Below are 70,372 nucleotides of genomic sequence, written 5' to 3'. Positions count from 1 at the left end.
ATTAAATAAGATGACTGCATTTTACTTCATCATCAGATGAAACCAGTAGAGCTCGCAAGGCATGCACAGCTGCTGACATCACGCCTTCCACGCCGTCATCCAATGAAAAGCGCAGAAGAAAGAGCAGCCCTGCATCCAGTAAAGAAGACAAGACACTGCCCTTCAGAAAAGCTGTGTATTCACCTACGCGAGCCTGGATGGAGAACAACCCAGAACAGTCTAAAAAGTCAAATCTAAAGCAGAAACATACATTTGAGTATTTATGAGCCACATAAGATGCAGCAAAATTTCTATCCTGCCATAAACATCAATTTGGAAATAAAGTATATAACGCAGGAATAGTAGATCGTATTTCAGTCCCTCCAGAAAAACGCGATTATGCGATCACATGATTCAATGCATAATTAGCCAAAGTCCGCATATTTATGCGGAGGCCGCATTTTTTAAATACGCCGCACTTTCGCCCCATAAATTGCAGATTTCTGCTCGCAAAATATGCGGGGCTTGCATGATTTCATAATCCCCGCATTTTCCTAGCAAAAAGTCATATTTATCATAGCAGAAAGTTGAAAAATGTTGCATTTACTTCACACATGCGCAGCCATGTCCCCTGATGTTATGGGAATGTTAGGAAGTGACGTAATTACGCGACGTGAACATCAATGAAAAGCTGCAAAAACTTTTTGCGCAATTTTGGCAAGTTCACGCAATTTCATCACATAAAATTACATAAATATCCCGCATATTCCATCGCATTTTTTAAGAAAACGTAATGCAAGATCAAGGATTTTTGCCCGCAACAATCACAAAAAATTTCTGGAAGGACTGGTATTTATCTTTTTTTGCATTTGTGTGGTCAAATTTAACTGGAATGTGCAAAGCTAATCGGATTGCTACCCAATTCATAAAAACGCATTACAAGGTGCAATGTGGAACCTTTATGGTGCGTTCACACCTAACGCAAATAAAGTGTTAAGCGCAAGTGATTTACATGTTAAGTCAATGCAAAGATGCGAAAGACATCCTACGGCACGAATTCAGCATTTAAGGCCTTTGACGGAAGTAGAGTTAAAAAATGTGAACTTTGGCGGATTTATTAGCAGCACGTTAACCAATCAGGAGCTTGCTTTAATAGTGACGTGATTACAATGTAGCGAGCAGAGGCAGAAATACGAAACAGCAATAGAGGATAAAATCATTGTCGCTGTATGTGGACCCCCAGAGCTGTATGACACATCTTCATACTTTTATAGAAACAGGAAAAAAAAGGCTCTTGCTTGGAAGAAAGTGAGTGAGGAGGTCGGACAATCTGGTAAGTGGTAAAAAATGCTCTTTACTCAATTTAAGCCAAATATACATATACATATATATTATACATATTGAGACTACAAGCTAGGTAAAGCCAGCAAATTGATTGCATTTGCAACTGACTTTCATGCGCGAATGAGCTAACTCAAAATGTTCAAGCACCCAACTACACGCAATTAGGGGTGCACCGAAATTTCGGTCGCCGAAAATTTCGGCCGAAAATGGCATTATCGGTTTCGGGCCGAAATAAAAAATCCAGCCGAAAATGTAAACCGAAAATGAATGTCAACCGCGCCCCTCCCATCTGTGCGCTAGCGCTTGGGTTTCACTCACGGTGATCAGTCGTCTCCCACCCCTCCCCTTCGTGCTCAAGCAGGTTTCACTCACGGTCGAGCTGTTTGCACGCGTCTGCAAAGATTAAGCATGTCTTGATGTGTAAACTTTAGAGAGAGTCGCGCTAATGTGTCTCATACAGTAATCCATTAACATACATTTGGCGAATAAAGCAATGAAACAAAACGTAACGTTTTTATGTGGAGCGACTATTGCGCTGTTTGGGATTCACCCTCGGTCTCTGTATGTGCATGCGTTTAAGTGCCCTCGATAGTGCACATAAGAGAGAAACGCGTTTAAAAAAAAACAAGCAAACATAAAATCTCGCTGTTATTGACAGGGCACATATAAACAAAATTCTCTCCACAGTATTCTTTTTCTAATAAAAACATTTGTTTATGTCTTAAGTGTATGTATAGATTACAGTCAGATTAACCTACTTAAATCTGTGTCATTAATGTTAATCAAACAACCCATGACAAAGAGACAAATAGCTCTAAAAAATAATTATATATTTAATTGATTGTGTTATGATTCATTTAATTTGATTTCTGTACCTAATGCTAATTTCAGACCTTATTAATGTACAACTTTGTTCTCTTTTATAAATGTTTGCAATTTCTTTATTGTTTATTAGATTTTTCCCACCTGCTTTTTGCTGATCCGAAAAATAATCTGATCTGTGCCTCAAAAACTGTAATGTGATCCGAACTGTGAGTTTTTTTTATTCGTCACACACCCCTAGTAAAGTTAGTACACAGTGATGGCCATAAATGCAATTGTACTAATAATTGGCATAATAATTTATTTCGGGGTTTCGGTTTTTCGGCCTTGGCTTCCTTTTTTCGGTTTTCGGTTTCGGCCAAGAATTTTCATTTCGGTGCATCACTACACGCAATATATTCGCTTCATTCGTGTCTGGTGTGAACGCACCATTAGAAGGACCCCTTGACAGAAATGCAATATAATATACATAACAGTATTATCAGTGGTGTATAAAGACCTTACAAAATGAACTACACTAAATGGACATATTGCCCTAAAGAGCACTTCTTGTTACTATGTTATCTCAGATGATGACGTGTTTGTCCTGTGGCAGCTACTGTAGCTTGACTATGGGTTTCGAAAAGGAGGGTTGAGCTGTGGACTGAGCCATTGGTTGCAATTCACATTCTTACCACTAGATGCCATTAAAAGTCCAACATTGCACCTTTAAGTGACTAAGTATACAGGCACCTATCAGGATCCAACATTCAAAATACTCTACTAATAAAAATACAAAATTGACCAATTTCCTACAAAATATAATTAAAATGGACTTGTGTTTGCTCATTGTTTGTTTACTTTCGAAAGGATATTAGCGAGAGTGCTGACTGCCAGACTGCGTTGTTGGTTTAGCTGACTGCGAGAGAGAATGAAAAGCTCCTGCAGTGAGTAGCCAGCCAGCTGGAACAAGGAAAAAAGAAAATTATAGTTAGTATTACATATTATTAAATATGTTTTCCAATTCGTGACATCAGCTCTATTTCACTGCCAGCTTGGCGTCTAGACAAAATTCAGTAGCTGAACTCACTAACCTCTGGCTCCTCTCCATGGTGATGCAGACCCAAATGGGTGGGCAAGTCTTTATTGGGTGGGATGAGAGTACCGGCGAAGTCAAATCGTGCTTGCATAGCCTGAAAAAAAATGAAGTGTTATTCAAGCAAGCAAAACCTTATTTTACATACTATTGAATTGTGAGTATATGATTGAATGCTATAGCAAAGCAATATAAGCTTCTTAACCACAACAAAATGAGAGTGGTGCCACAGTGGTTGCAAAAGTGTGGCTATGCAGGTTTCCAGGTTTGTACCTTTTTGGTGCTCTGCTTCTTGGGAGGAGGAAGGTCTCTTGTCCATTCCAGTTTTTCTGGCTCCAACTTGTCCATGTGAAGCCAATCCTTCTGTGGTTTGATTGGAAGCTCATCCTCTGTTAAAAGCAACATTAATAAATTCAATTAAAGTATTAATAAAAATAATACAAATTAGACTCATGGGTGTCAGAACCATTATATGTGGGTGGGATAAGACCCACCCACTTTTTAAGACCAATGATATTGGACTCACTTTTTCTCTAATTTAGCGCATATATCTGTTCAATTGTCCGAGCGCCGTCAGTCAACTTTTTTCCAAAGTTTGCTCTTCTAAGCTGTATCAGAACTAGGAAAATGAAGTCTTACGTTGTCTGAACTTTGTTTGAAATGACGTTAAATCAATTTGTTCTTCTACTTGTCTGAAATAGGTTATATCGGGGCCTACTTACTGTACAGTAACACCTGGTATTTCACGTTGTCATTCATTTGCTGGCCAAAGTCAGACAAAGCCACATTAAATATAGCTTGGGTCTATTCTTCAAAGATAGTCTGTAAGATTTGTTTGTCTATTTTATTGTCTTCCAGGCAACAATCCGATGACCCACAAAACACCACATGCTGACTGCAGTGTAACTCCAAAAGCAGTGCTCTCTGAAAAGTAACCCCAAGTGTTCCCATTCGTAAATGTCAGTGAGTCCTTCTTATCTCCATTACACAAAAACGGATTGGTGCTTGCTCTAGCTAGCTCTGCGCTAATCAGACTAATTGAAATTGATGCATGTGCCTTTGCATGCTGGGCAACTCAGCTTAGCTGGACAGATCTGCCAAGTAGACAGTTCTGGATGTGTGCGGCTAGCTCCAAGTGCAGGGTGAATAAAAACTGGAAACTGTCCAGATGCACTTGAGCTGACGAGATTGTGAAGACCACATCCGATACATTAGTTTAACTTTCCAATGCTGCATGCATGCAGATCAGTCCAAAAACCCTATAAGCCTATTCATGGGGAAATGCTGCAATACAGTGATTTAAATATGTATTAAATGAAAATAAAATTATGTAAGATTTCCTCCTTAAATAGCATTGTTACAATATTTAATCCCAATACAAGACCATATGTTCGATATTAAATATGTTGGGGGTTTTTTAGTTAAAATACAATAGAGCTAAACGGTATTGAAGAAAACCCAAATAACTTGCAAAATGATGCAATATATGATGTGTGATACGGTAATGCTAAACACTGGTAAGATGATCAATCAGTTTAAATTGTAATAAAACATATTTCAAGAATTTACGTTATTTTATTTCAATCAAAAATCATTATTTTATATAAATTAATATTTATATGATGTGACATGATAGAAAATAGTCAGTAAAAATATATGCTTTCCCTGTATGTCCCCTCTGCCTGTCTGCTCATCTCAAGTTCAGCTGTGGGACAATTGAGAAATTGGCCACAGAAGGTGGGTCTTTGTAGCCTGACGTTGTCAGAATTTGAGTCTGATACCGCTCCATTGAGCTAAAATTATGAGGCGTGTCTCAACCGAAAAATGCCTCTGCACTCAATTGGATAGACATACGACCAATCAGAGCAACGGAGTGTGTGATGTTGAAATGGCGTCTTTAGCAGCCTGACCGAACTGCTAGTAATTTCGCTACAATGATACTAACATCATTGTAATTATACTAAGTCTGAGTTAGCGAAGGTACATCAACACCTACTATGTTTACAACATTTCATTTATATCACAACATTAAGTATTTACTAAGTCATACAGTAAGACTAATGTTATCTCTTACCATTTGTACGATAGGTGAACTTCATCCACGACGACAGCTACCCATTACGTTGGCTTGAAAAATATCGGAGCCTAGCATGTCCCTCCACTTATTCAGCAGTCACGATTCCAGGCTTCCGAAAAGAAGCTGGCAACGACCGCTAATTACATCCATCTCGTCGTGCACGCCGAGTTGCATCGCAATGATACCCATTTCAGTTGCTTCTTTAACTTTGTCCTCCATAGAAAGGACGGCGAAAACATAAACAAATGCCTTGATCGCGTTTCTCTGTTCCTCTTTTTAAATCAATGCTCTGTCGATATCTTTTAGAACAGACTCAATGTCAGAATCCACACATCTGAATTCACCAGCGGCAGCCATTTCATTGTAAACAGATTGAACACACGCGCTCTTTGGTGACGTGGTTGATACGTTACTGTTGATCATCTGTCCATCATCGTATAAAGCCCGCCCTCACAATTTGATTCGTCGGCCTGTTTTGGTATTCGCATAGTAGCTCCTCAACGGTGAATCCCCAGACCGATCTTCCCCGTATTTCAAATGTGGTGGGCGGGGCTAAGATCGGCTGGCACCCAGGCTAGGGTCTTTGTAGAAGTTTAGCCAATTGTTGATTCAGGAAATAAATACTTATTATGACAGAAAATTGCCAATCAGCATCCTCAAATCGAATTCAAGATGGCCAACATTTTTGTTGCCCCAAACTGCGAGAGACAGGGGCGCAATTTTTACTTTGTGACAATCGTAGTCACAGTTTTCACTTGTTCGGGCAATCTCCTTCAATGTCCGTTTGAGAAGATAACTTTGCTTATGGTTCTTTACCGTTCTTCTTTAAAAAGTGGTTGTGTCCTGAATACCAAAATTTTTTACTACGACCATGGTTTTGTTACAAATAAATCCTTAGACCTATTTTTGCTACAGAAACCATAGTTCAAACATAGTACTTGTAGTATAACTTAAAGCATTTCAGTATCAGCTGCGCTTTTTAACACACAAGATCCCCGAATTTAACAAATCAGTAATCAAAAGACGTTCTAATGTTGCATTCACACCAGACCCGAATGATGCATTAAGCACAAGTGATTTACATGCAAAGACGCAATAGGCATCCTGTGGCGCGATTTAAGCATATTTGCATCTGAATTTTACAGACAAGTGATGCAAATTTCTTGCGCGAATGAAGCAAGTTAACTCAAAAATGTTCAAGCATCCTTTGCTTCATTCGCGTCTGATGTGAACGCAGTGTCACAAACAACACTGGATCAAATTTTAAATAAATTCTTATGAAATCAGTAAAAGCACAAGGCATATGCTCTTGAGATAACTTGAATAGGAATATACAGAATACTTATTTTATTAAATATTAAATATTGCAAAAGTAGAACGACCAATTAAAAATTATATTAATATTTTATAAGAATAATATTGTTTTTGTTAAATATACCAATATCTACATGCACTTTTGGTTAAAGGAATAGTCTACCCTTTTGCCATATTAAACTATGTTATTTACCTCAACCTAGACGAATTAATACATACCTATCTTTTTTCAATGCGTGCACTGTACAGCGCATTGTGAATGTGTTAGCATTTAGCCTAGCCCCATTCATTCCTATGGTACCAAAAAAAAGTTTTATTTTGTGGCACCATACTTACTGGTATAACTCCTCATGTAACAGTCTTTAAATAGGGAAAACACGGAAGTGTTTGGTGGCTTCCCTGTTTGGTACAATAGGAGTGAATGGGTCTAGGCTTAATGCTAACACATTCACGACACTCTCTATAGTACACGCATTGAAAAAAGATAGATATGTATTAATTCGTCTAAGATGAGGTAATAACATAGTTTAATATGGCAAAAGGGTAGACTATTCCTTTAATTGTTCTGAAAGTGTATGAAATTTTGTTTACCTCTATTGAATTTTCAACAACTCCTAACATTTTTAATTAATATTCAAATCCAAAATTACTACATAATGGTGTATATATTATTTTAGACCCTGTCTGTCAAACTCAAAGCACCACCCTCAGGCTGATTTGCGTAAGGACACTAAATGTCTGGCAAAAATATGTTCAGTTATCTAACTTTAAAACGTATACTTTGTGGCACCCCCCAAAAACAATTTTGCACCTGCCGCCACTGATTTCGATATGTCTTGAAGCCCAGAATCAGGAAACCCAAAACTGTCATAGTATGCGATTTCAGATGCAAAGATTTTGTCTGGCCAGTTTTCACTATAGTATAAATGGCTCACCTATAACTGGAGGTTGAACTTCAGGCTGATTTCCATCCTCCTCCTGATCATCTTCCATGGCAACTCCTGGAAATTCCTCATCTTGTGTTGTATAATCTAAAGCGGTGCTACTAGATGAAGGTTTATTCACTGAGACCTCTAGTTGCGCAGGTCCTGATGGGGTTTTCTGTGCTTTCCGAGATCTGACAAAGTCCACTAATCTTGAGTCTGAAAATACAAACATGCCAAACCACAGTAGCAGTAAGAATATGTTAAAAGTTACATTTTGGCAAGCAACTGCTAATGTTTTGATACAAATTACAATAGTGAATTTTAAAGAGTTCATCCCAAAAAATGTTTAGCTTAGGCAGTCTGACCAACATCTCCTTTTTTTCCACAGAAGATATCAAAAAAGAAGTTGAATAGAATTTAATAAAGGTTTATAAAATTATGACAACATTTAAAAAATTTCGCATTTCAACCAGCTCACCAAGTTGGGCCAGCAGCTTCATCTGTTCCTCCAGTATCTCACTCTGGGACATGGCCTGCAGCTTTGCTTGGTTCTCCTGATGGATTTTCGTCGTCTCCATTGCACTGTTAGCAATCCCAAGTCCTTGACCTGACACTAGCAATGGGCCTCCAACAGCATCTAAAGCAGAAACAAAAATGAGATCAATTGTTTGTTTATCATAAGCTTTAGCTGATCAAAAACAAAAATGTGATGAATTTTAATAAACAAGCACTGACGTACCCATAACATCTGATGTAGATTTCTCAGTGTGCATGCTCTCTGGTGGTTGAGAGAAAACATTTGTGGCTTTGCATGACTGATCTCTAGTCTCACAACCACTTGAGCACTGTGTAACGTCCTTGTTAGTTCGCTGTGATGCAATTTGACGGGCAAAAATACTTTTTCTGCCTCTAGATTCTTGCCCCTAAGTGCACAGAGAAATGTTTAAGACTATCAGGCAAAAAAAACTATGTAACAGATTCAGATGGGAATGAGTTTGCGGTTTGTTTCATATTTTGAACGTCTTCTCACCTCACTCTTTACCACAGATCGATGTAGGACTTTAGGGAAAGCAGTGCTTGTGAAAGATGGTAGGGACACGGGTATAGCACTAGTGTCTCTCTCCTAAAGACAGACATAAGCAATACATCTTGAATCAATTTGAAGTGTGTAACATAGCCTTTAAGAAAAAAATTAAGAAGGGTACTCACAATGATTCTGGACAGGACAGCAGTGATGTGAGTATCATGCCTGTCCAGTCTCTCTTCTGGGTCCTCATCCTCAAAACGCACTCGATTTTTTTCCTGTTTAAAACGTGACTTCTTTGGAGGTGCAGGCGTCAGGGTGGGAATCTGATCAGGGAGGTCTAAGTATATGCAGATATAAAGAAAAAATACAATCGCAAATTTAGACAGAGACGCTTGCAAACGCAAGGCGCGACGCACTTCCTTTTTAAAAAAAAGAGCAGTGCGACGCGGCTTTTCATATTGCTAAGCAACCACCGAGTCAGCTGTCTTGTCAATCAAATATTGAAGCGTGAGCGCTCTTTTGCTGTTAACTGTCATATCAGCAGAAACTTTAAAAAGAGGACGCTTGCTCTGACCTTGTTTGAGGGTGAGAGGTGCACAAACACGCAGGAGAGAGTGAGCGAGTGGAGTCCGGTTCTTCAAAGCAACTGTAAACTTCCCTCGCCACAACGTAAGGCCCGCCTCTCCCCTCATTCGATTGGACAATGGAAAGACACGAATGACGTCGGGCGCTTCTCCGCTCTCAGCGCTCTTTCAAAAACGCGTCCGCGGCAGGCGGCAAAAAACCGCAAGGCGCTCGGCGCGCATAAACAGCGCGCAAACGCGCCCTGCCCATAGAATATCATTCAAAAAAGGCGCCTGCAACTGCCATAAACGCTATTGGTGTGACTGGCCCCTTACAGTGCTCTTTGGAATACTTGATTCTGATTGGTCCCATTTGGAGATCTCCAGCCACCCTTCTTTTCATAATGGGCTTCTGATCACCCTGTTGCAATAACATATCCTATAAGTGGATATATGTAAAGATCTGAAAGATCATCTCGAGTGCATATACTGTCAGTAAAGCAAAAACAGGGATATTTAGCTAAATGTTTAGACATGCCATAAAAGGTGTTTCAATAACAAAACCAGGCTAAGTCACACTACAACGACTTTATTTGTAACCCACCTTCTATAGTCACGACATCCCTCTGATTGTCCTGCTCCTCGTGTCCAACATCAGCACCGGCTGTGTCTCCTCTGCGTTTATCAGGACGCTTGACTACAGTGACAGTAGGGCGGCCGCCCGTTGCCAGAAACTCCCGCTGCTGTTGGAGCAGATCCGCCTCACTGTCCGCCGACGTGGGACGTCGCAACATCCCGGAAAAACACAGATTCCACTTATGTTTCAGATGTAACGAAAATAATAATTCAACATAAACTGTCACAGCATCTTGCACTGGGACTTGCAATCTAAAAAGTTTTCTGACAGACTTAGTAAATAACTGGACCAGCACCAATCTAACGCAAGGTCAGCAAAAACCCAGATATGAGTGAAAACGTTTATTAAACTTTACAGCTTTGTTTCTGCAGGTCTTCTGTCCCAATGTAAACCAAACACATGCCGTTTACAGACACGAGTCAACGTCCGGGTCAAGTGTAACACATTACAAAATAAAAGCCCTTTGGTTTAAATTTTAATATATATAAAAATGATTGCTAATAAAAAATACACGTTATATTTTGGCTATGTATTTTCAATTTAGCATGCATTAAAAACAAATACAAATGTTTACAAAATTATGCAAATAATTTTATTAAAATAGATTATGTTACGATGCTAAATGTTATATTATATTATATTATATTATATTATATTATATTATATTATATTATATTATATTATATTATATTATATTATATTATATTGCTTGCCCAGACTTGATCCTAATGATAATAGTGATATTGTTTGGTCAATAATCGTGGTGAAGATGAGCAGAAGTAAAAATCTTGAATTTTGGCAATAATCAGAGACATAGGTGTTTTATCAGGCAGGTAAAGGTATCTTCCAAATTCTTCCTCAGTAAAACGTCACGCTTTTAACTACCACAATAACACCTATGAATAAAGGAACGAGTAAACGAATAAATAAGTTAAATGTTCAGTTATATATGATTCTAGTTAGTTACTCAATGTAGTGCATTTTTGGAAGATGCGCACTGTTTGTGTTTAACATTCCAACATGTTCAGTTTAGTATTTTATTATTTATTTATTTATTTAATCTGCTTCCCTCTACTTTGGACAGCAGTTGTCAGGTTTTTTCTGTCCTCCGCAGTCTCCCCGCGGTCTCCGCCCCCAGTCTGCCTGAATGGGAACACCCAGAGCGGGATCCCCGGCGCTTCTGGCATTCATCCCAAACACAGCACAGCCCCTCAAAGCAACGTCCTCCAGTGATTTTTATTAGCAAAAGCGGCGTATTGCAGATAAAATATTTGAGTGCAATGTCATACCTGTCACAGGATGCTGACTCTAGATCTGGAAACTGATACGACTTCGGAGGACACAGCGCCAAGCTTCCCGGATGGTGGTGCGGAGACACCGGTCAGTCTCGATGTACTGGAAGAGGTATGAGATCAGCCTTATGAATCAGCCATAAAGAGGATTTCTTTGACCTGTTTTCCTTAGACTTACAGTACAGTGGGTTACCCTACTCCAGTTATAGTCACTGTAAAGGTATGTCTGAGATATAAAATAGTTTTCTTGTCAATTGACTTATTCAACAGAAACTATAAACAAGCAAAAGCCTCTCTGCTTGCAATTGATGCATAACCTTTATTTTGCAAAAGCTCTTAGTTATTGACAGTCACTCATAATGAAATTTGTTTAGTCATTTGCAGTAGTCAGAGATCACTGACTCCACAGTAGTAAAGCCTGTGCAATAGTTCTATCAGCAAAGTAAAATAAAGTAAAATAAATAAAACTACATAGTCCATTAAAAAAAACACCTGGTTAATTTTGTGGTGCTTTTAAAATTAACACCACTGCTTTGCATAGTGACATAATTTAAGTGCATTCTGGATTCATGTCATAAAAATGCATTTGGCAACATTTATATATTAGTATTGGGTAGTAACCTGCCTCATGTGTGTTGCTCTAAATGTATTTTCATTAATTGCAGTTGCATAGTCTTAGCTTGTGTTATGTCTATTGATCAGCATCTCTATAATAGACAGCTGTAATTATTGAACACTGTAAAAAAAAAATCCGTAGAAATTGCAGCTGGGTTGCCGGTAACTTACCATAGATTTACATTTATGTTTTTTTACTGGCAACATTTTGTTCAAAGTTAAATGAACATTAAACATTTAAAAGTCTTTATCTTTACAGAGTAAAACTAAAAAAACAGCATCAAGCAAAACATTCTGGGAAACAAAATCTGGAGCAAAAAACAGAAAAAGGTTGATGATGATTTCTGGTTCCCAGAATGCTTTGCATGAGGCTGTTATTGTTTTATTCTGTAAAGATAAAGACTTGTTAATATTTCAAATTTATTTAACTTTGAACAAACTCTTGCCAGTAAATAACATAAATTTAAATCTACGGTAAATTACCAAACCCAGCTGCAATAACATTGTAATTTCTACGGAATTTTTTTAACAGTGAACTGCCATTGAGCAGAAAATGATATACCTGTCACAGTCACAGAGATTGAGGGAGTTAAAGCCGTGCTTTTAGCAACACTTTATTATCCTATTACATTGTTTAAACATTATTGTCCCATTATTTAACTATTTGCTATGTGTGAACCTTCTGAATAGTTATTTTGTCCTGTTCCACCTGCTTTTGACTTAGTTAAGTTGTATCTAATACATTTAATACTAGAGGTCGAGCGATAGTGGATTTTACTGATACCGATAACTAAGTTGGTCCCTGCTTGCCGATTACCGAATAATCGACTGATTATTAAAATGGATAGTGAATACAAAACAAACATAACACTCAGAGTGAAACAGTGCTGAAATGTATTACAAAAGTGATAAAACAACATTATACAGAACCATGAAAATATGCTAAATTAAAAAAATGTATAAATAAAAATATATTAATTTTATTTATAAGTATTGAAGTAAATACTTCTGTAAAATGCTCCCATTGGTAAAATTCAAATGACATACATGTATATTTTATGTGTAGTCTTGTACTTTATTTGCTTCTGTTTAAACATTTAATAATTATCTAATCAAAATAACGAAAGATGTATTGCAGTGATGATAAAACAAAACTGAATTCACATTTTGATTAGTTTGATATGTTAATGTAGCCGACAGCTGCATATAGTTTGCTTTTTCTTGTTATTAACTTAAAAATTTATAAATCATGGATAAAAGTAACCAGCTGGATATAAACTAATGCAAATTGATGGTTATAATCATGACATTAAACATTTGAGTTGGATTTATCTGCGGGCATTTTTGTGTAAATTTTTGAGGTACTACTAACATTAGTGTCCTGTCAGCCTTGACGGCAAACTTAGGTTCCTGCGGTTGTTTCTCTGCTAATGCATCATCTATTAGGGAAATTAATTACTTCATAATGATATGAAGAAACGGGCGCACTCTGAAAAATTATCAGCATGGATTTTTGCCAATAGCCGATTGTTCCACCATTTAACTATCGGTGCCAATTAATCTGCAAAACTGATTAATCAGTCTTCATCTATTTAATACAACGTTGTACACTCTAAGAAAGAATGTGTTCATTTTTTACACATTGTTTTGTGTTATCCTATTTTACACAATATGTGTTACAGGATGTATACACAGAGTTAAGTATATGTTAATAATAACACAGCGATGTGTCTATTAAATGTGTTGTCCTTGACACTATATGTGTTATTTTAACACATTTGAGTGTACTTGTCACTATTTGTTTCATTAATATTCATTGTAATACAATAATAAACTTTCTAAATTACAAACAGCATAATATTTAATGTGACCTTAATATTTATTATGTCTTACCGTTTATGTACGTCCCCCAATATTTTTACAACTGTAAAGATCAAGAGTAAATGTCTTTTCTAAACCTCTTAAAAACCAAAATAAATGCTGCACTGTAAAACATTGCTGTAGTTATACAGCTGTTTGCCAGTAACTTACTGTAGTTTTAAATTAAGGTTATTTACTGGCAACAGTTTGTTTAAAGTTAAAGGTCCCGTTCTTTCTGTGTTTTTAAAGCTTTGACTGTGTTTACAGTGCGCAATATACCATTTGTTCATGTTTCACGTGTAAAAAAAACGCGGTATTTTTCACAAAATTTTCGTATCTGTATATCGCTGTTTTCACTGTCCTCAAAACAGGCTGATGTCTTCCTTGTTCTATGAAGTTTCTCCTTCAGAAACACGTATCGAGTTCTGATTGTGTAGTTTGTTTAGTGTGTTGTGATTCGATAGCAGCTTAGCTTGCTGTTAGCTTAGCTTGCTGTTAGCTTAGCTGGCAACTGATGTATTCCTGTGGGCGGAGTTTAGCCAAAAAACTGTTTTACAAACATCATTAAAGCAGGAAATAGAGGGCTGTAGTCCAAACCGGCCATTCGTTGTAGGTTTTGAAAGGCGAATTCTGTTAAAGAAAATCGCCTGGCAGTGAACTTTAAGCTTTATCATTTTACAGGTATTATTTATGCTATTATAGCAACATTACACACTAACTAGGGTTTAAAAAATGGGATCAGGAAGAATGTGACCTTTAAATAAACATTAAACGTTAACAAGTCTTTGTCTTTACAGAATAAATCTATAAAATAACAGCTTCATGCAAAGCATTCTGGGAACCAGAAATCCTCATTAACCTTTTTCATTTTTTTCCTTCAAATTTTGATTCCCAGAATGCTTTGCATGAGGCTGTTATTTTATAGTTTTATTCTGTAAAGACAAAGACTAAAGTATTTAAAGACTTGTTTCATGTTCATTTAACTTTGAACAAAGTGTTGTAAATAACATCCATTTAAATCTACAATAAGTTACTGGCAAACACCTGCCAGTAATACTGTAATTTCTACAGACATTTTTTACAGTGTATTGAAAGATGATCTCTTGTTATGTGACGGCTTATCCTATGTAATTGTTTTTGCATTCATTCATAAAATCATTATCAGGCCAGCTGTAATCTGCTTAAGCATCTTAGATCATAACCATATCATGTCAAATGTTTCATTTATCCCAGAGCAGAGAGGATAAGAGCAGTTTTTTACAGTATTCTTTTGAATTGCTGACTGTAATGCCTGTCACAGTATTCTCTTTCATGTGGGATTTCCATTATTGATGTTGCATCTCACTCCCCCCTAAAAGCCTTTTAACTCTTATAAATATCAAAAGTGCTGGTATTAGCTGTGGAAATATACAGACCTTCACTGGACAATACTGTACACTCTAATTTCAGATAAAGAGACACCATATTAGAGTACAAATGTAGTAGCTAATGATAGTATATCAAGACTAAGACTGATAATCATTGAATGATCTAGTTATCATGCTTGACATTGCATGCTTTTAAAGGCACAATATGGAAGATTTTTGCATTCAGAAATATCAAAAAATTGTCGTTTTAACCAGCGCTTCGACTCTGCTGATAGGTTTGCTTGTCAATGCCGTCATGTTTTTTGGTGTCATTGAAACCATAGATGTGTTTGACTTCATGTGGCACTGCGCAGACCGATTGGCATGTGACATCAAAATCAAGAGAGCGTTTCAAAAGCAGTACTGTTGCTTCGCTCTCATGATACTTTGATGTCATACACCATAACAGCGGCATATGCGGAAGTAGCCTACTTAAAGCGTCTAGCACACCACTATCTTGTTGCTTATATCAAACCATTTATTTTTATAATTTAACGGTTATTAAACTTTATTTCACTTCATCACATCATCCATGAACGTGATTTGTGAGTCCTGTTGGATCAATTACGACTACATGAAGACTACTTCCGTTTGAGGAACGGCCAGCATCTTCCATCGTTCCATGCCATTTCACAGCATCATCAAGCTACACCAGAAAAAGTAACATATTGTGCCTTTAAAGTGTTATACATAAAAAATAAAGTTTTTTGGTTGTTATTTCCTTGTTGCTTATTTATTATAAATCAGTGCTCAGACATTTGTTTCCAGAATTTTCAGTGGCCAGTTGCTTATCTTAACCAGTTGTAGCAAGTAACAAGTCTGAAATTGCATTTTTGTAATATCTTTAGTTGTCAACCATATAGATAGTTGTTGCACTTAAGCTAAATGAGTGCTTGTCACAGAGTTCATTAGACATTAGACGGAGACTTTGTGCCAGGATGTAAGTAATTAAACCTGAACTGAGAGACAGGATTTCTACAAATCCTCAGTCTTGTCAGGCTTCACTTTCTCACATAGATCTATTTTCATCCAGTTATGTGAAGGGTTTACTGTCAGGGCGTCATCTACACTTTATTTTAATTAGATTCAAATGGAACCATGTTCAATGTGCACTTTATTCACAAGTTATTAGGAGGTTGAAGATATAATCGACGGGACCTTTAAGCCAGGTGCATACTGTGCAATTTTAGCCCTGATTTAGCTGTCAGATACAAATTTTGAAAATACTAAAAGATTCCTGGAGCTAAATAAAAGCTAAAATCTGCAGTCTTTGCTAGTTTGACCGTTGCAATCAAATTTTCCACCAACAAAATTCTGTCATTGTCCGAATTGTCATTGTTCCTGCAGTTTAGCTTCTCCTATACTGCACAAGTCTTCCTGCATGTGTCTGTCTTTACCATTGTGCAATCTGACATTAATGACTACTGAGATGTTGACCTGAAATGTTTTAAAGGTCCAATGTGGATTTAAGCGGCATCTAACAGTGAGATTGCGAAATTGCAACCAACAGCTCAGTTAACAGCTTACCCCTCAAATTCGAAACGCATAGAGAAGCTACAGTATCCACCACAGGACAAACATGTCAATGTTTAAGACAACAAAGGGAAGAAACGTGCCCTGTAGAACAGTTTGTCCTTTTAGGGCTACTGTAGAAACATGATGGCCCACACATTGCACCTTTAATTTAATTTAATTTTCATTTATGATCATAAGTTTATGATGATATGTGCCACACAATTTGCTGATTGTTATTTCTCTATTTCTGTCTCTTTCTCATTGTTCCATATAGCAACTTCCAGTAAAGCAATCTTTGGGTGCCTCTATGTGCCGTGAGACGCACTGGCGTTGTCTCCTGCTTTCCTTGCTCATGTACAGCTGTCTGGGTGCCGTAGCCTGGTGTCAACTCACCGAAGTCACCAAGCTGAGCTTTGATTCCTCCAGTATGTTCCATGCTGCTTCAATGAATTCTCTTAGGGGTCATTCCATGAAATACAACGCCAGTCCTTGCTCTGACGGCTACGTGTACATCCCTTTGGCTTTTCTGCTCATGCTCTATGCTGTTTACCTAATGGAATGTTGGCATTGCCGTGCCCGCAGTGAGCTCCAGTGCAAGGCCAACGTGGAGAGCGTGTACGAGAGGGTTCTTCGTATGCGTCAGGCTCGACCGTGCGTTTGGTGGAAAGCCATCAGTTATCACTTCGTACGCAGGACTCGACAAGTGACGCGTTACAGGAACGGAGACACCTACACTACGACGCAGGTTTACCACGAGCGTGTAAACACGCATGTGGCAGAGGGAGAATTCAACTACGGCCGCTGCGGCATGAAAGACGTGTCGCGCAACTTACGCGGACTGGAGGGTCATGCAGCGACGCGGTTGCATTTCAGCAAGTGTTTCAGTTTTGCAGGAGCCGGACCTGAGAATGCCTACCTCAACCAGCGGGCCAGATTCTTCTCTGAAATCGAGGGTCTCGATGACTACATGGAAGCCCGTGAAGGCTTGCTCCTAAAGAACGTGGACTTCAAAGAGCACCTTATAGCCTACGTAGATCCTGATCGACTACCGTGGTACACCTCACGGGTCGCATTCTGGATGGCTGCTCTCCTCATGCTCTCCTGGCCACTTCGGGTGCTAACCGAGTACCGGACGGCTTTCGTGCACTATCAAGTCGAAAAACTTTTCGGGCTGGAGTACGCCAACAACAGCCCATCTCCAGAAGATGGAGCTACTCTCAGGAACAGTCACTATGGCCTACCGAGAGCAGAAACGGTAGACAGCACAGAGCTAGAATGGCACATTCGCTCGAACCGTCAGCTCATACCGAGCTACTCAGAGGCCATGCTGATGAACATGGGTACCTCGGGGTCAAGCCGTAGAGACAGCATTGCTTCCAACCGCATCCCATTGGACAGCTACCCAGCGCACAGCTATGGGACGCTGGTGCAGAACTGCGAGCATTGTCGCCAACACGAGAGTGGACAGAGACGGCCCACCCTTAGCTCCAGCTGTTCCTCCATCTTCTCTCGACACACCTCCCACTTGTCTCTGGACACCTCCCATTTCTCCTTGTGTCGCATGTACGGTTCCAGGCGCACTGTGGGACTGTTGAGGAGCCGAAGCAGCTCGCTTACAGAACGCTGCTGTGTGGACGAGCAATGCTGCAGGTCTGACACCAGTCAGCTTGCCTTGAACAACAGCCCACCCAACTACCAGGACGCTCGTTTTTTTCCGGTCCTAATAGTACATCGGCCCGAGGGTTGCGGGGACTCTTCAGAGATGAGAAGGTATTATGTTCGCAGAGGTTCCTGTTGTGTGGAGACTTCACTTTGATATGAATTGATTGGTCGAATTCAAGAAATACTTGCACTATGGAGATTTTTGACGCAAGAAGTCTAAGACTGATGAAGTGTATCCTTATTAACTTTGTCCTATGCGAAAAAATTTAACGTGGTTTAGTCCGTGCGCCACTGAACTATTTTTTATAACAAAGGGCTAGATTCAAAGGATTTATTAGTAGCCCTTTATACTTTAAATTTATTAGCAGCTGGGAAGAACTGTAATGCATTACAAATCTGCTGGCTTTAATAAACACTAAAGAAAATCCTACCATATTTAACAGCCAAAATCACGCATCGCTTGTTGGAAATGTTTGTGCTATCAATGTCACTGAACAAAAAAGGTTCTGACGGCAGACTTCTTTAGAGGACAGAATTAGCTGTGGAAGAATTAATTATTTACTTGCTGCCATTTTGCCTTTGTAACTCAAATATTGGTGAAACCGGGGCTTATTGTCATGCTTTTTATGCCAATTCTTCTCAGGGTTAGTTTTTTTTAAGTCAACTTCTGTGAAGGTACATACATTAAAGGTGCCGTGAATCAGGTGTTTTTATTGTTTTATACTGTTGTCTGAGGTCTACTTATGACGTTCGCATGGTTTTTACATTCAAGAACATCAGAAGCAATAAGTGATAGGCTATATTGTACTCTGGTTTTGAGGCTGGCTCAAAGAAATGTCCAAAGAATTTCAATATTTTTCCTATTTAAAACTCTAATAATCAAGGACTTTGCTGCCGTACCCGGGCTTCAGCAAGCGCAATGATATTACACAGTGCCTTAAAAATAGTCCCCTGCTATTGAAAGTAACCAAGTAGACTATTTTCGGGTGCTACGTAATATCTTTGCGCCTGCTGAAAGTATCGAAATTCTTTGGACATTTTTTAGCGCGATGCTAATGGTCTAATCAGATTCAATGGATTATGCTAAGCTAAGCTAAAAGTGGTACCGCCCGACCCGGAGATTGGCTGAATGAATTCCAAAACAGTAAAAATCAAATGTTGAACTCTAGGGGAGTTGGAAAATTAGCATATTTTCAAAAAAGTGGAGTGTCAATTTAATTCACTGCACCTTTAAATATTTGGCTACAGAACAGATTATGAAATGTTATGTATAAAGGGGTGTACCCCTTTTTTTGGGATGGGTTTGTAATTTAACCTATGCTAAGTGGTTTCAACCCAAAATGCTGGGTTATTTTAACCCATATGAAAATTTTTGTGTTAATTTAAGCCAAGACCTAGGTTTGTCGCTTTTTGACCCAACGCTGGGTTGAAAATAACCCAGCATTTTATAGAATGTATTGTTTATAGCACTTGTTGGCACGTGTCAAAAATGTCCAGCCTTAATTGCATAGTTGACCCTTGCCTTAATGTAGTCTAGTGTGGTTTTATTGTTTTCACCCATTTACTGAACAGCGATAGAAAAAAACAAACTGATGATGCTGGTATTTTAGTTTGGACAACTAGCCCTGGTCTTCATAATTCAAATGTCATACGGTTGTTGTACTTGTTTTAATTGTAAAAACTTTAACTAAGACATTTTGTGATTGTACGACTGTTTGGCAATTAATTTATTATTTATTATTTAACAGAACATGTAATTGATTTTCCAATGAATGTGAGGAAAAAACTAAATGAGAGGTATGACAAATATTGCAAATCTTTTTTGTTAATGCTCATTTATTTCATTTCTGTATGAAATACTGTATGTTAGCATCAAAGAAGTGTCTGTAATGTCTGATTTAAAAGAGCAAAAAGTTGCATGGCAATTCATTTACACTGACAGGCAGATTGTAAAGTGGATGTTTGTAGCTTGTTGGAAACTGTTCCAATGAAGAAGTTCCCAAAAACAGCAATACGGTGATTTACACCTTAATATATCATTCAATGTGTGTGTCTGTTATAAGTGAAATTCCCCTGTAAACTAAATGTCATAACCTTAACATTATGGTTTACTGGAAACAGACACAGACAAGAAATGCAGTTCTAATGGCAGTGACTGTTAAAAATAGTGCAGAATAAAATTGTGCCGATGCTAAAATGCTTCCTAACTCATTCCAAATTATTCATTCTTTTCATATGTTAATTTGTTCATGGTGGCTTTTGTTTGCTCTGTTGTGTAGTAAGCCTCGGCTACTTACATTCAAAGTTACACACAGGTGTTTTGACTCCTCCCCCTTTGGGAAAATGTTATCCTTACTATTACAGCTGTACTATACTATTTCTGTTTCTGTTTACTATAATTCTGCAGAATTAGATTTGTGACACAGTCAATACAGAAAGCTTGGACTACATTGTAAACCTAGTTTGCTAAAGCCTACAAGGTTATATTTAATTTCCCAAGTTTTTCACAGTTGGTTGTCTGTCCCTAAAAATGCAACCAACGATAACTCGCGACTATTTAACGACCACTTTTGCGCCTGGCTATACATAAAACTAATATAAAACCCTTCCCTGCAAAGAAACAATATTTTTAAACTGTACTATGTGAGCGCGCCAAGGTGGGTGTGGCACTAGGAAAGCCAAGGCAAGCCCGTTTGGTTGCTATGCAACGTCTGGCTTGTGAGTTCTACGCGCGCTTTGATTTTGCCTTCGTGCAGGTAGTCAGCAAAATGCTTACGTTTTTCTATTAAAATGTGATTTTGTCCGGACTTGTTACTTCGATAGTAACTTTTTATACATTTTAAGCCATTATAAACGCGATGAAATGATGCGGGGACGAGAGAAAGTGATTTGTGGAGCGCTAGGTAGGTGTGTTTTGAGTGGCTTTTCTATGGAAGCCCATTTCCGCCGCGTTTAACATTTTTAGATTCTCCAAATCATAGACATTTGACCTAATAACTCATAATAATGAGACACTTTTTCGTAATAAAGACTTTGTATCTCATAATAATAAAAAACTAACTCGAATTTTCACATTTTTCTCATTATTATGAGTTACTAAGTCCGTATTATAAGGTTCCTCATTATTATATGTCATACTTAACCACTATTATGATAAAGTTTCTTATTATATCGAATGACTAAGTTATAATATTGACATAATAAGTCATTATTGAAGGAAAACACGACAGGTTTCAATATTTTATTGGCGCAATATTTATTGCAGCAAGTGCTCTTCCACCATACAATATAGTCCTCATTTTTATCTGCTTAGAAAATCGCCACATTTTATTTTGTGCCACCATACTTACTCGTGTAACTACTCATGTAACAGTTTTAAAAAAAGGGAAAACATGGAAGTGTTTGGTGGCTTCTAAATTCATCCCTGTTTGGATCCTAAGGAATGAATGGGGCTAGGCTAAATGCTATTCACAGTGCGCTGTTCAAAGATTAAGTGCATGCATTGAAAAAAGATATGTATTCATTCATTTAAGTTGAGGAAAGAACATGGTAAAATATTGAAAAACCTTTAAGACTAAGTTAATAATTCCAATGAGACACTTCTTATAAGTATGACCTAGTATCTCATAATAAAGAGAAACTTTCTCATAATAATGACTTTCGAAATGTCAACTTAGTATCTAATACTATTTGAATTAATAAAATGATTAATATTTTAACCATAACATAATTTTAACCAAACATGGTAAAAATTTCTTTGTGTTCAATTCATCATAGTTTTCAGTGTCGCAAAGGTTCAAGTCTTGTGCAGTGATATATAAAGCTGATAACCGGATTGCTATGAATAGCTAATGCAGCTATTTTTGCAGTCAGCATGCTTTAAATAGATACTAACTGACATACTGTCACATAAAAAAATATGTTTAATCAAAGCAATAAATCAATGATCTTAAAATAGTCGTATAACTCTAAATGTGTTCCCTTTTTAGATTATTCCCCTAAGGCCCCATCAAGCACCATGGATTTACAGCATGCAGTATGTAGCCCCGAAAACCATAGCAAGTTTAGAGAGAAGCGACTTTACAAAAGATTTTTGAATAATGCAAGCCAGGGCCTTTCCTTTTCTGAAGAGGTCGTGTGTGAGATGGGGCCCATTTCGTACAGAAAACATGCAGATTTTAGTTTGCTTTTCCATCCTATGGGCCCTTTAGCATCAAGCACCACATTAAAGAAAATTAGGAAGAATAGGCACAATGTACATTGGAACATTAATTCTCTTACTCAAGAAGCAGGCAGTGCTTCTGTACAGGCTCTTACAATGAACACAAAGGCATCTTTTAAAATGTATAGTGATCAAAGTAAATGGTGCAATGCCGTTGGAAGGACAGGGCAAATCAATGTGCACACCAGTCTGCAGGAATCATCTACAGAGGATTGGGAATCCCAGAGCAGGAACAGCAAGTGGCAGGAGTTTGTACAGAAGAAGCTTGGCAAGACTACAAAACAGTGTTTTAACAAGCAGATCATCAAAGATAATTGTGAAAATAAGTCTGGTCCACTGTTACCATTAAGGAAACAACACAGGTGGGTTACTGTCATAAACATTTTTACCTTTTATAAATCAAAGGTTTCTAAAAACAATTCAATTCATACATCCAAGCATGCACTTACATGTTATTTATACATTCAGATTAGTTACATGCCTAAAGTTTCCGATTTGGTGTCTGTCCTTAAAGGAATAGTCCTTTTCTTCAAATGAACACAAATGGATATTTTTTTATTAAAAATAATTTATATACTATTAAAATGTATTAAATATATAATTTCTTACAAGTATTATTTAAGATTTATTTTGTTTGTGTTTAACTAAAGAAACATAGTCATATACACTCACCTAAAGGATTATTAGGAACACCATACTAATACTGTGTTTGACCCCCTTTCGCCTTCAGAACTGCCTTAATTCTATATGGCATTGATTCAACAAGGTGCTGAAATCATTCTTTAGAAATGTTGGCCCATATTGATAGGATAGCATCTTGCAGTTGATGGAGATTTGTGGGATGCACATCCAGGGCACGAAGCTCACGTTCCACCACATCCCAAAAAGTACAGGGAACTCATTGTCATGTTCAAGAAACCAATTTGAAATTGTTCGAGCTTTGTGACATGGTGCATTATCCTGCTGGAAGTAGCCATCAGAGGATGGATACGTGGTGGTCATAAAGGCATGCATGGTCAGAAACAATGCTCAGGTAGGCCGTGGCATTTAAACAATGCTCCAATTGGCACTAAGGGGCCTAAAGTGTGCCAACAAAACATCCCCCACACCATTACACCACCATCCTGCACAGTGGTAACAAGGCATGATGGATCCATGTTCTCATTCTGTTTACGCCAAATTCTGACTCTAACATCTGAATGTCTCAACAGAAATCGAGACTCATCAGACTCATCTTCAACTGTCCAATTTTGGTGAACTCGTGCAAATTGTAGTTTTTTTCCTATTTGTAGTGGAGATCAGTGGTACCCGGTGGGGTCTTCTGCTGTTGTAGCCCATCCGCCTCAATGTTGTGCATGTTGTAGCTTCTCAAATGCTTTGCTGCATACCTCGGTTGTAACGAGCGGTTATTTCATTCAAAGTTGCTCTTTTATCAGCTTGAATCAGTTGACCCATTCTCCTCTAACCTCTAGCATCAACAAGGCATTTTCGCCCACAGGACTGCCGCATACTGGATGTTTTTCCCTTTTCACACCATTCTTTGTAAACCCTAGAAATGGTTGCGCGTGAAAATCCCAGTAACTGAGCAGATTGTGAAATATTCAGACCGGCCCGTCTGTCACCACCAACCATGCCATGCTCAAAATTGCTTAAATCACCTTTCTTTCCCATTCTGACAGTCAGTTTGGAGTTCAAGAGATTGTCTTGACCAGGACCACAAACCCGTAAATGCATTGAAGCAACTGCCTTGTGATTGGTTGATTAGATAATTGCATTCATGAGAAAATGAACATGTGTTTCTAATAATCCTTTACGTGTACATCTGGGATGTCATGAGGGTGAGTAAATTATTAGAGAAGGTTCATATTTCGCTGAACTATTCCCTTAATAAACTTGCATAGGGTACTGGATTACGTGTCATCTCCAGTGGGCGTGAATGTGCAGATTTGCTTAAATAAAACAGCAAGTGCTGCGGGTGTCAAGAGCATTGAGATTCCACAGTCCCTGCATCTGCAGGACATCCAAGATCAATACGACAGCAGCCATGCTTATCACACAAACAACATCTTTAAACAGGAAATCTTCACAGGTAGAAAAATATATATGCATGAGTTAAAGTAGTGTTTAAGAAAGAAGTCTTTTAAGGTCCACTTTGGTCTAGTGCAGTGGTTCTCAAACTTTTTCACAGTGCGGCCCCCATTGAATACGGTGCATCCTTTCGTGGCCCCAAAAAGAATATTTATGACATAAAACATTGTAAAACTTAACATTTTACTTAAACAAAACATATTCTATTATTCATTGTAGTGCTGTTGGTTAGTCGCATTATTTTCGGAGATTTAACACAGAGTTTATGATAAATTAAATTATTTGATAAAAACCAGGGGCCCCCCTGGCACTATCTCAGGGCCCCCCAGTTTGAAAACCACTGGTCTAGTAAACATTATAAACAGTTTTTTACCATATAAAAGAAAGGGAATTTTATGCATCACAGCATATGGTTATTATTCAATGACCAAATAAAAATCATAATTGGTGCAAAATGGATTGGAAACAATATGATTGTTATGACAGGGAAAGCTTTAAAGGGCACCTATTATGCCCATTTACAAGATGTAATATAGGTCTCATGTGTGCCCAGAATGTGTCTGTGAAGTTTGAGCTCAAAATAACCCACAGATCATTTATTATAGCATGTCCAAAATGCCCCTTTTGGGTGGGAGCAAAAGCATGGTGTTTTCGTGTCTGTACCTTTAAATGCAAATGAGCTAATGCTCCTCGTTCCCTTACAAAAAGAGACATTGAGCACGAACTTCAGTGATTACTGTCTGAGACAAAAGTATCTCACTATTGAGATATGGTGGTCAATGTACAACTTGATGAGGGCAGAAACTATGTTAATGCAGAACTGTCAGTCACTGGCCATGGGTGGGGCTTTATCAGTGTGACGTCACATTAACAAAACAAACAAAATGACATGTCTAATGAGACTGCTTTGGTTTGGGGATGTAAAAGAAGTGGGATCATTTTTTATTGTAGGGTGGTGTTCACACACTGCCAACGCACATTTATGTCCAAACACCTTGTAAGTGGATTTTGCATAATTGGCGCCCTTTAAAGGTTTAAATCTGTGGCTAAATTATTGTACTGTCTTACAGGAAAAAATAGCACTGTGAAGGAAGTAAATGTGGATCTGGCAAAGTGTCCCTCAGAAATAGGTGACCTCAGATCTCCTGAGTTCAGCAGACAGGAGAGCACCAGACATCTGCATTGCAAATCTGTGGCAGAGCTCTCCTCTCTTCGTTATGCATTGGCCAAGTGGAGATTTAGTAAGTACATCCTTCTTTTTAAAAAAAGCTGTTCAAGATATGGTGTGTCGTCATTGTGCATTGCACCAAAACAGATTTCATTGCTGCACATAATCAAAAACACAGAAATGTGTGATTGATAAAAACAAAAATACTGTATAGCAAAACATTTGATGAAAACACATTGTGTTTTTATCCAGAGTTGCCCTGGCAGAAGGTAACCATTGAGGGCCTAAAAAGAGCTCTTATTGATCCTAATTATCTCATGCGGCTAGAAGCCCTCATAACTTGTGCATCAGGAGCGGTTAATGGACTACAGCATAATCTTGATCCAGGGAAAGGAGGTTAATGTGTGGAATATAATGTAACATGTGTGTGACCCCTGTCCGTGAAATCCAAGCTCAAGTCTCATAATTTAATATTGAGATGAGGAGCATTAACGTTTGATTTCAATCATTGTTTTCAATTTAATTTCCAACTTTAACATTTTCACCTCATACCTTTATGTTTTGTAGGATGTTTTTATGTAAAAAACCATAAATCATAAGTAAATGACTTTTGAACTTGGTTTTCACAACCCGGGTCACATGTAATGCAATGTAATTTGATTTTATAGGGCCCTATTTTAACGATCTGAAACGCAAGTGCGAAGCGCAATGCGCAAGTGACTTTGTGGGCGGATCTTGGGCGCTGTTGCTATTTTCCCGGCGGGAGAAATAACTCTTGCGTCAGGTGCAAATCAATAAGGGGTTGGTCTGAAGTAGGTTCATTATTCATAGGTGTGGTTTGGGCGTAACGCCAAATAAACCAATCAGAACGCTATCCAACATTCCCTTTAAACGCAAGGGCGCAAGTTCCATGGCGGGTTGCTATTATTATGACGGATTTACCAGGCGCACGCCAGGAGCGGTTCACAGCTGAGGAGACAGACGTTCTTGTAAGAGCAGTCAAAGACAGAGAAGTTGTTTTGTATGGGGATAGGAGAAACCCGCCCAAATCAGCGTAGGTTAAACAGGCGTGAGAGGAAATAGCCACAATTGTCTCATCAGCTGGCATCCCCATCGTTGCGCCAAGCGCTACAATGATGTCAGGAGACGGGGGAATCCCAAGCTTGCCAGCATAAATCGGGCATGCAGTGTAACGGGAGGTGGATCTGCCTCAGGACCTGACGCCAGCAGAGGACATCGCTGCGTCCAACCTCACCGCTGAAAGGGTTTGGGGGCTTTGAAATCGGACCCAAGAAACGCAAGCAAGGTCCAACCCCAAAGAACACTTACAAATCAAATTCATATACATTCAGTTTTCTTATGAAAACATTTTAATTATTATTTACATAAAATAAACGTAATACAGCCACACAACAAACTTATGAAAATATTTTCATCGTTATTTGCATGATAATTTTTTTACGCAGCCACACAAAATCAATAAAAACTATCACAACAATGCTCACCACAATGATTTCCCTTATCTCATGTGTTAATATTTTTTATTGTAGCAATTTATGATTTGCAAAAATAACTGTTGCATCTGTGTAGATTAGATAAGCAAAGTGTGCGCGTTGTGCACGCTATACATTATGGTCAATCATGCGCCCTTAAAATAGCATAATGAACCACGCGCAATGCGCCACTGACTTTAGACTAGTTTTTTTGGTCAGTAGCGCAATAGAGGGTTTTCACGGCGCGTCATCAGAGCGAAAGACGCCATATTGGAGGCACTCCGCATTACAACAGAGCAGACACTGATGTATATGCCGAACGTCGTCAAGGAAAATAGTTAATTATTGCCGTGTTTGAGATGGTACCAACAGTACATATTGAGAAAAACATTTGGATTATTATCGACTTCTAAAAGTTATTAAAAACCAGGGAAAGGAATGCAAGAAATTATCAGAGGAGCGGCGCTTGTGGTTGGTAAAGCTCAGGAAAAAGAGTAGTATTGTATTAGAAATATGATTGAAGTACATAAAGTATAAAACAATTATGCTTCTACTTGTTTTGCTTTATTTAAAGAGTATTTAATATGTACTTTAGTGTATGCACAAAATACTTAAACACAAATAAAATTTGCGCTGCAAATTGCAATGCCTTAATGCCAGTGTGCTTAATTGCTCGTAACAAATTTTCTATTGTAATGATAATAATATGTTTAATAGTAAATGGTAAAAACAATTATTGCTTTTATTTTTTACTGTGCTTATTTTACAGTAAAGCACTTTGGTAGGACCAAGGCCGCCTTAATGCACGGGCTTACCTGGGCTGAAGCCCAGGAGCCTCCCAAGTTCAGGGGCCTCCCAAGTTCACGTTCATTTTGTTTTTTAACTTGTCAGGTTGTCTGTCAATCACTCTAACTGCACGTTACATGGCTGCTGATTGGTCCGTGGTAACTTACTGTGAAATAAAATATCAGACGTAACAGATTTTTCTATTCCGTGCAGGGTTATTATCGTAAACGAAAACTATCACGAAAACTGAAACTATTAGTGAAAAAACATTTTCGTTAACTGAAATAAAATAAAAACGAAGGTTTCTAAAAAAAACTAAAACTAAACTATAACTATAATGTGGACCTGTAAAACTAACTAAAACTAACTAAAATTTAGGAAAACAAAACTTGCGTTTTCGTTTTTTAAATGTTATTGGATGAGCAGTTAAACACGGAGTCACTCATATTACCGGATCATAAGCAAATGACCATATTAGAACTCCTGACCTGCACAGCAGCGTCACGTGATGTGTATGACGCTGTCAGGGCAGTGGATCCCTGCCCCCGAGCCAACAGTTCGGTTCAGAAAACATCATCTTGTTGCTAACGGCTAGTTTAGTAAGACAATTTGTTTCTACTGGCAAACCATTACAATAACTGAAGAAGGCTTAATTATCTCAATGTACTGTACATGGAAGCTAGCCTGGGTGCCAGCCGATCTTAGCCCCGCCCACAACATTTTGAGAACGGGAAGATCGGTCTGGGGTTTCTTCGTTGAGGAGCTACTATGCTAGACCCAAAGCTGGTCGAACCAATCAAATTGTCAGGGCGGGCTTTATACGATGATGGACAGATGATCAACAGTAACGTAATGAACCACGTCACCAAAGAGCGCGTGTGTTTAATCTAGCTGTGTCTGAAACCGCTCCCTATCCACTATATAGTGCACTATATCGGGTGTCGGCCATTTTGTAGTGGTGTCCGAAACCTGAGTGAACAACTTCATTCCCTACATTCATTCACTACTTTTTACCCACAATGCACTCTGATTTTGAGGGTACATTCGATGTACACTCGTTCACTCATATTTCCCATGATGCAACGGGAGACGAACGCGTAACTTGAATCAGCTGAAGGATACTGACAGTAAACACCAAACATTTTCTTGTTGTCAGTTATTTTCTACTTTTTGAAAATAAACAAATGAAAAATAATTGCGTTATCTTTTATTTTAAATCTAATACACATTTTTATTAAACAATAAACAAACAGCAGTAAATAAATATTATAAGCAGTTGTTTTGTTCTCTTTATTATCAACTAATAGCCTACAATAAACATGACAAATGTGAAAAACAGTAAGAAAGTAAACTTTACCATTTCACAGCACAATCAATAAAGCCACACAGGTGTTTTTGATTAATCTCTGCGACAGCTCTCTGACGCATGATATTTACGTCAGTGTCCGAAATCGCTCACTCATTTTCATTTGCTTCATCCCCATATAGTGGACTCAACTGTCATTCCCCATATAGGGAATAGTGAATGAGTGAACGAGGGAACGGTTTCAGACACAGCTTCTGTTTAACGAAATGGCTGCCGCTGTAGAATTCAGATGTGTGGATTCTGACATTGAGTCTTTTTAAGCTAAGCTTTCTACCTATCGAAGAGTCAAGGAAACAACCTTTTTCGAAAAAGATATCGACAGAGCATTGATTTTAAAAGAGGAACAGAGAAACGCGAGCAAGGCATTTGTTGATGGCAAAAGTTGGTCGCAACTGAAATGGGTATCACGGCGATGCAACTCGGCGTGCACGACGAGATGGATATAATTAGCGGTCGTTGCCAGCTTCTTTTCGGAATCCCGGAATGGTGGCTGCTAAATAAGTGGAGGGACATGCTAGGCTCCAATATTTTCAAGCCAACGTAATGGGTATCGTTGTGGATATAGTTCACCTAACGTACAAATGGTAAGAGATAGTCTTACTGTATGACTTAGTAAATACTTAATGTTGTGATATAAACGAAATGTTGTAAACATAGTAGGTGTTGATGTACGTTCGCTTACTCAGACTTAGTATAATCACAGTGTTAGTGTAATTGTAGCGAAATAACTAGCAGTTCGGTCAGGCTGCAAAAGACGTAATTTTAACATACGTCACACACTCCGTTGCTCTGATTGGTCATAGCTCTATCCAATTGAGTGGAGAGGCATTTTTCGGTTGAGACACGCCTCATAATTATAGCTCAATGGAGCGGTATCAGACTCAAATTCTGACTAGAATTGAGTATGGCAACGTCAGGCTACATGGAAGCATTAAAACGTTTAATATGACTGAAAACGCTGACGCCAACCGCGTGCTTGGCAGTGTTAGCTGACGCTTTTTGGGTGCTATGATACAGAATGTCCGCTTAACTAATCTGAAACTATTATATGCCTTTGCGGATAATCAACAAATAATATTATATATTAATATTTAGTCAGCAAATAGGTATATTATGTTAGTACAGCGATCTCTTCTGGTACAGAAATGGACACTCATAGACAGAACATTAAACTTTGCATTGATTTTCAGTTGTTGTGCACAGTTTGTACAAGTAGGATGTGCTGATTTACTCTAAATTATCTGGGTTATTTTTAACCCAATGCTGGGAAAATATTGGACAGAACACATATGTTGGTTTATAAATAAACATATGCTGGGTTGTTTCAATGCAATGCTGGGTTGTTTTAACTCATGTTTGGGTTAACAACAACCCAGCATATGATTATTTATAACCAAACATGTATATTTATATATTTATATTATATTTACCCAAATAAAACAACAGAATTTAGAGTGTTGGTTTGTGTGGTATTTGTCCCGGCCTTTGATTGATAACAAAACTTATTTTTTTAAATCCTCTTATTCTCATCGTATTTTCAAAATTTCCAGATTTGGCAAGGTGTATGTACACAACCATGATATTATGCTAAAGACTAAAACTATACTAAAACTAAATAAAAACTAAAAGTAATGATTTTTGAAAAATAGAAACGAAATAAAAACTATTTATGCACCACTAAAAAGAACTAAAACTAAACTGAAATAAAATAACACATTACAAAACGAAATAAAAATAAAAACTAATATTTTTTTTAAAACTATAATAACCCTGATTCCGTGTAATGTAATTAAGTGCGCGTTGTCAACTTGGCATTCCTGCATGTAAGAGTGAGTGTGACAGAGAAACGGGAAATAATCCACCAACAAATGAAAGAGTGATTTCCGAAATTTCATAATAAGCGATGAGGTGCAGGTCTCTCTCTCTCTTTCGCGCGCGCGCTCACTCTCTCTGTGCTCGTGCAGCTGTCTGAGTCTCTGGCATGCAGAAGTCTCACCAACCGTGCGCAAGAAACTGTGCCGCCAAATAAAAAAGGGGTTCCCGAACATTAAAGGTAGGGTAACACATTTTGAAAAATGCTAACGGTAGCCGCCTAGCAATGAAATCCCGATCCCACCCTCAAGTCAAATCGCTCTCCAAAGTCACGCCTCTTTCCAAACACATGAACACGCACAGATCAGACGGTCACGTCTCATGTCTCATTCACCAGTGAGAAAACTTTGCAGTACAAAGTGAATAACACTTCCAAAATAACCAACATAAACAACTGGTTTACATCAGAATTAGTTTAAGCACACGTTCGGTTGTGTAGACGTAGTAACTATATCGTTATGCTAATCCGTAAACGAACACAAATTTCATAAGCAACACAAAGTTTCATCAAAGTATAATATCTGAATCCATCTCAATACAAACATATCGCGTACCTACCTTACCAAAATAAACAGTGCAACGACCCTTTCAGACCCTTTGCCTCCTGTAGCTGTTTGCATCTCGCGGTAAAGCAGTAAAGTTACAGATGTTAATTTGGATTTTTGCTCTTGCTGATCCAGGAAGTTTTTGCTGCTGTTGTTGTTATAAAAGATGCATTTAGTTTTGTTGCTCCTGTGTAGGTTGTCAATTCAGCAGAAAAGTTTGGTGTTCTCGCTGTTTACAGACAGAGCGCACGTGAACGCGCCGATGACGTATGGTATCTGCGTGGACTCGCTGCGCGGTGGGAATTCAAATTACGCTTACGTATGAGGGACATAAAAGGAAACGTCCGTTCGGACCGAAATCTATGATTTGTTGAACATTTTTTGGTCCTACGCCTTTCACAGATGACATAAATTTTTACAAATACATTTAAACAACTTAACACAGTGATTGCTATCAGGATGCGAGGAGACTTTTAACCAGCATAACTAAAAATGTTTCAGGATCAAATCTGTTACCCTACCTTTAATGCTGTTCGTTGTTATAAAGTTTAAGTTTACTCGCGTTTATATCAGTGACGCGTGCGCAGCCGGAGCGATGTAGTTTGACGCGATGTTGGCTCACAGTACACATCTGTTGGTTTAGAAAGACGACGCAACGGTAAATGTGCAAGTCAAAGCGCGACAAGACCATCTCAAATAATCATCCCCTGATCGCACCATTCAAATTTATAATCTCCTTATCTAAAGATCTTATATACAGGTATGTTCCCTGTCTGTTTTGTGCATATTCATACGTGTTCGTTTTACATGCGTAATATGCATAAATACTAAATACAATGCATACTATATCTTCAATAGCCTACAAAATAAATAACTGATTAAAAAACAAGATTCTGTCTATAAAGACTTATCTTTTGTTAACATTAATGCATTTTCACTTTAAAACTAACTTTAACTTCTTATATTTTTACAACTGTGCTGAGCATTTAGTTAGTGAGTGGCAATTTTCTGCAAATTTGTATATTCCAAAAACTATATAAACATAAAGCTTATAAACATATATACTTTTGGTTTTATTTTCACCACAAGTTGCTGTTTGTGGTTGTTAAATAAAGTGTCTTGTGTTTATGCTCAAGTGGGCTCAGTGATATGTTATTAATGATAATATGGTGTTTTCTGGGTCAAAGAGGGAAAACTACATTTTGTGATGTAGATTACATAGATATTACACTTTTTTTTTCAAAATGAGACTATAAATTGAGGGTATGGGGGGCCTCCAAAACCTCTCAGCCCCAGGGCCTCACATTAGGTTAAGGCGGCCCTGGGTAGGACACTGGCTATTTTAAATTTGATATATAAATAAAGCTGACATTGACATATGGGCTCTGCATGAAAACTAGATAGTTCACTAACTTATATCGGGATATGCAACTGAAGGAAGAATCGCCGGGTCGTCACGGATCCTAGAAGAGGGAGCTCGTAGGGATCTGCACCGCCTATAAATTGTAATTTCTCGAAATATCGTGCCTTTTCTTGTGGTCCAAGTCCTTCCCTATATGCCTTTGCATCTTGGATGCGTTTTATGTTGTTTAGACATGTCTACATTCACTTAAAGTATCCAAAGCGCATAATATTCCATTGTACTCCGTTCAGTTCTTTACACCGAGTGCCTCCACAAAGGCCGCGCATCCGGGTTACCGCCCAGAACGTGACGTCGGTGAAAACCCTCTATTGTTTTTTGAAACTGCAAAATAGCATCAGGGATGGTTTGTGCCGCAACACGCCTCCTTTTTTGCGCTGAACCGCCCATGGAGCGCAAGTTCATTTCCTAGTTTGCCGCATGCGTCTGTGGAGGGAAAAACCCGCTGTGCGCCGGTGCAAAATACGAAGATACATGCGTCACTGACAAAGTCAATTGCGCTGGGTGCAAGATAGGGCCCATAATGTTATTGGTAATTGATTCTGCCAAACTGATTTATGTGCTACTACAGTTTTGGCATCACAAATGCTTGTTTAAGTTTGATGTTTAAAACATTAAAGTAAATTAAGTGACAGCAAATAACATTTCGCAAAGCTCAATGTGAAGGACGGAAAGTACAGACAGTACCTCAGGAACTGCAGGATCTCATTGTCTCGGCTCTTAATGACCCGGTGAGGAGAGTTCAGATGGCTGCTGCAGTGTGCCAGTATGTCATGAGGACACCTAACTCACGAGCCAAAGACATACTGACGTGCACATTAAAACAAGGTGTGTAAAAACAATTCTATGGAAGGTGTTAAACAATACCTCAAGCATATACACTCTCAGAAATACGGTACAAAAGTTGTCACTGGGGCGCTAGCTTTTCAAAAAGTACACATTTTTTATCTAAAAGGTGCATATTGGTATAAATGGTACATATAAGGACCTTTTTACCGCTCCAGTGACAACTTGTGAGAGTGTATATATAATTTATATTATATTTAGATAACACACTGATCTTGATTTACACAACGTGGACAATGACCATAATTTGTTGTGACTCAGACCTTACAGGCACAGGTGCTGACAGCTGGATGGCGGCACAATGCCTGGCAATTGATGGTGATACAAGTCAAAGTGTCATACAGAGACTTTTGTCCCAACACTTCCTCTGCGATTCTCCTTCGGATCGGAAGCAGTCCTTGGTTTTGCTCTCCAGCATTAGCAGGAAAACTGTAAGCGAGTCTGTTTGGTTTTTGTTATTAAAAAAAACAATAACAATTGTGTGAAGTATTTATGTTACAAATGTATTTTTATTTATAATATTTTTATTTAGACATTAGTGCGTTCTCTTCTGGCTGAAGAATTAAGCAACGCTAATTGGAGAATTCGATTTCAGGCCTGTAATAGCATTGCACTGCTCAGAGGTCCAATCAATAAGGTATTATGATATCATCGCTTAAAGAGATCCACAAAAATTTCAAATTCTGCCATCACCCTCATCTTTGTTCCTTGTAACACGTTAGAATAAGTTATGTCCAGGCTATTAGATGCCTTATAAATGCTAAATTGCTGCTGGGGAATGTATAAGCTACTCTTTGCCATACAGTGGAAACAGTTATAGACAATGTTATATTCATTTATTCCCTAATATTATAGCATTTGTAGCCATTATTCTTTCATTTAGCGTGCATACTTATTATTAGAAATGCTTCCATGCAGGACTGTTCTGGATCATTCATTAATGAAATGAATATTTGTTAATTGATTCCAATACTATTATATAGTAGCTTTCTTTAAAAAATACAGTTAATGATGGACAGTTAAATTCAGTTAATTGCATCAATCAAATTTAGAACAACACAGGAGGAGCTTGAAGCAGCATTGATTTTGTGATCCTCTGTAGAAAGCATTGTCTGTAAGTTTGTGATTAATTTTTATTCAGTTTGTTAAATTTACTATTTATAAAGCGAAGTAGTGTGGAATTTCAGCTATTTTAGAACTATATACAATGAATTCATGTTAGTGTTATGTTTTTGGAGATAACTAAGTAGTTCTGTTCTATTTACATCTCCTTTCTGTAGTTTCACTCTGTTTTTCGACATATTCATCGTGGTGTGGAATAAAGCAGCATTCTCCCACAAGCGTATGTGTTGGAAAGAGTTTATCTGTCTGTCTAACTTTGGGAAAAGTGACGCCATTGTGAGGGCAGAACAGTGAAAAGACATACTCAACAGTGATTACAACAACAGTCAATGAACTTCCTTCTTCTCAAACAACCTACAGTAAAATGCTATCAAAGGAAAACATAAGCCTTGCAACCAGGTCAGTGTGTTCACATTCACACAATTCATCAAGATCAACACATTCAAGAAGATCAGCAGCCAGTCTTGTAGCAATAGAGGCTCGAGCTAAAGCTGAAGCTGCCCGAGCGAGAGCAGCATATTCCCAAAGAGAGATTGAAATTAAAGTAAAGAAAGCTCAACTACAGGTAGAAGAGACACGCTTAGAGGCTACATTAGAAGCACTCCAGCAAGAGAAAGAGGCAGAAGCTGCCTTAGCTGAAGCTACAGCATATGAAGCCATTGATGGAGCCGACATAGAAAAGTCATCTGAAAATGAATGTAAACAAAAGAGCTCAAATTTCTGCGCACTTAAGCGGACTGATGAATATGTTCAGGATCAAAATGCTTACAAAAACAGGCATCATCAAGCTTCAATACATACACCACTACTTCAGTCGGCTGACAGAGAACAACAGCAAAATGCTCTTCCATCTTACAGGCAGTCTACTCAATATTCTCAAGAAACACCTCAGCATGTCAAATTACACAGTGAGCCACTCTTTCAGTCACATAACACACATGACAGTATTCGACCTATCAGAGTACCTGAAAAAGAAGAAAATATTCAAGATACAATAACTCATTACACTCAGCCATCAAATGTCTGTACCTCAAACAGGAATTACTCACCTGATGTGGGAAATGAGCCACATGCTGCAAAACCTGAAAACTCAGAGATATTAAATTTAGCCAAGTTCTTAGCACGCAGAGACCTGCTCACTGCTGGACTCATAAAGTTTGATGACAAACCAGAGAATTACTTGGCATGGAAATCAACATTCTCAAATGCAATAGAAGACCTTAACTTAAAACCTTCTGAAGAGCTCGACTTGCTGACTAAGTGGCTTGGTCCAGAATCAGCCGAACACGCTCGCCGAATAAGATCAGTTCATATTAACTATCCTGCCGTCGGGCTCAGTAGAATTTGGGAAAGACTGGAGCAGTGCTACGGCTCTGCAGAAGCTATAGAGTCAGCACTCCTAAATAAAGTTGACTGCTTTCCTAGAATCTCTAATAGGGACCCACAGTGTCTCAGGGAACTAGCAGATTTACTGTCAGAGATTGAATCTGCCAAAATGGATGGATACTTACCTGGTTTGTCTTACCTGGACACTGCACGAGGCATTGCCCCTATACTTGAGAAGCTGCCATTTGCCCTCCAGGAGAAGTGGATGCGACAAGGGTCTAGATATAAGCAAGAACACAATGTGAGCTTTCCTCCCTTCTCATTTTTCTCCACCTTCATCAGAAATGAGGCTCATATGAGAAATGACCCCAGTTTTAAATTTAATCTGCCAAACACAATGCAACCCACAGGACAGAAGTTTTCCTCCAGAGCAAAAAGACTACCTGTTGCTGTGCACAAGACTGAAGTAGAGCATGGAATTCCTACAGTAAAATCTAAGCTGGTTGGAGAAGACTTCAGCAAACAGTGTCCAATTCATAAGAAACCACACCCGCTCTACAAATGCAGAGGCTTTAGGGAAAAGCCCATAGATGAGCGCAAAGCCTTTTTAAGGGAACATTCTATATGTTTCCGCTGCTGCTCTTCAACATCTCACCAAGCCAAGAATTGTACCTCAACCATTCAGTGTTCAGAATGTGAAAGTGAAAGGCACATAGCAGCCCTTCATCCTGGTCCAGCGCCCTGGTGTAAAAATGAAACTGTCAGACCTGTGATACACCATGGCGGGGAGGATGATGAAGAAACCATAACAACTGTCGCCACATCCAGCTGCACAAAGGTCTGTGGTAATGGATTCAGAGGAAGATCATGCTCTAAGATCTGCCTAGTTAATATATTTTGTAAAGATCATCCTCAAATAAAGTTGAAAACCTATGCTATTCTAGACGACCAGAGTAACAAGTCTTTAGCAAAATCCACCTTCTTCGAGAAATTTCATGTCATTGACCATGCATCTCCTTACACACTGAAGACATGTACAGGTACATCAGAAATCTTAGGACGCAGAGCAAAGGGTTTCATTATAGAATCAATCAATGACAGTGCCAGTTTTACACTTCCCACACTTATTGAGTGTAATGAACTACCCGACAACAGAGCTGAAATCCCTACTCCTGATGCTGCTTGGAACCATGCTCACCTGAAATCAGTAGCTGATAAGATACCTCCACTTGACCCTGAAGCTGAGATCCTTCTTCTTCTTGGAAGAGACATCATTGAAGTGCACAAAGTATTGGAACAGCGCAATGGTCCTCGGCATGCTCCTTTTGCTCAGAAGTTAGCTTTGGGATGGGTAATAATAGGAGATGTCTGTCTGGATGGTGCCCACAAACCATGCAAAGTTAATACTTTCAAAACAAGCATTTTCATGAATGGACGCCCAAGCCAAATGGAACCCTGTGAAAACAATATTCAAATCAAAGAAAAGTTTTGTCATTACAATGAACATCTGACTTCACTGGCACCATCTTTGAAACTACAATTTGCAACAACACACAAAAAGAGCAATACAACAGATATCTTCCAGTCCACAAAAGATGATGACAAACTAGCTCCATCAATGGAAGATCTCGCTTTTCTGAAGATGATGCAAAAAGAAGTATATCAAGATGAATCAAACAGCTGGGTTGCTCCACTTCCTTTTCGCAGCCCACGTCAAAGACTTCCTAATAACAGACAACAAGCAAGTAACCGGCTCCAATCACTCACACGTACGCTGAAAAAACACCCACGCATGAAGGACCATTTTCTGGAGTTCATGACTAAGATGTTTGAAAACAGGCATGCAGAACCTGCACCACCTCTTTCCAAAAATGAAGAGTGCTGGTACCTTCCAATCTTTGGGGTCTATCACCCACAAAAACCAGATCAAATTAGGGTTGTTTTTGATTCCAGTGCTCAATATCATGGAGTATCTTTGAATAGTGTCCTCCTTACTGGGCCCAACATGAATAACAGCCTGCTTGGAGTGTTGCTGCGCTTCAGAAAAGAAAAGGTTGCCATAACAGCTGACATCCAGCAAATGTTTCATTGCTTTGTAGTCAGAGAAGACCACCGCAACTTCTTACGTTTCCTCTGGTACCGTAATAATGACCTAGAAAATGAAGTTGTAGAATTCAGAATGCGAGTGCATGTCTTCGGCAACAGTCCCTCACCAGCTGTGGCCATGTATGGGCTCAAGAAAGCTGCCTTGGAAGGGGAGAAGGAACATGGTTCAGATGTAAAACAGTTCATTGAGAGGAACTTTTATGTCGATGATGCTCTGGTATCCCTACCTACCGAACAGGAAGCCATCACACTCCTTAGAAATGCCCAAGCCATACTGGCAGCTTCAAATCTTCGCCTACACAAGATAGCCTCAAACAAAATTGAAGTAATGAGAGCATTCCCTCCGGACGATTTAGCAGAGAACCTGAAGGACTTAAACCTTGCTGTTGACCTTCCTCATATGCAGAGAAGCTTAGGGGTCAGCTGGGATGTTTCAAAAGACAACTTCACCTTTCAGGTGCCAGATGATGAGAAACCTTACACAAGACGTGGAATCTTGTCTACAGTGAACAGTCTGTTTGATCCATTTGGATTTGCAGCACCTGTAATCATTAAAGGTAGATCTTTACTCAGGGAGCTCACCATGGAGACATGTGACTGGGATGCTCCTCTGTCAGACAACATGTTCAACGAATGGAAAACATGGAGAAATTCATTGAAAGACCTGGAGAAAATGACAATCTCCAGAGCATACACCCCCACAACTCTCAGTAATGCACAGAAAAAGGAAATGTGCATTTTCAGTGATGCCTCTATCACTGCTATTGCTGCTGTTGCTTATTTAAAGACCACTGATTCAGATGGCAAAATAAATGTTGGATTTATTTACGGAAAAGCAAAGCTCACTCCTCGTCCTGAACTTACAATTCCAAGACTTGAGTTATGTGCAGCAGTACTTGCAGTAGAGATAGCTGAAACTGTCACAGATGAGATTGATGTCAAATTTGATGCAGTCACTTTCTACTCAGACAGTAAAGTTGTCCTTGGATACATTCACAATGAATCCAGGAGATTTTACGTGTATGTGAACAATCGAGTACAGCGTATAAGAAGATCCACCTCTCCCGAGCAGTGGAAATATGTCCCTACTAACCACAACCCTGCTGATCATGCTTCAAGATCAGTCTCGGCTGAAAACCTAATGAACAGCACATGGCTGACAGGACCAGCATTCTTGTACAAGTCAGTTGAACATAAAACAACAACTTCAACTACCATAGACTTAGTTGATCCTGAATCTGATGCTGAGATTCGCCCCGAGGTCAGTGTTTGTGCTACTGAAGTCGTCTGTCATAAACTTAAAACTTCATACTTTGAGAAGTTCTCAGACTGGCAACGTCTTATAAATACTATTTCAAGGCTAAAACACATCACTCACTCCTTCAGCAATGACAACAAATCAAAGGAATGCAGAGGATGGCACATTTGTCATAAACCACATTCAGTAGAAGATCTGCAAAGTGCTAAGGTTCTCATAATACGCAGCCTGCAACAGGAGACCTTTCAGGATGAACTAAGGTGCCTTGAGAGAAAAACACATGTTTCTAAAAACAGTCCTCTCTTCAATCTGTGCCCATACATTGATGAGTCGGGCCTACTTAGGATTGGAGGCCGCTTATCCCAATCAGCCTTTGAGAAAAATGAAGTCAACCCTTTAATCTTACCTGGTCGCAGTCACGTCACAACCTTACTCATTCGGCATTATCACTCTCAGGTTCAACATCAAGGACGCCATTTCACAGAAGGTGCCTTAATAGCTGCAGGTCTGTGGATTATTGGTGGAAAAAGAAGAATTAGTAGCATTATCCATCATTGTGTCACCTGTCGAAAACTGAGAGGAAAGATAGAAACACAAAAAATGTCTGACTTACCTTTGGACCGCCTCAGTACTGATCCTCCATTCTCTTATGTCGGATTGGATGTATTTGGACCATGGAAAATCACATCACGACGAACCAGAGGAGGTCTCGCTAACAGCAAACGCTGGGCAGTACTCTTCACATGCATGAGCACAAGAGCTATACACATTGAGGTGATTGAATCACTAGACACTTCAAGCTTCATAAATGCTCTACGAAGATTCTTCTCCATTCGCGGACCAGCTAAACAGATTAGATCTGACTGTGGAACAAACTTTGTTGGGGCAAGTAAAGAACTGAAATTCAGTACAGACACAAATAACAAAGAAATACAGAATTTCCTAAGTCACAACGGCTGCACTTGGAGTTTTAATCCACCACACTCCTCACACATGGGAGGCAGCTGGGAACGCATGATAGGCATCACCAGGCGGATCCTTGATGCTATGTTACTGAATATCAGTCAAGTAAAATTCACCCATGAAGTCCTCATCACATTCATGGCAGAGGTTTCAGCTATTGTAAATGCTCGTCCATTAATACCAGTATCAACGGATCCGAACAATCCACTCATCCTATCCCCAGCAACACTTCTCACACAAAAGACTGGCACACTTCCACCTCCAAATGGCAACTTCAATGAAAAAGACCTCTACGTTTGCCAGTGGAGACAAGTTCAAAGTTTAGCCAACACCTTTTGGCATCGATGGAGAAGGGAATATTTAAGCACTCTTCAAAATAGGAGAAAGTGGCAAAGAGAAGAACGTAACCTTCAACATGGAGACGTAGTCCTCCTCAAGGAAGGTCAAGTTAAAAGAAATGACTGGCCCATGGGCATTATACAAAAGAGTTTCCCAGGTAATGATGGAAGAGTCAGGAAGGTTGAAGTTAAGACAATAAAAGATGGAACACCAAAGGTCTACTTACGTCCAATCTCCGACACAGTCCTTCTCCTGCCGTCAAAGATGGAATAAGAGGTGTCATGTTCAATGATGACATCCTACAGATGCCAGGCGGGGAGTGTTCTGGATCATTCATTAATGAAATGAATATTTGTTAATTGATTCCAATACTATTATATAGTAGCTTTCTTTAAAAAATACAGTTAATGATGGACAGTTAAATTCAGTTAATTGCATCAATCAAATTTAGAACAACACAGGAGGAGCTTGAAGCAGCATTGATTTTGTGATCCTCTGTAGAAAGCATTGTCTGTAAGTTTGTGATTAATTTTTATTCAGTTTGTTAAATTTACTATTTATAAAGCGAAGTAGTGTGGAATTTCAGCTATTTTAGAACTATATACAATGAATTCATGTTAGTGTTATGTTTTTGGAGATAACTAAGTAGTTCTGTTCTATTTACATCTCCTTTCTGTAGTTTCACTCTGTTTTTCGACATATTCATCGTGGTGTGGAATAAAGCAGCATTCTCCCACAAGCGTATGTGTTGGAAAGAGTTTATCTGTCTGTCTAACTTTGGGAAAAGTGACGCCATTGTGAGGGCAGAACAAGGACCTTTGCAACAAACTGATTCACATGATGTGGAATGACTGGAGCTGTGATGTTCGTAAGGCTGCAGCTCAGGCTTTGAGTAAACTGGACAGGGATCTGCACATTGAGCTGAGGTTAATATCTTAACACTCTGCTTCGTGGCTTTGCATCTATTCAGTTCGTTCTTCACTGACAAACAATATCTCCATAGTGTGAAGCTCAAAGGGGGTCCAACTGCTCAGCGATTGGAAGCACTGATGTTCATTGGTCAGCTTAATATAATGACACCCAAGCTACTGCCTACTTTCCTGCAGTGCTTTAATGATGACTTTGTGGCTGTGCGCAAACAGGCCTGCTTGACTGCGGCATCTCTGATAATTAAAGACCAGACGGTGAGGAATTAAAGGAGCTAGAGGAAAATTTGTAGGCTTGAAATTGAGATGTATGATAAAATCAAAGATTGCAAATAAATGAAATTGCACATTCCCTAGGGGTTTGCTTGAATGAGCGTATTTATTTCATGGCTAATAAAATGTTTTCACAGGTCCTGGATCAGTTAATTAACTTGATGCAGAATGATCCATTATGGGAAGTGAAAGTGGAAGCGATGAATGGTAAGGACAATTGAAGTTATTTCTGTTAAATATCTTTAAAACACATAAGATTATTTAAAGGGATAGTTCACCAAAAGCAAAAAATTCTGTCATTATTTACTCACCCTCAATTTGTTCCAAATCAAATCGATCAGGGGCACCATTCACTTTCAGAGTATTTTTTTCCTACTATGTAAGTCAGTGGTGCCCCTGATCTGCTTTTTAACAAACATTTTTTCTTTAAAATATCCTTCGGCAGACAAAGTAATTTATAAAGGTTAGGAAACCAATGAATCTTAACTTGAGATTTGACAGAGACAGCTCAGAGTTCAGTAATTTTTTTTACATGCATTATTCTGTCTAATAATGTTACTGATGTCATTAAAATGGGCATGCAAAACAGTGAAAAAGATCAACCCAGTAACTTATTTTTGGTAAACCATTCTCTGTAAGCACGTGAAAAATTAGGTCATTGAAATTTGGCTCTCCTTATGATGTCATAAGGAGATTTTATTATAATAATACCGCCCCTTAATCTGCACTATCCAACCACAGCACTGCCATTTAGTGCAGAGAGAAAATAATTCACAGCACAATTGAGTTTCAATTGCAACAAACCACCATCATTTCAATCAATGTTTGAATTTTATCAAACTCATTTGCATTTTAAAGGACACACCCAAAACGGTAAATTTTTGCTCACACCTACAAAGTGTCAATTTTAACATTTTACAATAAATTATTTAGCCTATATGGTATTTTGGGCTAAAACTTCACGTGTGTACTCTGGGGACCCCAAATATTTATTTGACATCTTAAAAAATTATTGTGACATGTCCCCTTTAATTAATGCCTGTGGAATTATTATACAAATACAGCTTTAGGAAGAATAGGTTGCATAACCCCAGGTCTACAGGAGTTGCTGATGTGGGCTCTGCATCTTGAGGAGGAGCCCAGTGTACGCATAGCTGCCTGTGAAGCCCTGAGCTCTTTAGAAGCAAAGGGCCCAGAATTACAACGTTTTCTACAAGAGCGATATGCACTGGAATCCAACACTGAGGTTCAATGGTATGTGCTAAAATCAGATTTTAAAGGGGACATATTGTGAAAATCTGATTTTTTTATGTGCTATAACTGGGTCACCAGTGCTTCTATCAACCTAGAAAATGTGAAAAAGATCAACCCAGTAACTTAGTTTTGATAAACCATTCTCTGCAAGCACATAAAAACAAAAGGTAATTGAAATTTGGTTCCCATTGTGATGTCAAAAGGGGATCTTATTATAATAATACCGCCCCCTTAATCTGCACTATCCAACTACAGCAAAGCCATTTAGTGCAGACAGAGAGTGAGAAAATAATTGACAGCACAATTGAGTTTAAATTTCAACTTACCACTATTATGGCGATCAGTGTTTGAATTTCATCAGCTCATTTGCATTTTAAAGGACAAACACAAAAACGGCACATTTTGCTCACACCTACAAAGTGTCAATTTTAACAATTTTACTAAATTATCTATATGGTATTTTGAGCTAGAACCTTACATACCCACTCTGGGGACATCACAAAGATTTACTTTAAATCTCAAAAGCCTTGTGAAATGTCCCCTTTAAGTGCTTTAATCCTATTTTTCACCACCAAGGCACATCGAAGGACTACTAGAAAAATATGGATACAGTCTGGAAGGAGAAGAAAGCACAATTCAAGAGATCAAACAACAGGTGAGTGTTAGAGTATCATCAGCACAATCTATATATTACCACTGTGCAGAATGTTTTTTTATATGTCTTGAATACAATTACACTAACTACACTAAGTTCTATTTACGTGTTGTACTGTAGGTGGAGCTGTTGTGTTCAAAACACACAATTTCAATGAAAGTGCTTGTAGTGGAAGAGATGGAAAAGCAGCGACAGCAGATATCACTGTGCTGAATTTACCGTTACAGAAAGCGTAAAGGCCATTAAAGGAACGATGAACCAAATGTTTTGAGTTGTTTTACTCAAAAACATCCAGTCACTCTTTTTCATTTAGTTTACAGTTGTCAGGCAGGCTAATAATGTTCAAAAATAAAACAAGGATCCAACCACGACTCTAACCTACTTTCCTTAAGATGCTTTTTAAGAGTATGGTTTAATTTGGATAGTAATGGCTGTTCTTTTTGTCAAAATGATATAGAAACTCAGTAACATGTTTACTACAGCTACACTATATTGTTAAGCAATAGGATAGATTGATTTACATAAAAATGTAGATTTTTCAAAGTTCTCCTTGTTTTGTGGCCTTTGATTTTAACATTTTATTTTAAACCCTTAAGCATTTAAAAAGCAAAAGTGCCTTACTATGTGAATTATTGACTGGATATATGGATTAACCCCCTGTAATGTGATTTATTTTGTCATTTACCTTTATATTATATATTTATTTTATTTTGTTATTTTGTTCTTTTTCAATTATCTTGATGCTTTTTGGATATGGTTTTTGAAAAGTAGATATAATAGTACAGTAAATTTAGCAAATAGGATGATGCTGTTTACCGACAACTCTTCAAAACACAAGACTTGTTTTAAACTTAGTACATTTACGTTTAATCAACAAATACTTACAAAAATTAAACTTATAAATGCAGAGATAACAGGTTTAAATATTTACATGTTTTTACTGTGCAGAATGCATAAATGAATCCACATCACTGTAGGATGTCACAGATTCATTATGGTAATTACAAAGCAGCCATGAAAGAAACAATATGAATTAAATCTGATAAAAGTTCATAAAAAATGAAGCGCAAAAACAATTATTCAATGTATGCAGTGACCTCGACAGTGTGTGTTGCAATTCTTTTGACTATGAGTTTTTAAATGGATAAAGTGGGTGACAGTTTTTTAAATACATTTTTACTGCGGTGGATGACCCCGTCTCTTAAGAACTTGTTTGTACAGATTCTCGACCTCAGTGACCTGAGATAGGACTTGAGTCATGGCATTGTTCTAATGAAAAGGGATGGAAAGATGGTTAGCATTCACATTTACAAAATAATACGTACAGTAAACGTATTGCTTAACATAATTATGTATAACTATATTGAATATGTGAGCCATTGTATTTTTACATTAAATGCATAAGGGACCATATTTTAAAGATAAACACCCATCACATATTCTATGATATCAACATTCATTGACAGAAAGGCAAAGCTCATATAGTATTGCATAAATAAATAAAACTATTGCCCTTACCAGATTACTCAGAGAATCCTCAGTGGTTGAAATTGATCTGACCATTTTTATCTTCACATCCAAGTTCTGAATAAACTCCACCACCATCCCCATGAGCTCTACCACATATCTGTAGACAAAACAGTTGTATAAAAATAAACTGTTGCCAAACAGTTTTAAATCCAAAAAAAAAAAAAAAATGTGCAATAATGAAAATTTATGTTAAATGATTCAGACCTGTGAAGATCAGCCTGAATGGGCAGATTTTGCTGACACAGTGGTTTTGTGAGCCTTTCTCGCAGGACGGTTTGTTCTCGCAATACTTCTTGAAGGTGAGATGTGAACTGTTGCAAAGATGCAAACCTTTGACCTCACAAAAAAAAGTCAAATTAAAAGTCATCCAGCATACAGAAGACATAAATCTATTTGAATGTCAAGTCCTTTTGCAATACTTACTAAGATAATGGCTGTGAGTTACATCTGCTCCATCTCTTTGCAACTTCAGCAACTCTAAATCCAAATTAGTCTAAAACAATAAGAAAAATTACAAATTCATGGAAGTTCAAATTTGGCAAATTATAGAGATAAATGTTGGCACATTCAGTTTGCAGTCTACCTGATCAAGATCATGTTTAATTCTGTTGCGCTGCTCAGCTTCAAGTAAAGAAGAAGAAAAGACTTCAGATTCTTGTGGAGCAGCATCAACCTCCTCCTATAAAATGCATAACACAACAACATTACGCATCATTCAAAGCCATTGAAAAAGTACAATTTAAATCAAAATCAGTTGTTAACCTGTGTCATGGTGCCTGTGGCAACACATCTGGCCAAAATCTTAGCAGCAGGTGTTACTGTGTAAATATTGGGGTCCCAGGGATTCATAACACACGAAACGTTCTTCAAAACCAGATGGCTGTCAAACAAACAATGAAGAAACATACGAAAGTGTATACAAAATTGATAGGATATAGTTATTTTGACCAATATAGAAGGTCAAGAGTACAACAAATGTATATTTAAATGTCCATTTGAACAAATGCCGTAGAAGTAATCTAACGTGTGCAAAGCATTGTTGAATGATAGCTTTTATTTTGTTAACATTGTCAAATAAACATCTGCCTTGATGCTCTTACCTGCTAACGTATATTAAGACGTCAAAAATTACCTATCGTTCCTGTAATCCAGGTCTTCGGTCAAAATCTTGTTGACCAAAATAATTTTCAATCTACCCGCCTCAACAAACTCCCCAAAATAAACTACTACGTAACTACTACGAGATGCGCAGTTAGCGTACAATATGCATTGCCGCCTTCGTAAAGTGTGCTTTATATTCTCATTCGCAGATTCACACATCCCACAAAGAAGAATTATACGGCACTTTTATAAGTAATATAAACAACTTGTACACAACAACAAACTTACCTCGATATATTTAAAAAATGTGCTCTATAACAGTCATTTGCTCGTGAATTAAATATTTTCAGATTTAAGATGGTGTCGAATCGTGCCTTCCTGTAACCGAGGTCATTTGACATCTTGACATAACGTCGGATGTGCGTCAGGCCAAAGACGCTATTCACAAGAGAGTGCAGTAGTATTACAATGAATAGGGAAAAGTGCAACACTCTTGCGAAGAAAGTCCCGCCTCCCGGTAAAAAGACCCAATCGTCGATCGTTTGAGACTAATCCCTATGGGAGGGGCTCTGTAAAGTACTTGCCAGCCTTTGCGCATACGCAGTAGCACCCTGGATAAACTTGTTTTAAGACGTTCTGTTAAATTTGATTGTTGAACACAGTTGATTTAAGTTTAATTGCTCATCAGAAATATGTTGCTTTATTTCGATCTTAACGACCGATTTTGAGATATCTGTCTTCTCCGCTGCCCGGAGTCCTTGCAAATTTGTCTGCCAAGTGGAGGGACGTTTCCTAAAGAGAATTTTGTATCAGTGCACTGGGCAGTATGCCAGCTATATTTTCATAATCGTTCGGAAAACGTTTAGGGTTTAAGAGCTTATGCAAAGTTATGCAATGTCTAAAATATTTCAAATAAATCAATCAAAGTTAAAACCAAAATAATGTTTACACGATGTTTGATAAAACACTCAAGAATCATGTTGCGTGTATATTTGGCACGGTGTGGTAAAGAGCGAGTCATACAATGACAACACTCCAAAAAAACAGACGACGAAACGAAACAAAAAATAGAAACAACGTAGACAACTGTCACGATTTATTTTAAGTGTGATAAATTCACAAGGCAGTCTGATTTGATTTATAGAGTGCAGTTTTAGACTATTGAGTGTTAAAGCAAGAGAAATGTCAGCTGCAGCGCGTGTAGCCGCAGGGCCAATGATGCTGTCCCGTTTTCGTGGCGCTATGGTCGGTGCGGTTTTGGGAGATTGTGTAGGCGGTGAGTTTGAAGGTGCTGTGGATGTCCCTATGGATCGAGTTCTTCAGCATCTCAATATGCTGGAAGATGAAACACGGGGCGATGGTGAGCAAACGGTTACTAGTGACAGCGAATATGATCCACATAATCACCTTATATCTGAGATCCGGTATTACAGAAGGCCACATTATATCGGTTATAAGCATAATAAAATATTTTGCATGTTTTAAAGGGGACATGAAATTGATATTTACACACACGGTACTGTAATAAAAACATACTGCAAGTGTCAGAATTAAAAGAATGACTTTCCGGTGTAAAATAGGAAATTTATTTACACCTTACAAGGAATTTTAAGAACACGCCCCTTAACGTGCGTCATCATCGTAAGCAATCAAGGAGGTGTTTTGAATCTGAACAAATTGTATCTGTCCATCAATCAATTGCCTGTTAGTATAACACTCGCAGTTTATTTATTTCAAATGGTTCCCTCCATCCATGTCTTCTTTACCAAACATGTTATTTTTTCCAGGAATTCTTCAGTACAGTGATGACACAGCCATGATGCGATGCGTTGCAGAATCACTGCTTACCAGGGCAGAGTTTGATGAACAAGACATGGCTCGAAAGCAAGTTTTCTTTAGATGTTAAAATAGGTTAAAGCACCCATGTAAGTATATCTTTTCTCAACATTGACATTTTCTGGACCTTTTTTAGATTCGCAAAAGAGTATAATCTTGCCCCAGGACGAGGTTACGGCGGAGGTGTCATAAATGTGTTGCGAAAGCTTGCATCGCCCCATCTGAAGGATGTCTTCCAGCCAGCAAGAGCTCAGTTTGGTGGACGTGGCTCTTTTGGGAATGGGGGCGCAATGAGAGCTGCCCCCTTTGCCCTGGCCTTTAGAAATCCAGCCGATGTGTGCGAGGTAAAAAAATGCATGTTGTGACATAAACAAAATAATTAATCCAACAACACAAATTTTTGTGGTTTTAAAGGTGCCGTAGAATGTAAAACCGTATTTACCTAGGCATAGATATATAATAAGAGTTCTCTACATGGTATTGACATATCGTGAGCCTCAAAGACGATTGTTTCCTCCTTCATATGTAAACCTCATGCATGCAATAGACTATGGAAATCAGGCCAATCTCAACATAACACCGACTGTCACGTTACAGCCATGATTTAAGCCCAAATATTAAATTAAACATGAAATTAATTACAATGTTGTTACAATGCTAACAACAAAGTTGTCACTGCTGAGTTAATACTTTATTTAACCACAAACTTACCACTCAGAAACATCCATTAATAATCTCTAAATGATTATTTCTTAAAACCTGTATTTTTATCTAATACAGGCTCAAACATAAGGTCTGCACATACACAGAACTACTGAGCTGTACTCTTAGAAACATTATTATTCATAGGGCTGTGCAAAAATATAGATACAGCTAACTATCGTGATTATTTTCTACGATAGTGTATTGATATTTTAATCTCTACTATCGGTATTTTAAAAACCACCAACCCCTCTTTGTGCGTCCAACGACATCCTCCGCCGCTGCTGTAGTTGTCGCTGTCCAGTTTTCTGTCAAATATGGCCATTCGGCCAATGTTTCGGAGTTAGCAGAATTGAGAAAATTACTGAAAATTAAAGGCTAAAAATAGGGTTGTAAATGGATACGTAAAATTTTTTTTGAAAATCTTTTGCATTTAATAAAGCAATGTACCCTATATGTAGAAATCAAAGAACAAATTAACATATTATTTCAATGTATTTTTCGGCACCTTTAAATGTCAGTGTCAATTCTGTTACGCTCCAACTCTTTTACTAGGGGATTGTCCATTGTTACTCTTACCTTTTTTTTGACAGTAACAAATAGGCTTTATGCCCAGCTGCCATTATTGGACAAACTGATTAATCCAGGTGTGTCTGATTATTGTTGTTGTGACTACTGAGGTCAGGCACACCTGGATTAATCCGTTTGTCCAATAATGGCAGACAGGAAACAAGGAGCTGGCTGAAGTTCAGGAAGTAGTGCAGCTGGGCATAAAGCCTATTGACGGTTACGAACTGCTTTGGGCAACAGGAGAAAATGATTATTAGCTATGTAAGACAATATATATAATACAGAAAATCATTCTGATCCATGACAATGAGTACCAAATTATTAAAGGGGTCATATTATGACATTTTATTTAAGATGTAAAATAAGTCTTTGGTGTCCCCAGAGTGTGTTTGTGAAATTTTATCTCAAAATACCCCACAGATAATTTTTTATAGCACGTTAAAAATGCCACTTTGTAGGTGCGAGCAAGGTTGTGTCCTTTAAAAAGCAAATGAGCTGAATAAATGCAAACACTGATCGCAATGATGGTGGTTTGTTCAAATTGAAAATCAATTGTGCTGTCAATTAGGTGGTATTACAAAGTAGGCGAAAAGTCAGATTTTCACACTATGACCCCTTTAAAATAATAAAAATATAACCATTTGCAAAAAGCAGATAAAAATTACTTTGAACACCAAATGTACCTGCAAATAAATAATCACCAGTATGCAACATTATAGTATTTTAAACTTAAAACCTATTGGCTACCTAAAATGACTACACTCCAAAATCTGAAAGACTGCATGTGTATATTAAAAATAAGTATATTAATAAATGCTTCATTTGATTCATTGATTCATCCTTTCCAAAGTCCAAGGCTAACATTCTGGCATATCTTTCTTTCTTTTTTTGGTGGCAGTTTTCACGGGTTGGCGCAATGCTAACACACTCCTGTTCTTTGGGTTACAATGGGGCAATGTTGCAGGCCCTTGCTGTCCATCTCTCTCTTCAGGGGGCTTTGGCTGTGCCAAGTGATTTCATCGACAGACTGATCACAGAAATGGAACAAGTGGAAAAGGATAAAACGGCACAGCTTGATGCTAAAGCGTAAGCATGCCAACCAGTCAAACAGATGATGGATTACAAGGAGCGCACCTAGAATTTGCAGAGACACAGATATGACTGACACATTTCGTTCTTTTACTCCACAGGCTTAAGTTATCAGAGTTTCCGTATTGCACGCGTTTGCAAAAAGTGAAAGAACTTATGAAAAGAAACAGTGTGAGCATTGAGGAGGTCATATCCGAACTAGGTTAGTATTGATAGATGGTTTGTATCTATTTTATAATCGCAATCTAGCCCACTAAAGCATGTGTTGCTTTGTCTTTATCAGGGAATGGCATTGCTGCTTTACAGTCTGTGCCCACTGCTATCTTCTGCGTTCTGCATTGTTTGGAGCCAAGGGATGGGCTACCGGAGCGATTCGGAGGCCTGGAGAGGACAATAGCCTACAGCTTGGCTCTTGGTGGTGACACGGACACCATCGCTTGCATGGCAGGGGCAATAGCTGGGGCACATTACGGCATCGAGTCCATTTCTCAGACCTGGCAAAACAGCTGTGAAGGGGTGGATGAAGCCGATGTTTTAGCAAAGCGATTATACAGTCTGTACACAGCTACACAGTTTGATGAGGACAGCGGGAGCACGAGCTACACAAATACTGAATCGTACACACATGATCGGCACACTACAAAAACTGACTGACCCAGCATACGGCCATACACAACATGCAGTCACACAATCAAAAACTGGCACACAGTGTCGTATGCACCTGTTAATGTTTATAATAATGTGAAGAGTCTTCTTGTGCAAAAATGTTTACAATAAAATGAACAAAATGGTAATGGGTTCACTGCCATTCATTTTTTCATACATGGTTATCAACAATATAAATATAAAGTATATTTAGTGTAATGCATGGACCCACTTTGGAATGTGAGGAACATATTGCAGGTCATATTGCTGTAAAATAAAGTAAAATCCGCTGTTTATCATTAAAAATATAAAAAAATATCTTTATGTATAGTTTGTTTAGGGCCTTATTTCAGTAATGCTTTCAACAAGTGGTCTTGTTTAAGTGAGACTGAAAGCTAATACTGGTTCTTGTCTGCCAGATAACTTGCAACCACCAGATATGCGAACAGCATAAAAGTATAAAAAACCAAATAGATACATGGGAAATAGAAATAACAATTAGAACCAATACGATTACAATATAACCTATAGAAATTATAAACAAAATGATTCTTAGTAAGGTTAAATTAAATGTTTATGACCTGTTAAACTAGGTTTTATAAGTGCTTAACCAAAACAATTACATCTTATTTATTTAAAGATAATGTATCACTCTATACATAGTGTCCATGTTTAAATTGCACATCGTAAAAAATATGCAATGATTTGATTGTATAAGAACATTATACTGTTCAACAATAAAGGTAAGTACATTTTCAATTAATTTCTTAAGATAACTGTTCTAGCTTGATGGGATACAGTTACGGCCAAATCTCGCGAGATGTTGGTTTAAGGGTTAGGTTTGGGGGCGGATTAAGATGAAAAACTGCGATTTTGGCTAGATATTATACAAGTACGGCCTAAATTCCATAAAATGTTGGATTAGGGATATGATTCGAATGAAAACAGCTCATCCTGTACATTTTCACGAGATTTTGGCCGTAGCTGTATCCCTTCTATCCACAACCGCAGATAACATTAAATATGTAATGCTATATGTCTTCCAATAGGCGGCGATAGCACGCTTTCCAATTGTCTTGCCACACGTAGAGGGAGTCGATCAAACGTGTGAGTGCTGGCCGGGGTTGATGTTTTTAAATGGATATGAACTAAAGTATATGTTGCTAAAGAAGTAAAATAGGTGACAGCCATAGACATAAAGGTAAACATTTTGAAAGGTAAACAAGAAATGATGCATTTAAAAATTAGCACGTAAAATCTGTCGGCGTAAAAACAAAGATACGGTTAACATAGGATCGTGCGTCTGACATATCTTTATAATGTCTGAGGCCACCACTAACGTTACTCCAGGAAGAAAGGGCAATTTGACAGGCAGTGCCAGAAAGTTAAAGGACAACGCTGCTGACTTGCACAATCTCATTCAGAAATGGGAGCGTTTAAATGATGAGGGATCCACGTCTGCTGTTAAAATAGTGAATTTAGTACTGAACAAAAAGTAAGTGCCTTGTGTCATGTTCGTGGTGTTGTTTTGATTATGTGCGGTTACAAGGTTTTAATCGGTAGAACAATTATCCGTAATCTCTGATCCTAGATCAGTCAGTGAAGCTGACATCGTGATGGAAGGAGACAGCTCAGCTGATGTGGACCGTCCAGAACAAAGTCTAAAACAGAGCCATAAAGAGCTGGAGGAAGAATGTCACAAATTAAATGAGATTGTAGACAAAATGGTAATTTTTTTATATTTAATCAACCTACCCTGCTGAAAAAACAATAAAACCATTACAGAAAATTCTAATGGTTTCCATTAAAATACCAATAGGAACCATTAGCTTTTACCATTAAAACCACTGCACTGTAGTGTGTTTTGGGCCATATTCCATTAGAACCAATAAAATTCCCAATAAAACCTATAGAATTTCTGTGATGGTGTCTATCGTTTTTTTTTAGCAGGGTATAGTGGTGCTCGATACAATTATATTTTTATATACGTTTTTATATTGTCTCTCCAAAGGCAAATATAGTGTTAAAGATGGAGAAAATGGTCCATGCCGAGCAAGGGATTTGTGAACTGGAAGCATTTCAGTATGGAGAGAAAGGAACACCGGCACCTCTGTTTCACACTTGGTCAACAAAACAGTTTGGTAAGAAAGACAACGATTGTGTGTATAATTTATAAATAGTTCACATTTAAAATGAAGTTAAATGAAATGTTTTAGTTTTGTAAATACATTTCAGTACTAAAATTAGTCAGTTTCTTATTGGAAACATTTAAAGGGATAGTTCACCCAAAAATAAAAATTATGTCATTATTTTCTCACCCTCGTGTTGTTCTACACCTGTATGAGTAAACCTTTATTATTTCCATAGTAGGAAAAACAAATACTATGTGTGCTTACCATTAGGGCTATCACGATTATAATTTTGGAATTTGGCTAACGGTTAATTGACTAATAAATCTTGGCGGTTATGACGATAAATTGCCTTTTTTTTTAGGGCTTTGACAACAATGACGATTAATTGTCTGTTTTATTGTTTTGACATTTAATTCTCATAATTTTTTTGTTCTTGAAATAATTTGTACACATTATTGTGATTATTTAAACGAAATCTTCTGGGAGTAAATATTAATACACATATCACACATTTAAAAGTAATTATTTAATGAATATATCTTTCAAAAACTGAAAATTCGCGTTACACTGTCAGTTAAGGAGCACCATCTGATACGGTCTCATTTATACACGTGCTGCAGCTCCCCCTTGTGTTTTTTAAAGAGATGTGCAATCATTGCGGTGATGTCAAACAATCGCGATGAGACGATTATTTAATCATTGTGACAGCCCTACTTACCATTATTTATTAAAAGATCGCCTTTTGTGAAAAACAGTAAGTAAATCACTTTAAAAGGTTAAAATGAGACTTGCAACAAACCCTATTTTCACTCCAGCTTCACTAAATGACAACTAAAGGACCCATATTCAGACATCCCACCCTACAAAAACTCATTTCAGAGACTTCCCAAAAAACTATAATAATTCATACATTAATATAATTTATTATTATATTATGTTGTATTGGGATTTGGGTAGCTATTTTAACGGCAAAAGACACCAAAAAACTAATTTGTTAAGCAGTGGTACACTTTAATGTACTTACAATGTAATTAATGTAGTATTTGTCCTGTTTTTGGACAATGTCAGTGTAAATGTACTACTGAACTGAAGAGAAAGAAAGCGTTTGACTGTAACCCCGCCCACAGCAAAAACTGATTATCAGAGAGGATATCCAATCAGGATAAGCTCTTTGTCACTATCTCCCTTTATCTCGTCATTCACCATGTCGGTCTCTTCAGACCTTGTAAAAATAATTTGACCTCTTAATCACACATTCTCAAATACTGGTAACTGATTTCTGGGATATTTTACATCATTTGTGGGCATCGTGGAACTGCTGTCAATATGCAGGAGCCTCCTGTGGGATATCTGCATATTTTATATTATGTTTATAGTGTTACCAATCAATGCTAAATATAGAACACTCCCTGGAAAGCAACAGTTATGATAGAAATTATGTTTTATATATTTTAAAGGGATACTCCAGCCAAATATCAAAATTACCCCATAATTTTCTTACCCTCAAGCAATCCAAGATATATGTAAATCATCTTTCAGACAAGCACATTTGGAGTTATTTTAGTAAATGTCCTTGCCCTTCCAAGCTTTATAATGGTAGAAAACAGGGATCAAAAAGTATATTCATCCTCAACAGAGGTAATCCACATGGCTCCAAGGGGAAAATAAAGGTCTCCTGTGGGTAATCTATGCTTTATTGTAAGAAAAATATTCATATTTCAAACTTTATAAACTGTAATAACTTGCTTTTGGTAACAACGTCTTTTTGGCTTCAAACGATTCACTCAAGAGTTTTGCGTAGGTTGCTGTAGGTATGTTGCGCAGTGACTCTCGTGAATTGCGTGAGTCCAAGATGGCGTCGTTACCGGAAGCTAGTTATTATAGTTTATAAAATAGACATTTTTCTTACAAAATCCCATTGATTACCTGCAGAAGACCTTTATTAACCCCTTTGAGCCATGTGGATTACTCCTATTTGGGCTTCAAAGTCAGAAGTTGTTCCCTGATCCCTGTTTTCTACCTTTATGAACTTAGAAAAGCAAGGACATTTACTAAAATAACTTGTAAAGTGTACGTCTGAAAGATGATTGACATGTGTATCTCGGATTGCTTGAGGGTGAGTAAATCATGGGGGTCATTTTGATATTTGGCTGGAGTATCCAACGTTCTTGTGCCTATTCAGAAATGTATAAAAGTGATCAAATCATTTTCTTTTTTTGTCCTTTCCCCGGCAGCTGAAGTATCCTCAAAGCTTTATGAGTCGTACAAGCAGGAGCTGGCCCTAAAGCAGACTATACTACAGGAGTTAGCTCACACTCCTAATGCTGATCTATCCATGGTTTATCTCTCATCGTGGCTGTATCAACCCTACATCGAGGACCGTGGAAAACTGTTAATGGAGAGTTTGCTGTTGGAAACGGGTCACAGACCCGTGTAACCACAGGAACAAACTGAAAGCGTATGAGTTGTGTATAGCATTGATATAATCTTGGGTTACTCTTTATAATGCAAAGTATTGATTCCAAGAGCTCACTCACAAAAGTTTTAATGTCATATTTGAACATGTCCCTTTGTATTAAAAATGCCGAGATGTTTCAAAAAACACAGTAAACCAGAGATTATAAAAAAGTAATAAAATAGTGCAACAACTTTTCAAATGACTTTTGCACTAGACAAACTACTAAGTAACATAAACAAAAAAAAACATAGTTGAGGCTGCAGTCTAATACTATAAGCGCCTAAGCTCTTCACCATTTGCATTTACAAATCTAAAGCTATCCGTCTTGGTTTGGAGTGGCATGTTATTAAAAATAGCAACCCTACACATCTCTAAACACCTTATTTTGGGCCACAACTCCAGAAAGTTTGCAGTATTGGGGTAACTTGTCCAAAAATCCCTTGAGCATTTGAATAAATAAGCTCGATCATGGGATACCAATTTCAATTGTATTATACTACAGCCTGGGTCTCCAACAAGCGCTATTATTTACATTTCACTGAAAACCACAGATATTTTAGACACTTTTATGTGTTTTCATTACTGAATTTCACTGGAGTCCAAAATTTTGGCAGATGTTCAAGTCCTCCAAGCACCAGTATAGCATCCGTGCACATTGTTTCAAGAATAAACAATGAAGCACTACGGCATTGACGCAACCTTCAAATGAAAACATCAGGAAACCCTCAAGAAATTTAGTGAGTCAGACGCAGTCACTTTCCTCGTGACGTTACACTGTTGCAACAGCTACATAGCTAAAGACTCCAAAAACTTGATATGCCAACATAAGTGAACGTAGTCTAAAATTCGAAATCAACGTTGACGTTTTCGTATAAACAGAAAAAACACTCATATAGTAATACTGTTTTTTTATACAAATTTACAATGCAATAAAAGTTCATTGAAAAACACCATTACACAAAGAACGTTTGCTAGGTGCCAAGAATGGACATGAACAGGAAGTAATCGTGTGACTACGTCAAGTCTTTCTTTCCGTGTCAATGCCGAGCAGGGCGTGAACAGTTTCTAACGGGACTCCTTCTGGTGCCTCGATGTGCATCATGGTGCCATCCGGCCCGTTGACAATGACAATGCCTTTGGCGGCTAACTCTTCTGCGCTCTGCATAACAAGACCCTCTGCCGTCTGAATAATAACCGGAGATTCTTGCTGAACTACATGCTGGATCTCCTGACCGGCTACGGGATCTTCAACAGCATCCACTTGGGCATCTTGAATCTCTTGTTGGGCAGGTTCTTGGGAGTCCTTACATTCTGCGTCTGTGCTCAAAGCTTGTTCCAGTTGTTCCATCTGATCTGCGATGTCAACCACTGCATCGCTGTTTAAAACCTTGGAAATATCCGCATCGGGGTCTTCAATGGTTTTCGTAGGGTCGGGATCAGAAGGTGGGCTTTCGGTCTCCATTGGCTCTTCATCTGTACTCGTCGTCAGAGCAGCATTTTCAACGCTCTGCGTACCGTCATCTACTGCTGAAGTCAAGCTCTCCAGTCTGGTCAACACCACCTGTGGCTTTCGGAGAACAGAGGAGACATCGGCCGTCTCATCCTTCTGGATGCCATTCTGATTAACTTGATAGCCGTTTGTTTCCTCATTGGAATTTTCGATCTTGAACCTTTTTGCCGGCGGCAACATTTTGGCATTCTGTGGGTTCCAGCAGAAGAAAAAAAATTATTATTACAGAAAGGACCAACCAAGTAGAAACCGACTAAAATTTTTTATCCAACTTTAGCATTTACACTAAACACTTACAAGGTAAACAATACAAGGTAGACATCCTGACCCGGAACAGTTTAAACCACAGAGGAAGTTAAATGTTGCAATTTGGACACAGACAAAATGATAATACAAGATTATAGAGCTTTATTTCTGTAACAAGACATAAAACTTCAACATTCCTCCACTTTTCATTGCATGGTATCCCACAGTTTTGTTTGGTCAGCTTACTTTTGGGAGCTTTTCCATTGGGTGCAGTACGTAGTACCCGATACTTTTTTGTACCACCTCGGTTGAGGTTCCAAGTGATCCGACCTGATACCAAACGTGACGCGAAAACACTGTAGATCACTGATTGGTTTGAGAGAATGGTCACTGCCAGCGCCACCGCTAAAAGATTAGCTTTACCTTCATGCTAGCTTGCGCTGTCTCGAGCAAACCTGTTGTCATCTGTGCTCTGCTATAAGTTCCCAAACTCCCTTTTAGCGATGAAAAACATCCACAGGTTCAGAATCAGGGACACCATACCAGTTTTTTCCAGACTTGCAATCTGTGGCGGAACATTCGTGATGCGCACATCCGCATATATACTTAAATGCAACTTCAATGAGGTTCAGCTGAGCGCGTCGACTGACGCCACCGGTGTTTGTACAGAAACTGTCATGTGAGACAGAGGTAGCGATAAACACGATGAGCAAACATCTATTTGTGGTGGCCAATTTTGATTTTGTGGCAGACTGAGAAATAAATGAATGTATGGGTATGTATATTACAATAACGCTCTCACTTTTATGATGTCATGGCAGTAGGCAACGCAAATATAACGAAACGCCTATAATCCCTCCCACTGCGAAGTAATACTTAACTCGATGGAAAAGCTAACCATGCCAAAGTGAGGTGAGCTGACCCAAACCAAACCGTGGGGTACTATGCAATGGAAAAGCACCATGTGTGTCCACCTGAGTTGTCGTCATTTGTCAGCGTCGCATTTGCAATATAATATTCCGATATAATATATAATCAAAAAAACGGTCAAAACCGGTGGTGGGTTTTAGAAACGCTATTTTGTACTCTTTCGTTCATGAGTCGGCCACCGTACAGGCGAATGGAAGCGCGGCTTCTCACTGCCGCTCAATACACAGTACACGCGACCTCGGTGGGAAAGCGAGACCTCGGCTCGAGGTTTTTCCAAAAAGATGCTAGGTTTGTCGTTATGTGCATTTTCTGAACAAAACTCGCTAAATCTAATAAAAGAGTTGCTTACATTGAAACAAAATTAAAAATGAATGTGTGTGTGTGTGTAATCTGACACCAGCAGCGCAAGCATAGTTCAGCGCCCCTAGCTTAGCCGTGGAGGGCTTTTGGGTATCACACGTATGCCAAACAAACGTTGGCCACGTAATGACACGTAATTACATTTAATCAACTGAAAGATCTAAAACATTTTATAAAATATCCGAAAATGTGTTTGTCTGAAAAACGATGGACATATGCAACTCGGACAGCTTGGGGGTGAGTAAATAATGGGTTTAATATCATTTTTGGCCGAACTATCCCTTTAACACAAAAGTATCATAAAATAACCCAGCTGATCGTGGGTAATATTCTGAAATTAAAGAGGGTGCATCACTGTATATACTGAATGCTGAGGCAAGCATACCTCATGAGTGCATTGTGCACTTCAAAAACCTCCTAAAAAAAAAAACAGAGAGACTTTCATATGAAAGCTGTTCATACAAAACCTTACATGGTTTACCTCAATGTTTCGCAGACTCTTGGTTGCCTGATTCCCTCTTATCCCTGGCTGATTGATCTTTTGACCCTGTTGTTCTTCTAAAGAATTCAGGAGTTTCAGCGCATTAGGATCTGTTATACCTAGAGATTGTAAAACCTGCAATAACAGGAAATTTGTATGAAACAGAGGTCTGATCGCTTGGTAACAGGGTCCTAAAACGGCTATGATGACTACAGGTCTTACCCCCATGTTGTTGACCTCTATAGCTGGGCGACTGGCTGGTGAAGTATGCCAATATTCCAGTGCCATATTCTTCACCTGGCTGTGCAGTTGCTCAAATTCTCGATACACACTTGGAAACTGTTGCTTTGATGGATAACCCTTTTCCACCTTTAGAGGGAGGGACACTGTTAGCTTGCATCAAATGCCCCAAAAGTACAATTGACAAATAAAAGCAATTATAGAGGAACAGTGTTTTGCTAGCAGTGAATATTAGGGTTGACTACCACAGAATACATTTATGCATATTGCTGAGGCATTAAAATGTATACATTTAATAAGTATGTGCGTTTCTTTGGATCGAACCCATGACCTTATTGATCTACAAAAAACAAAATTCCTTATTTCAGTTATGTTTTGATAGCTGAACTAGCCTCAATAATCTAAACATGTTTCTGTGAATGTCTGGAATAAGTTTCTACATACTCAAAATGTGTACAGCATACCTTCATCATCACAAACTCCCATACAGTCATGACTCTGGCTAGACGTGGAAGAACAATTTCCATGAGGTCTTCATCATCATATTGTTTAATAAACTGGAAAGATGAATATTCATTAATATGGGCAATTTAACATGAAACTACAGTTTTATAGCTTTTATTAGATTGTTTTACTGCAGACCTGGGAATATCTATAGGCACTTTGTAAACACACACACAGTTTCATTATATTTGCATAAACTAACATAACATAAAATGATATTTAGCCAAATAGCCACAGAATGCACATATTAGGGATGCTTTGATACGACTTTATCCAATACTGATCAGAACTTTGGGTATCTGCCAATACCCATTCGATACTACTATGTTTATCTTGAACAATTTTAAAATGTGGTGCAGAAAAACATTTAAACTGCTTTTATAATACTTTATCATTTTAATAGTTTCATAGTAACAACCACAGGTAAAGCACAGCATCGGATTTGGATCGGTCCTTTTTATAATAATAATAATTCGTTACATGTATTTTCTGCAGACCTCAAAGTGCTTTACATATGAATGGGGAAATCTCCTCAACCACCACCAATGTGCAGCATCCACCTGGATGATGCGACGGCAGCCATATTGCGCCAGAACGCCCAACACACACCAGCTTATTAGTGGAGAGGAGACCAAGTGATATAGCCAATTAGTAGATATGGGGATGATTAGTAGGCCAATGGGCAAGTTTGGCCAGAATCCCGGGCACACCCCTACTCTTTTCCGAATGACATCCTGGGATTTTTAGTCAGAGAGTCAGGACCTCGGTTTAACGTCTCATCCGACAGACTGATACCCTGATACCCTGTCCAGCAAAAAAGGTCCTGATCGGCCCGATACCAATTCCAGGTATCGGATCCCTAAGACATTTTGGGGTGGACAGGACAGGAGTAGGCCTTAGTTTAATTAGGAAATATAACTAGTTTAACAGACATGGTTTACTAAAAAAAAACATTACTTCTGTACATTTAGAGGCAAAAAATTTCACTGGTGTTTTGTATGATAATGATGTAAGATATGCCAGTGCAAGTTGTTTTCAGCTTGGACAGCCCTTACATTTATTTTAGTCTAGGACTAGTTTAATCCCTATCCGGAAAACCACCGCATCGACTCATATATTGGTTAAATGTCTAACTTTTGTTGATATCACTGACCCCTAGTTTCAAAAAGCACGTATTGAAAATGTGTGTCTTGCACTAGAGATAACTGTATACAAAATGTATACAAATAGTGTGAAGACCAATCTAAAACATACTTCTTTCAGTCGATTTCTCTGTCTCTGTGCTTGCTGCTCCAAGCTCATTCCTCCAAGGTATTTGGGTGGCCGTCCTGGGCGTCCTTTCTTTGGTGGCCTTCCAGGCCGTCCAGGCCTCCCAGGACGACCGCGTCGCCCTGGTCCCCTGGGCCGCCCGGGTCTTCTGACTTCAACCTTTACAGACTCTTGAACCTGTGTGAAGAGTGTAATAAACATTTTTAGCGTCAGTACTCTGACTGCCATTATGTTAAATTTACATTTAGTCAATTTTACTAGTCATTTAGAAGTAAACCAATGCAAAACTATTGTAGATGAAATAGTATGAGCATTACATTAGAAGTTGATCAAAACATCTTACTTTTTGTAAACCGGGTGCTTCTGCATGACTAGTATCAGGCATTTCAGTTCCTGTACACTGTTCCTCTATAATTTTGGAGTCGTCGTCGTCTTCTCGGGATGTCGGGTTCTTGTCATGTCCGGGGTATAGCTTATAGTGTCTGTTCAAACCAGCAACTCCAATGTAGGCTTTCTCACAGGTATCACATTTAAAAGATTTATCACGGAGGTTAAGGGTCACATCCGAGGACTTCTTTCTGCGCTCCTCTCCCTCCTCATCTTCCACGCTTATCTCGGAGTAGTCATCCGAGTCCGACTGGTGACTATCTGCCAAGTCCTCATTCTTTATAAACTTGTAATCCTTTACCTTGTGCTTAGGTGGCCTGGACACCCGACCCGAGCGCGTCTGGATTTTTTGAGGCTTCTTCTGACGATTCTTTACTTTCGGTGTTTCCTTTTCACTGGCTGGAGTTGACGTCTTTGCAGTGGCGGTATCCACAGTTGTGACTTTGGTAGGTGTTGTAATCTTGGCTGGAGGGGATAAAATCTTCGATGGTGGCGCAAGGGTCTTTGTGGGTGTAGCTGGGGCCATAGCAGGTTTGGCTGATGGCACAAGGATTTTTGTGGGTGTACTAGCTGACACCATAGCAGGTTTGGCTGATGGCACAAGGATCTTTGTGGGTGTAGCAGCTGAGACCATAGCAGGCTTAGCTGAAGGTGTAAGGACTTTTGCAGGGGGTGAAGCTGTGACAACAGCAGGTTTGGCAGCTGGTGCGGCGATTTTTGTGGGTGAAGCTGCTACAACCACAGGTTTGGCTGGTGGTGTGAGGATCTTTGTGGGTGGAGCTTGTCCAACAGCAGGTTTGGCTGATGGTACAAGGATCTTTGTGGGCGGAGCTTGTCCAACGGCAGGTTTGGCTGTTGGTGTGAGCATCTTTATGGGCAGGGTTGAAACAACAGCAGGTTTGGCTGGTGGGCTCTTGACCACGGCAGGTGGGCTCTTGACCACGGCAGGTGAAGTAACAACCTTATGCCCGATTGGGACCGAAATGGTGCTAACCACAGGAGCAGGTTTCTGAAGTAGAAGCTGAATCGGAGGATCATTTGGGTTTTGTAAGAAATATTGCTGTTGTCCGGGTACAGGCGTGATGTGGATGACCTGCGGGCTGCTCAGTGTCCCTACGGTTGAAACTTTCACGAGTGGCTGACTGGTGGAGAGATTTTGTGGCTGTAAGATTGTAATTGGAGTTGTCTGGGGCTGTTTGTTGTCTTGCTTGGGTGATGCCTGCACTTGAATTTGGATGGGCTCAGCTGCCTGAATAATTCAAAGTGTAAAAAACAACATTCAGTGTGGAAATAATGGCTATAACATCAAATCTGTAGCACACAATGCAGGGGAAATAAAAGGTGGGTTTGACATACGACACTAAATGCCATGTAAATGTTATTGTAATGTGATGAATTGATAACACTTATTTGAGAGCAAAACCATAATAAAAATATAATTTAAACAAGTTTATAAGTTTTTTTTCTTCAAATGACAGTGTTGGCTAATACCAGATTACCACATTTTTATATTAGCACCACTGTGGCGGCTATGATATTTTAGCTATCATTTTAGCATGGTTACCTCAGATTATAGTAGTTTATTCAAACAATTGCAGTATAAAAATATATATATTATTTTTTTTCTTAACATGAACGCATTTTTTAACTTTTAAAAGCCACCATTGTCTTACCTTTTGACTGGTCGCGTGCGCTCCGTTCTGCGGCTGTTGCAGCACGAGCGGTTTAGCGACGCTCACCGACTGCTGCGACGCGTTTTGCACTACGCTCGCGGGCTGCTGCTGGACCGCCGGCGCCAACTGCAAATTACTCGCTTCCAAAGCAATGTAGGACGTCGGTTGCGGCGTGACAGCTTTCTGCAGAGTCGCTGAATGAGTAGCAACCGGCTCGGCCTGAGCGATCACCTGCGCTTTACTTACTATAACCTGCTGCACGTCCACGATAGGAGCCGTGGACACTTTTTCGCTCCCCGCCACATGGACTAACTGTTGTTTCGTTAACTGCTCGATTAACTGTTGCTGCTCCTCGGCCGATAAACCCGAGCTCTCTACAAAGCTGCCGTCAGGCTGCACGTAAATGATGGTGGTCGTCGGCGAGAGAGCACTCAGGACGTCGCCGCTCACGGTGGTGCATTCAGCGGTCACACCGGCCTCTGCAGCGGACTGAACGTAAGACGCTATGATGCTCGGATCGGTTATAACCTCGCCGCTGAGGATCTGCCCGATCACCTCTTGAGTACCCTCCACAAGTTTGACATCCACCCCCGACTCGGTATGCATTAGCTCGACGAGGCCTTGATCAACGCCCCCTTCTTCACTCGAGCTCACGGTGCAGGGTTTATCACTCTCCCCTTCAGTATTATTTCCCCCCTCGGCTGCGGTTTGCGCTGCTTCTGGCTGCAGAGATCCGCCAGTGTCTGGATTTTCCATTTTGGCCGCTGCAGAGCTGGACGCAGAATTATTCTCGTCTTCATTGTCCGCCATTTTGCTTGCGGGAGCAAAACTTGCTAGCTGCGTAAGAAACGTAACGAGAGAAAAGCCGCTTACTTTATGGTTGTTGTTATTATTATTCACGGTTTTGCTAATATGTGAAATATTCAAAGCCCAGTCCTAAACATTATAAATTTGGAAAGCAGTTATAATCCAGGGACGCTCGCGAAGGTAACGGTAGTCATCCAATCGCTTTTCCCATCCATGCCACTGATGACGACGGCGCGGAGGATGGGTAACAACAATGCACGTCATTTCCGTTTTAGGAAATAAAATTTGCGCGCCGTTATCTCTTAATGTTATTTATCTTAAATTCTGGTTTAAAAAACGTCATTAAACTAGATGCTGAATTCAATTCCCTCAAAAAAAAAAAAAAATGTGTGTGTGTATAAACTTAACAAAAAAATAATCTGCTTTGTTTTCACACTATACACTCTGGTAGTTAAAATGTGGAAGAACCTTTGTACAAAATTATTAAATTGATGATTTGAATGAAAGCGTGTTTATGAAATAAATGTAGACGAAATATAAAACAAACAAAAAAGATATACATATTACAGTTAAATACCAGCAGGTGGCAGTATAGGAACGCTTTCACATTCCCACATCAATCCACATTTTGTTTTGTACAGTGTCACTAATGAATTCATACGATGCGCAGGTGACCAAGTAGAAATAACTTTTAAAAAAGTATATTTTGGGTGCATCAACTAATGCACACAGTCATAACTTTATGTTTGACTAGTCATTAACAAGCGTAGAATTTAATAGTTCGTCAAGCTTTATCAAAATGTACTTTTGTCTGTTGAGAGAATTTTCTTACTTATTTGAAACTTATTTGAAATACCCTCAAGTCCAAACCTCCCTGTATAAAACAGTGATTGAGATTCTAAAGTATGAAGATTTTTATCTCAAAATTATGTCAGCAGTGTTCCGGCAAATGTAAGCAAACTATAATTTTGGGTTTGTTTAAAATAATACAAATAAAAATAATTCAAAATATATGGATTATTTCTAATAATGATCATAGCAGCCATGTCTACCCTTACAAAAATTAACCATGGTTTTACTACAGTTAAAATAAAAAAATGTTTACTGTAGTAAAACCATGGAAATCACAAAATAACCATGGTTTCAAAAACCATAGTTAGTGTAGTAAAACCATGGTTTTGCTGATAGTAATCAATACACAAAAAAATCATGATTACTACCCTTACCACATGGTTAATTTTTGTATGGGTACTTACAACCATGTTCATGCTTCATATATATATTTTGCAATAAGTAAAAATGGTCATAAAATCAGCCACCATTAACTTACTATAACTACAGAAATCAATTAATAATTCACATTGCATAATTTTTGCATTAATTTGCATTTCACAGTCTGAAAAAGTGAAAAACCTTTTTAAAACCTTTTTATTTTAATTACCCATGTAGGCAGCTTGGTGTTTATCACAATCCGATTTAGAAATGACTCAAAACACAGCACAGATTTTCCACTCTTTGTAGCTCTGATAATCTTAAAATCACATATTAATCCAGTCCACCCCTTAGCCATCCCTCTAATGGCCACCATTAGTAAAAGTGTGGTATTAGCCTGAGACGCTTTACAGTAACCCATGATTCCTTTTAGTGAAAGTGGTGGAATCACAAGGAAACAGCAATGAGACCAAATAAAGAAACTGGAATTGTCACAAACACTTTAACCAACTATAAATTGATACATCTCTGAATAACTGTTACTACTAACATGAATAACGTGCTTTTTGGCTCAAATGAGATAGTGTCATCTGAATTCAAGTGAAACGCAAAATAACACATTTTATTAAAGGGATAGTTCAACAAAAAATTGAACTCTCATGTTGTTACAAACCTGTATAAATTTTTGTGTTCTGATGAATACAAAGGAAGATATTTTGAGGAATTTTTGTAGCCCAATTGACTTCCATAGTAGCAAAAATAATTTTATTTTAACTATTCCTTAAAACAATGTCTACTGCAATGTAGGAAAAAAATGTAAAATGCCATTTTGCCTGGCAGGATCACTGGGTGAGATGTCAGAAAAGTGGATAGAGATACAGTATATTTTGAGTCCACAGCTTATCACCCCAGATGTCAACTAATTAATTACGCAGACACCAAGTTAATTAAATTAGGATTGAATTAACACTGTTAATCAATAATCTGTTGACAGGCCTTAATAATAAGGGCATGGAAAGGATCAACGATCAAGACGAAAGGTAAGGAAGTCAGTGCAACATCAAATCCTAATTGATCTCACAAATTTATGGATTACTTCACAAGGGAGACATCATTTTTATTTATTGGGTTTAATCGTGTTTTTTTATCGCTATATACAGTTGTGAAGTAAATATTGCTCTTCTCTATCCTGTTATATGAGGATTTCCAATTTGCAAGACTTCCAAGTCTACACATATGGGGGAAATGGTGATTGAGTAATAGAATATAGTTAGTACCTCAAAATATGAGAGATAGATAGATAGATGGATAGATGGATAGATGGATAGATGGATGGATGGATAGATGGATGGATAGATAGATGGATAGATAGATGGATAGATAGATGGATAGATATTGAGGGATCTCGGATGGATGGATGGATGGATGGATGGATATTGAGGGATCTCAGATAGATAGATAGATAGATAGATAGATAGATAGATAGATAGATAGATAGATAGATAGATAGATAGATAGATAGATAGATGGAAAGATGGAAAGATACATGGAAAGATACATGGATAGATGGATAGATACATGGATAGATGGATAGATAGATAGATAGATAGATAGATAGATAGATAGATAGATAGATAGATAGATAGATAGATAGATAGATAGATAGATAGATAGATAGATAGATAGATAGATAGATAGATAGATAGATAGATATTGAGGGGTCTCAGATAGATGATGGATGGATGGATGGATGGATGGATAGATGGATAGATGGATAGATAGATGGATAGATAGATAGATAGATAGATAGATAGATAGATAGATAGATAGATAGATAGATAGATAGATAGATAGATAGATAGATAGATAGATAGATAGATAGATAGATAGATAGATAGATAGATAGATAGATAGATAGATTGATTGATTTTGAGGGATATAAGATAGATAGATGGATAGATAGATAGATAGATAGATAGATAGATAGATAGATAGATGGATGGATGGATGGATGAATGGAAAGATAGATAGATAGATATTGAGGGATCACAGATAGATAGATAGATAGATAGATAGATAGATAGATAGATAGATAGATAGATAGATAGATAGATAGATAGATAGATAGATGGGTAGATGGGTAGATGGATAGATGGATAGATGGATAGATGGATAGATAGATAGATAGATAGATAGATAGATAGATAGATAGATAGATAGATAGATAGATAGATGGGTAGATGGATAGATCGATAGATAGATAGATGGAAAGATACATGGAAAGATACATGGATAGATGGATAGATACATGGATAGATGGATAGATGGATAGATAGATAGATAGGTAGGTAGGTAGATAGGTAGGTAGATGGATGGATAGATGGATGGATGGATGGATGGATGGATAGATGGATGGATAGATAGATGGATGGATAGATGGAAAGATAGATGGACAGATGGAAAGATAGATAGATGGATAGATAGGTAGATAGATAGATAGGTAGATGGATGGATAGATGGATGGATAGGTAGATAGATGGAAGGATGGATGGATGGATAGATGGAAAGATAGATGAAAGATAGATGGACAGATGGAAAGATAGATAGATAGATAGATAGATAGATAGATAGATAGATAGATAGATAGATAGATAGATAGATAGATAGATAGATAGATAGATAGATAGATAGATAGATAGATAGATAGATATTGAGGGATCTCAGTGAGGCCATCTTATCTGCTTTCAGGCTCTCTCCCATATGTCTGTTATGCATTGGCCCTGCTATTTAATCTGCCCAGATTGAGGCCTCTAAACTATGTCAGATTACACCCATTGACACAGAAATGTTTATAGGCTACAATAGATTGTTATTGTAGGCTCGATAAAATGGAAAAGATGCTAAAAAGATTTTAGCACTGATTTATGATTTTCTTAATTTACACAGTAAAATAAACGTAGTCTAAAATACATAGGAATTAATATTATTTTGTACAAAATCTAAGGTTAAAACATTTTTATGTTTTCTTTTTCATACATTGATGTAAACCATCACAGCATTTCTCATACTTTTTTAATAATTTGTATGGCATTTTACATATTACGAAAAAAAGCACATAATAAGACTACAGTACATTCATGTATAGTTCAAACAATACTGTAGCGAGCTATCTTCATTTACAATATATACAGCAAAACACTCTATTACAACTTTACAACACTTGAGTTTTAGGACACTGTACAAAATCAACAATGAATTCTGAATTCTGTTATTAAAAGCTCATTGGGAGTTCTCGAACAATTATTTTCTAATAATTACTGAAAAATAATACTGAAATTGTATCAGTATAGAGTTAACATAAACACGCAAACATTTGCCCTGGACATTGCAACCTTCCATCATGACACAAGGGCACAAGCATGCTCCATCATTATGAAATGCTCGTATGGCTGGAATGTTCTGTATCTTTAAGAGAAATGTGATGTTATTATAATTTTGAAAAACACCATGTTTGAATAATTTTGACCTTGCTTAAGTAAAACCAAACGTAGAAGAACTGTTAGGAAAAAAAATATGAATCCAGATATATTGACTCCAAGACTATGTAATATGGCAATACAGAGGTATGAATGAAGAATTACTCTGGATAACCTACGAATTTTTATCTTCTTCTTTCGCATCTAACTGTTCGTTGGACTTCTCTGTCGCCGGTATCTCCATCTTGTGCTCCAGTCTCTCTGATGAAACCGTTCCCAGCACTTTGGCACTGTGTTCCTGTGCTTTTGCCCTGAGAACAGCAATGCTGTTCTCCCTCAGTTCCTCTTTGGACATAGGTGACTCCGTCCTCCTTTCCTCAGCCTCGCCATCATCCGTCATGGCATTGGTCGCTTTCTGAGTGACATCGGACTTCTCATTTGATGGAACTGCAGCGGTCTCCAAGGACTTCTTGTGCATCCCTGCAAAGAATGGTGGGCATTCGTATTTAGAAAAGCAGCTGGTGGTAGGAAAACCATCTTGAACTGAAAACAGCAAGAGACAGATTTTAGATTTAGTAAAAGGATGACTAATTACGAGTCACAAATCGGAGTGAAAAAATAAATGTTATGCTTGTTTTTGTCATTTTGTTGTAATAGTAGCACTTGTTAGGAAACTTATTACCTAATTAACTAAAAATATTTTACTTTGCAATAATGCTGTATTATTGTAATAAAGCTGTATTATTGTTTTCTTTATAACAGTTCCATTTTCCTAAAGTTTCCTAAGTTAACGGCTTTGATAATTTAATTATACATTAACGCAGTGGTTCTCAAACTTTTTGGATTGCGCCCTTCTTTGTGTGGGTGCATCCCTTCGCACCCCCCAAAGAAAATTGATGACATTAAACATAAAAAACGTATTCATTTATATGTAACAAAACATATGGCTGTTTAATTACACATAATTTATGATAAAGCAAATTATAAAATTTCATAAATCTCCCCCAGTTTGGGACCAACTGCATTAACATATGATATTCTCTATAAATATACATAAAAATATATATAAATA

At 38.2% G+C, this 70,372-nt stretch overlaps 8 protein-coding genes across 10 annotated transcripts in view; 4 read left to right on the top strand and 4 right to left on the bottom strand.

Annotated features, from left to right (window-relative positions):
- Positions 1-10,211, bottom strand: part of rpap1 (RNA polymerase II associated protein 1) — a 26,107-nt gene extending 15,896 nt beyond the window's left edge. The window contains exons 1-10 of the mRNA XM_065288370.2: positions 9,732-10,211; positions 8,747-8,901; positions 8,568-8,660; positions 8,277-8,460; positions 8,016-8,174; positions 7,547-7,753; positions 3,494-3,609; positions 3,219-3,317; positions 2,986-3,087; positions 26-193 (exon numbers count right to left, since the gene is read on the bottom strand). Of these exons, the coding sequence (XP_065144442.2) occupies positions 26-193; positions 2,986-3,087; positions 3,219-3,317; positions 3,494-3,609; positions 7,547-7,753; positions 8,016-8,174; positions 8,277-8,460; positions 8,568-8,660; positions 8,747-8,901; positions 9,732-9,921 (1,473 nt within the window). The 5' untranslated portion in view covers positions 9,922-10,211. The remainder of the gene's footprint in view (positions 1-25; positions 194-2,985; positions 3,088-3,218; positions 3,318-3,493; positions 3,610-7,546; positions 7,754-8,015; positions 8,175-8,276; positions 8,461-8,567; positions 8,661-8,746; positions 8,902-9,731) is intronic.
- Positions 10,212-10,453: 242 nt separating this feature from the next.
- On the top strand, positions 10,454-20,351 carry LOC135778014 (transmembrane protein 151B). Its single transcript, XM_065288371.2, has 2 exons — positions 10,454-11,168; positions 16,727-20,351. Exons 1-2 carry the CDS (start codon positions 11,064-11,066, stop codon positions 18,266-18,268), a joined length of 1,647 nt encoding a protein of 548 aa, XP_065144443.2. The 5' UTR covers positions 10,454-11,063; the 3' UTR covers positions 18,269-20,351.
- A 2,105-nt stretch (positions 20,352-22,456) lies between these two features.
- On the top strand, positions 22,457-44,570 carry heatr4 (HEAT repeat containing 4). Its single transcript, XM_073812283.1, has 13 exons — positions 22,457-22,698; positions 24,238-24,425; positions 25,495-25,665; positions 25,845-25,988; positions 33,729-33,902; positions 34,182-34,351; positions 34,453-34,557; positions 41,848-41,960; positions 42,038-42,218; positions 42,371-42,440; positions 43,298-43,487; positions 44,064-44,142; positions 44,263-44,570. Exons 1-13 carry the CDS (start codon positions 22,457-22,459, stop codon positions 44,353-44,355), a joined length of 1,920 nt encoding a protein of 639 aa, XP_073668384.1. The 3' UTR covers positions 44,356-44,570.
- A 431-nt stretch (positions 44,571-45,001) lies between these two features.
- haus2 (HAUS augmin like complex subunit 2) lies at positions 45,002-46,949 on the bottom strand. 2 transcript variants are annotated; one of them, XM_065288798.2, is made up of 7 exons: positions 46,805-46,949; positions 46,435-46,552; positions 46,256-46,351; positions 46,096-46,165; positions 45,877-46,009; positions 45,661-45,769; positions 45,002-45,411 (listed from the first exon to the last, which is right to left on the bottom strand). In XM_065288798.2, exons 2-7 carry the CDS (start codon positions 46,519-46,521, stop codon positions 45,319-45,321), a joined length of 588 nt encoding a protein of 195 aa, XP_065144870.2. In that variant the 5' UTR covers positions 46,522-46,552; positions 46,805-46,949; the 3' UTR covers positions 45,002-45,318. The 2 variants fall into 2 exon arrangements, with proteins under 2 accessions (XP_065144870.2, XP_065144869.2); XM_065288797.2 differs by having other exon boundaries at positions 45,004-45,411; positions 46,773-46,947.
- A 466-nt stretch (positions 46,950-47,415) lies between these two features.
- Positions 47,416-51,764, top strand: adprs (ADP-ribosylserine hydrolase). The gene is made up of 6 exons (XM_065288372.2): positions 47,416-48,133; positions 48,561-48,657; positions 48,746-48,953; positions 50,780-50,967; positions 51,072-51,172; positions 51,254-51,764. Exons 1-6 carry the CDS (start codon positions 47,956-47,958, stop codon positions 51,622-51,624), a joined length of 1,143 nt encoding a protein of 380 aa, XP_065144444.2. The 5' UTR covers positions 47,416-47,955; the 3' UTR covers positions 51,625-51,764.
- Positions 51,765-52,695: 931 nt separating this feature from the next.
- cinp (cyclin dependent kinase 2 interacting protein) lies at positions 52,696-56,407 on the top strand. The gene is made up of 4 exons (XM_065288374.2): positions 52,696-53,110; positions 53,207-53,342; positions 53,627-53,756; positions 55,982-56,407. The coding sequence occupies exons 1-4, from the start codon at positions 52,935-52,937 to the stop codon at positions 56,182-56,184; spliced, it is 645 nt and encodes a 214-aa protein (XP_065144446.2). The 5' UTR covers positions 52,696-52,934; the 3' UTR covers positions 56,185-56,407.
- On the bottom strand, positions 56,277-64,870 carry znf839 (zinc finger protein 839). The gene is made up of 7 exons (XM_065288373.2): positions 63,806-64,870; positions 62,089-63,381; positions 61,731-61,922; positions 60,437-60,529; positions 59,955-60,101; positions 59,733-59,867; positions 56,277-57,904 (listed from the first exon to the last, which is right to left on the bottom strand). Exons 1-7 carry the CDS (start codon positions 64,613-64,615, stop codon positions 57,224-57,226), a joined length of 3,351 nt encoding a protein of 1,116 aa, XP_065144445.2. The 5' UTR covers positions 64,616-64,870; the 3' UTR covers positions 56,277-57,223.
- A 4,004-nt stretch (positions 64,871-68,874) lies between these two features.
- vsx2 (visual system homeobox 2) overlaps positions 68,875-70,372 on the bottom strand; it is an 11,269-nt gene continuing 9,771 nt past the window's right edge. The window contains exon 5 of one of the 2 annotated variants that reach the window (XM_065288375.2): positions 68,875-69,843. In XM_065288375.2, the coding sequence (XP_065144447.2) occupies positions 69,476-69,843 (368 nt within the window). In that variant the 3' untranslated portion in view covers positions 68,875-69,475. The remainder of the gene's footprint in view (positions 69,844-70,372) is intronic. The other variant, XM_065288376.2, reaches the window with a different exon arrangement.

This window comes from Paramisgurnus dabryanus, chromosome 17 (genome assembly GCF_030506205.2).
Source record: "Paramisgurnus dabryanus chromosome 17, PD_genome_1.1, whole genome shotgun sequence".
NCBI lineage: Eukaryota > Metazoa > Chordata > Actinopteri > Cypriniformes > Cobitidae > Paramisgurnus > Paramisgurnus dabryanus.
This window is presented reverse-complemented; position numbering and strand designations above follow the sequence as displayed.

Bases quoted from the DNA above. Each gene is read 5' to 3' on its own strand.
- adprs (XM_065288372.2), top strand. From the start codon at position 47,956: ATGTCAGCTGCAGCGCGTGTAGCCGCAGGGCCAATGATGCTGTCCCGT. The intron at 48,658-48,745 runs GCAAGTTTTCTT...GACCTTTTTTAG, and splicing joins GAACAAGACATGGCTCGAAA to ATTCGCAAAAGAGTATAATC. The intron at 48,954-50,779 runs GTAAAAAAATGC...TTTTGGTGGCAG, and splicing joins ATCCAGCCGATGTGTGCGAG to TTTTCACGGGTTGGCGCAAT.
- znf839 (XM_065288373.2), bottom strand. From the start codon at position 64,615: ATGGCGGACAATGAAGACGAGAATAATTCTGCGTCCAGCTCTGCAGCG. The intron at 63,382-63,805 runs GTAAGACAATGG...TGAATTATTCAG, and splicing joins CGCACGCGACCAGTCAAAAG to GCAGCTGAGCCCATCCAAAT. The intron at 57,905-59,732 runs GTAAACCATGTA...TGGAACCCACAG, and splicing joins AGAGTCTGCGAAACATTGAG to AATGCCAAAATGTTGCCGCC.
- heatr4 (XM_073812283.1), top strand. From the start codon at position 22,457: ATGTATAGTGATCAAAGTAAATGGTGCAATGCCGTTGGAAGGACAGGG. The intron at 33,903-34,181 runs GTGTGTAAAAAC...GTTGTGACTCAG, and splicing joins GACGTGCACATTAAAACAAG to ACCTTACAGGCACAGGTGCT. The intron at 34,352-34,452 runs GTAAGCGAGTCT...ATTTTTATTTAG, and splicing joins CCAGCATTAGCAGGAAAACT to ACATTAGTGCGTTCTCTTCT.
- cinp (XM_065288374.2), top strand. From the start codon at position 52,935: ATGTCTGAGGCCACCACTAACGTTACTCCAGGAAGAAAGGGCAATTTG. The intron at 53,343-53,626 runs GTAATTTTTTTA...GTCTCTCCAAAG, and splicing joins ATGAGATTGTAGACAAAATG to GCAAATATAGTGTTAAAGAT. The intron at 53,757-55,981 runs GTAAGAAAGACA...TTTCCCCGGCAG, and splicing joins TTGGTCAACAAAACAGTTTG to CTGAAGTATCCTCAAAGCTT.
- LOC135778014 (XM_065288371.2), top strand. From the start codon at position 11,064: ATGCTGACTCTAGATCTGGAAACTGATACGACTTCGGAGGACACAGCG. The intron at 11,169-16,726 runs GTATGAGATCAG...TGTTCCATATAG, and splicing joins GTCTCGATGTACTGGAAGAG to CAACTTCCAGTAAAGCAATC.
- haus2 (XM_065288798.2), bottom strand. From the start codon at position 46,521: ATGAATCCCTGGGACCCCAATATTTACACAGTAACACCTGCTGCTAAG. The intron at 46,352-46,434 runs GTTAACAACTGA...TGCATTTTATAG, and splicing joins CCACAGGCACCATGACACAG to GAGGAGGTTGATGCTGCTCC. The intron at 45,412-45,660 runs GTAAGGGCAATA...CCTTTTCATTAG, and splicing joins AGGATTCTCTGAGTAATCTG to AACAATGCCATGACTCAAGT.